The 60,948-nt window shown below is 41.2% G+C and overlaps 1 protein-coding gene and 1 pseudogene across 1 annotated transcript; one reads left to right on the forward strand and one right to left on the reverse strand.

The window, feature by feature from the left end:
- Positions 1–46,922: 46,922 nt before the first annotated feature.
- On the forward strand, positions 46,923–48,152 carry ppp1r3c2a (protein phosphatase 1 regulatory subunit 3C2, duplicate a). Its single transcript, XM_085358038.1, has 2 exons — positions 46,923–46,936; positions 47,096–48,152. Exons 1-2 carry the CDS (start codon positions 46,923–46,925, stop codon positions 48,150–48,152), a joined length of 1,071 nt encoding a protein of 356 aa, XP_085214164.1.
- A 6,236-nt stretch (positions 48,153–54,388) lies between these two features.
- Positions 54,389–56,738, reverse strand: LOC146628733 (phospholipase A2-like; annotated as a pseudogene).
- Between the last annotated feature and the right edge of the window lie 4,210 nt (positions 56,739–60,948).

A 60,948-nucleotide genomic window follows, 5' to 3' on the forward strand; every position in this document is an offset into this window, starting at 1 on the left:
CATCAGCCCTTCCCTTAAAACAAACTGTGTGTATCTTTGCTCCGTCTCTAAAATAAAGATAAAATAACAGGTAACACATGAGGCAAGACATGCATGCCACTGCCTTCTCTGCAAAAACAAGGCCCTTTGCCAGCTGTGGTTCAGTTCACAGATGTTTTTGTCAAAGAGAGACAGAGAAAAAATTGCACCAGTCTAAAAGGCTTACCAAGTCTGCTTTAGAGGGCTTTAGGGGTAGGGTGAGTCATAAGATGTCATGGTCCTGGGCCATGTGGGCCCAGTATTCTTAGTTCTTTGTATTCTCGTATTTCGTTCCTTATTTAGGCCATGTCTTCTGAGTTGCCCTGTTGTGTTGTTCCCTAAGTGTTTTCCCTTCATGGCTCTCTCCCCCCTGTGTGCCCTCTATGTATTGATGAGCCCTCGTCTCCCTTTGTGGTTGTTTCATGTTTCCCCAGCCCGTTATGTCTGTGTTTTCCCCGTGCTCTCTCTCCTCCTGTCGGAACCTCTGTGCCTCTACATGTCATGTTCAGTTCACCCTGCCCTGTCTCGTTATGATTATCAGTGTCACCTGTGTTCCCCGTGTGTGCCCACTTTCCTCGTTTACCCTCTGTGTATTTCTGTCTGAGTCTCCCTCTGTTCGGCGTCGTGTTCTCCCTCATGCTGTGTGTGATTCCCCCGTGTTTCCTGGTGAGCTTTACGTTAGTTTTTCCCAGTTTAGTTTTGTATCTCCCATTATCTTTTGTCAGCAATAAAGCTGCTTTTTGAGTTCATCCCCGTGTGTGTGAGTTTTGCATTTTGGGTCCTCCTCCTGCCTGCCACACAGCCGAGCCATGACAGAAGAACACGACCATGTTATGGACCCAGCAGTTCACAACCCCTCCGCGGACCTCCAGGACGACGCGACCATGTCGGACTCAGCGGACATTTCAGAGGAGGTAGGGGAGGAGCTGAACCGGCTCTGCCGCATTATGGATCGCATCATCGGATGCGCGGATCCAAGTGTGGTTTCCACAGGATTGGCGGCCGTGGACGCCGTTTTGTTGCGGGAGCCACGGTTGCGACAGCTCCCCCACCTCGTCGAGGCGTTTGACTCCCTGGGCCCCCTTAAGGAGGAGCTTCGTGCCCGTGCGCTGGCCCAGAGGGTCCTGAATGCCGCCTCAGCACCCACACCTCCGTCCCGTGAACGGGTGTCATCGCCGCTGTCTCATGAGCCAGTAGCGGTCAGAGTTGGAACAGTGAGGCTCGCCACAGACACACCTTCCGCCCGCACCCCGCCGGCTTCCGCGTCTTCACCGCGGTCTGGCCGCACGGCGTGGCGCACGGAGACAACGGAAGCCATAGACTTTGGCGAGGAAGAGCGGCAGCAGGTGTTACGGGCTTATCGGGAGGACGAGCTCCGGTGGAAACCCTGGCTCATCCCGGAGGAGGACCTCTCACCTGCTGCACAGCCTACCAGCCGCTCGCCGTCTCCGATCCGCTTAGGCTATTTTTCGCCTGCCTCATTTCTGGCAAGGATGGGGGCGGACGACGGGGAACTCACCACTACGTCACCCTCTGTGTTGGCGCCATCAGCGCCCATCGCGCCAGCTTCCTCTGCTCGAAGGAGGCGGCGCGCCCGCCGCCATAAACCGGACAATGCTAAAACTACAAGACATGAAGTGGACGGCGGGTTCATCTTTGATAGAGCTATTTTTGTCGACCCTGAGCCTGCCATTTCTCGGACAGTTTTTTCTGAGCCTGCTCCTTTTCCTGCTCGTGTTTCTCCTCCCAGGTCAGTTCAGTTAGCTCCCTCGCAGCCACCCTCAGTTCAGTCAGCTCCCTCGCAGCCACCCTCAGTTCAGTCAGCTCCCTCGCAGCCACCCTCAGTTCAGTCAGCTCCCTCGCAGCCACCCTCAGTTCAGTCAGCTCCCTCGCAGCCACCCTCAGTTCAGTCAGCTCCCTCGCAGCCACCCTCAGTTCAGTCAGCTCCCTCGCAGCCACCCTCAGTTCAGTCAGCTCCCTCGCAGCCACCCTCAGTTCAGTCAGCTCCCTCGCAGCCACCCTCAGTTCAGTCAGCTCCCTCGCAGCCACCCTCAGTTCAGTCAGCTCCCTCGCAGCCACCCTCAGTTCAGTCAGCTCCCTCGCAGCCACCCTCAGTTCAGTCAGCTCCCTCGCAGCCACCCTCAGTTCAGTCAGCTCCCTCGCAGCCACCCTCAGTTCAGTCAGCTCCCTCGCAGCCACCCTCAGTTCAGTTAGCTCCCTCGCAGCCACCCTCAGTTCAGTCTCCAGTAGCTCCAGTGCCGCCTGTGGCGCAGGCCCCAGTAGCTCCAGTGCCGCCTGTGGCGCAGGCCCCAGTAGCTCCAGTGCCGCCTGTGGCGCAGGCCCCAGTAGCTCCAGTGCCGCCTGTGGCGCAGGCCCCAGTAGCTCCAGTGCCGCCTGTGGCGCAGGCCCCAGTAGCTCCAGTGCCGCCTGTGGCGCAGGCCCCAGTAGCTCCAGTGCCGCCTGTGGCGCAGGCCCCAGTAGCTCCAGTGCCGCCTGTGGCGCAGGCCCCAGTAGCTCCAGTGCCGCCTGTGGCGCAGGCCCCAGTAGCTCCAGTGCCGCCTGTGGCGCAGGCCCCAGTAGCTCCAGTGCCGCCTGTGGCGCAGGCCCCAGTAGCTCCAGTGCCGCCTGTGGCGCAGGCCCCAGTAGCTCCAGTGCCGCCTGTGGCGCAGGCCCCAGTAGCTCCAGTGCCGCCTGTGGCGCAGGCTCCAGTAGCTCCTGTAGCCCAGTCCCCGATAGCAGTACGGTCCGCTGGTCAGCTTAACATCCAGCCAGGGGTCTCAAATCTCTCTGGCTCTGCATCAGCTCCTGCTGGGAGCTCGGATGAGCTCATCCAGGACTCCGCGGCTCCCACGCCGCCATCTACCTCGTCAGCTGGAGGGTCCGAGGGGCCCGTTCAGCCTCCTGTCTCCGCTGGAGGGTCCGAGGGGCCCGTTCAGCAACCTTCCTCGTCAGCTGGGGGTTCAGGAGAACCGCACCAGCCTCATGCCACGTCAGCTGGAGGGTCCGAGGGGCCCGTTCAGCCTCCTGTCTCAGCTGGAGGGCCCGAGGAGCCCGTCCGGCCTCACGCCTCGTCTGCTGGAGGGCCCGAGGAGCCCGTCCAGCACCATGCCACATCAGCTGGAGGGCCCGAGGAGCCCATCCAGCCACCTTCTGCTACGCCTGGTCCAGCCTGTGCTTCGTCAGCTGCAGCCTCAGAGCCTTCGTCAGCTGCAGCCTCAGAGCCTTCGTCAGCTGCAGCCTCAGAGCCTTCGTCAGCTGCAGCCTCAGAGCCTTCGTCAGCTGCAGCCTCAGAGCCTTCGTCAGCTGCAGCCTCAGAGCCTTCGTCAGCTGCAGCCTCAGAGCCTTCGTCAGCTGCAGCCTCAGAGCCTTCGTCAGCTGCAGCCTCAGAGCCTTCGTCAGCTGCAGCCTCAGAGCCTTCGTCAGCTGCAGCCTCAGAGCCTTCGTCAGCTGCAGCCTCAGAGCCTTCGTCAGCTGCAGCCTCAGAGCCTTCGTCAGCTGCAGCCTCAGAGCCTTCGTCAGCTGCAGCCTCAGAGCCTTCGTCAGCTGCAGCCTCAGAGCCTTCGTCAGCTGCAGCCTCAGAGCCTTCGTCTGCTGCAGCCTCAGAGCCTTCGTCTGCTGCAGCCTCAGAGCCTTCGTCTGCTGCAGCCTCAGAGCCTTCGTCTGCTGCAGCCTCAGAGCCTTCGTCTGCTGCAGCCTCAGAGCCTTCGTCTGCTGCAGCCTCAGAGCCTTCGTCTGCTGCAGCCTCAGAGCCTTCGTCTGCTGCAGCCTCAGAGCCTTCGTCTGCTGCAGCCTCAGAGCCTTCGTCTGCTGCAGCCTCAGAGCCTTCGTCTGCTGCAGCCTCAGAGCCTTCGTCTGCTGCAGCCTCAGAGCCTTCGTCTGCTGCAGCCTCAGAGCCTTCGTCTGCTGCAGCCTCAGCCTGTGCTTCGCCTGGTCCCGCCTTGACTGGTCCCGCCTCGACTGGTCCTGTGCCCACCGGGCCTCGGCCAGTACGCCTGACACTGGAGAGCCGCCGCCGCTGCCTTGCGCGCGGCCGGCCCCCTGAACTGCTCCGTCGTCTCCTTCGCCGCCGCCGCTGCCTTGCGCGCGGCCGGCCCCCTGAACTGCTCCGTCGTCTCCTTCGCCGCCGCCGCTGCCTTCCGCGCGGCCGGCCTCCTGAACTGCTCCGTCGTCTCCTTCGCCGCCGCCGCTGCCTTCCGCGCGGCCGGCCTCCGGACCAGCTCTGCCACCTGTGCCACCCGCCTGGTCGGCCCCCCGACCGTGTGACCCGTGAACTCTGGTGCCTGTGGGCTCTGGGTCGGCCCCCTGAACTTTATTTTGACTATGGTCATGTGCTCCCGTGTTTTCTGTTGTTTATTTTGTTTCCCGTTCTGGTCCCTCCGTCCTGGTCCCCCGCCTCCCGCCCTGGGTGGGTTGTTTTCTGTTTTTGTTTTTGTTTCTCGGGTTTGGGCTGTCGGGAGCCAGCCCTTTAGGGGGGGGTGATGTCATGGTCCTGGGCCATGTGGGCCCAGTATTCTTAGTTCTTTGTATTTTTGTATTTCGTTCCTTATTTAGGCCATGTCTTCTGAGTTGCCCTGTTGTGTTGTTCCCTAAGTGTTTTCCCTTCATGGCTCTCTCCCCCCTGTGTGCCCTCTATGTATTGATGAGCCCTCGTCTCCCTTTGTGGTTGTTTCATGTTTCCCCAGCCCGTTATGTCTGTGTTTTCCCCGTGCTCTCTCTCCTCCTGTCGGAACCTCTGTGCCTCTACATGTCATGTTCAGTTCACCCCGCCCTGTCTCGTTATGATTATCAGTGTCACCTGTGTTCCCCGTGTGTGCCCACTTTCCTCGTTTACCCTCTGTGTATTTCTGTCTGAGTCTCCCTCTGTTCGGCGTCGTGTTCTCCCTCATGCTGTGTGTGATTCCCCCGTGTTTCCTGGTGAGCTTTACGTTAGTTTTTCCCAGTTTAGTTTTGTATCTCCCATTATCTTTTGTCAGCAATAAAGCTGCTTTTTGAGTTCATCCCCGTGTGTGTGAGTTTTGCATTTTGGGTCCTCCTCCTGCCTGCCACACAGCCGAGCCATGACATAAGACTTCCCTCATACTGTTTAACTTTTAGCAAGCTTTCGGCACCATTCTGGTGTCACACCCCTATAATACACCTTCACCTCCACCCTCACCCACAAACAACTATAGTTTGGTTTAAAAATAATATATTTGCACTGCAGACCAAAGTGATATAGCTCATAGCATATTTTGCTATGAGCCTGGTCTTAACCTTTAAGCCTGAATTTCTAAGCAGTTATGCAGAAAAAAATTCAGTTTTTACCAAGACAAAACCTCAGAACTGAACTTATGTGGGCGGGTGTATGTCTGGACCAGTTTGAGAGAGTGCAGTTGAAGAGACTTGAAAACAACAAAATAAAACAAAAAAAACATTTTTTTCTCACAACCCAGGTATAATTTGGTAATAGTGGTGTAACAAAATAGAAAGAAGAAGATAATAAAAGCAAGTTATTGGCTCTTAATTACCAAAGTAATGCTAGAGTAATATCCAAATTATAAATTAATATTAACAAGATAATAATTAATAGCAGAGAAATATTAGTAATATTAAAAAGTTATATCAATTAATAATATCACGTAATCTGTTGTTACCTTCAAACAAAGAAGAATGCTGGATACATAATGTAGGATTATTCCAGGATTATATAAGGGAATAGTATCCTGATATGTTAAAGGATCAACCAATATCGCCATGAGGCTACTACCACAAGACAGTAACTAAAAATTAGGTAATCATGTTTTTACTAGTAAACAATATGATTACTAATTGGTCCTACTAACAAATAGGTCACATGGGCCCAAATTTTTCGTAGACTTTACTCGTTTTTTTAGACAGATTGCGTAAAATAGCAAAACACATCTGTCTAGCCTAACATGCGGTTAGCATTGTGTGGTTGAGTAAATCTTGTGGGCTAGAAAAAAGGCAATATTGTTGAAGTGTGGAAATGCATATGGAACATTAAGCATGCATAAATGGTGGCTACCCCTCCCTAAGCCTGGTTTTGTCATAGGTGTCTTCCTGTTAAAGATCATCTTCTGTGATCTATGATTTAAAGTTAGACCTTCATTCAACCTGTACAGATATATATCTGTTGTTTACTTCCCAGTGGTTCAATAAAAATAATGATCATAACATTGAAATTTAGCAAATACAGGCAGACTTTTCTGGTGCTGATGTTAGTTGTAAGAAATATTGCAATGCAACTTACTAGAAATGCGTAGTTTGCAGTTTGCAGCCCTGATGCCTGGTTACTAAATGGAAGAATACTTTACGTTGATGTTAACACATCAAGCAATCTTATCTAATTATTATAAGGTTACAAAAACAAGTCAGTGCATAAAAATTGTAATACACTAATATTAATATTTTATTGCTTGTCGGTTAGCAGAATGTTATTAGTGTATTACTATATTATTACTAACTACATTTGCGTCAAAGGCATTTGTTTAATTCCACATTATTACACCCAGTTTTCTGACGGATTATTACCCAGTTACCCACGTTTCAACATGACACTATTCAGCTATGTCTTGTTAATTAAGTGGTAAAAACTTATCATTATCCTTGTTTTTTTTTTAATCATATAATGCCACTACCATTTTTAACCAAGTAATAATGTAATAGAACTTGCTACGAAACAACAACAACAAAAAGCAATAAACAATAAATCCAAGTTGGTGAGGTCAGTAACCGCAAATCAAACATAGAGTGGACAGTGAAGGAAATCAAATCAAATCAAATCAAATCACTTTTATTGTCACATCACATGTGCAGGTACATTGGTACAGCACATGTGAGTGAAATTCTTGTGTGCGAGCTTCACAAGCAACAGAGTTGTGCAAAATACAATAATGTAAACAAGCAAAATACAAGAATGGCTACATCTGAAACTAATAAATATATGTACAATATATAATAGTATATGCATTTCTGGATGTGTATACTAAATATTTTTCTACGTGTGTGTGTGTGTGTGTGTACACATATTTTACAAATTAAATAGAGTAAACAATAAATAAAATATATAAAATAAATAAAATAAAATATACAGAGTGAGACATGTGCAAAACAGTGGCATTACTGTACAGTATGGAGTGCATAATGTTGAAGTTCCAGTAGTGAAGGTGAGGTGTCTATGACGTGTTCAGCAGTCTGATGGCCTGGTGGAAGAAGCTGTCTCTCAGTCTGCTGGTACGGGACCGGATGCTGCAGAACCTCCTTCCTGATGGAAGTAGTCTGAACAGTTTATGGCTGGGGTGACTGGAGTCCTTGATGATCCTCCCCGCTTTCCTCAGGCACCGCTTCCTGTAGATGTCTTGGAGGGAGGGAAGCTCACCTCCAATTATCCGTTCAGAGCACCGCACTACTCGCTGGAGAGCTTTGCAGTTGTAGGCGGTGCTGTTGCCATACCAGGTGGTGATGCATCCAGTGAGGATGCTCTCAATGGCACAGTGATAGAAGGTCCTGAGGATGCGGGGGCTCATGCCGAATCTTTTCAGTCTCCTGAGAAAGAAGAGGCGCTGCTGCGCCTTCTTCACTGTTTTGTTTGTGTGTACTGACCACGTAAGATCCTCAGCCAGATGTACACCAAGGAACCGGAAGCTGCTCACTCTCTCCACAGCAGCGCCGCTGATGGTGATGGGGGTGTGTACTTATCTGCACCTCCGGAAGTCCACTATCAACTCCTTTGTCTTTGCGACGTTGAGGGTGAGATGGTTGTCTTGACACCAGTGGGTCAGGGCGCTGACCTCCTCCCTGTAAGCCGTCTCATCACCGTTGGTGATAAGACCCACCACTGTAGTGTCGTCCGCAAACTTCACAATGATGTTGGAGTTGTTAGTGGCTGTGCAGTCGTAGGTGTAGAGTGAGTACAGGAGAGGGCTCAGTACACACCCCTGTGGAGCACCAGTGTTCAGTGTGACGGGGGATGAGGTGATGCTGCCCAGTCTGACCACTTGGCGTCTGTCAGACAGGAAGCTAAGGATCCAGCTGCAGAGGGAGCTGCTCAGTCCTAGATCCTGCAGTTTCCTATCCAGCTTCGAGGGAACGATGGTATTGAATGCTGAGCTGTAATCTACAAACAGCATTCTCACATACGTGTCTCTCTTCTCCAGGTGTGACAGGGCAGTGTGTAGTGTCAGGGCTATGGCATCATCAGTGGACCTGTTGTGGCGGTATGCGAACTGTAGAGGGTCCAGTGAGTCGGGTAGTGCAGAGCAGATGAAGTCCCTGACCAGCTTCTCGAAGCATTTGCTTACGATGGGGGTCAGGGCTACAGGTCGCCAGTCGTTCAGTGAGGAGATGGTGGAGGATTTGGGTACAGGGACGATGGTGGCCATTTTGAAGCAGGCTGGGACTACAGACAGAGAGAGGGAAAGGTTGAAGATGTGCGTGAACACTCCAGCCAGCTGAGCCGCGCATGACTTGAGGACGCGGCCGGGAATCCCGTCCGGACCAGTAGCTTTGCGTGCGTTCACCTTCCTGAAGCACCTCCGCACATCCTCCTCAGACACAGTGTGCGCACTGACGTCATCCGCGGTGCGCACACTGTCCGGTCTCATGGTGTTCGCTGTGTCGAATCTAGCGTAGAATACGTTTAGATCCTCACACAGAGAGGCCGTGGTCTGCGGTGTGCTGGTTTTCCCTCTAAAGTCTGTGATCGTGTTTAGTCCCTGCCACATACTCCGAGGGTTGTCAAACTGTTGCTCCACCCTGTCCCTGTACTCACGTTTGGCTGCTTTGATCGTCTTCCGGAGTTGGTAATGTGCGTGTTTGTAGTCCGATGTGTTCGCGGAGGCAAAGGCGGTGCTCCGTGCCGCCAGTGCCGCGCGAACATCTCCGTTAATCCAGGGTTTTTGATTTGGGAAGGATTTAACTGTTCTGGATGGGACGACATCTTCCACGCATTTCCTGATAAATCCACAGACTGAGTCTGTGTATTCATCAATGTCCCTAGCAGCCACATGAAACATTTCCCAGTCCGCGTGATCAAAACAGTCCCGCAGCGCAGACTCTGATTGGTCCGTCCTACAGTGCACCGCCCTCCGGGTTGGAGCTTCCTGTTTCAGCTTCTGCCTGTAGGCGGGCAGGAGCAGGATGGAGCGGTGATCTGATTGGCCGAATGGGGCGCGGGGGAGGGCTTTGTACGCATCCCGGAAAGAGGTGAAGCAGTGGTCGAGTAGCCGATCTCCACGAGTGTTAAAGTGGATGTGTTGGTGGAGTTTGGGTGAGACTTTCTTCAGGTTACCCTTATTAAAGTCTCCGGCTGTGATAAACGCCGCCTCTGGGTGTGCGGTTTCCTCGCTGCTGATCGCGCTGTACAGTTCATAAATCATAAATTATGGGCAAAAGAAAATAAAAGGTTAATGGGAAAATTTATGGTATTTAAAAAAACAAATGGGAACATTGCCAGTACCTTTAAATTGATACTTAAGTAGAGTACAATTTGACCTTTGTTATTCAATTATCTATTTACATTTCTTTCTGTATATTTGCCACAAAGTCTATTATCTGTCTTTCAGCCTGATCTGTCTGCAGTGTGCTCACCAGCATGCAAACAGTGGGTGTAATTGGAAAGGGTAATGCAGTCTGAGGGAGAAAAGCAGCCAATTAGGGGACTGGTCAGGAAGCTGTGGGGTCAGGGGTCAGACTAAAGCTCACCATCCTGAGCTTACTCTTCTGGCAGTGTGCCAATCCATATTAGCTGCTTAGAGCATTAAAGTCTGGGACTTTGTGCCTGTGGCTCAGTGAATCAAAGGTCCATTCTTAGATGAAGTGCATCAAACACTTGACCTATAAACTACTTATTAATGCCGCTGTTAATGAACCAGTAAGATCTTTCAAATCCATTAATGAGGGTGTTTGTCTAAGGGTTAAGATATATGGATAGGGAGCTTGAAGGTGTTTGTGGCTCTGAACTACCCATTCAGTGCCCAGGCTCATTTCTTATTATTCTCATTTCTGCTACTGGTGTGATATACAGAGGTGACCTTCACTCTGCTTGCTATGTATTAGTCTTGAGGGAGAACTCCCTTGAGACCAGGATCTGTTTAGAAGCTTAATGGAGCTGAGTCTAAAAGGATGCACAGTCTAGAGGTTTTTTTTTTTAAGTTAGTGCATACAGAATATAAATATGAAGAACTTGTAGCTACTTTAACATTTGTCATTTTTGTTACTTGCATTTGTCTCCTTTTTTACTTTAAGATGAATGTTAGAAAAAAATAAATAGCGGCTGAAATATGTTTGTCAGCTAATTATGAAATTAGCTATTTGGCATAAATTCTGGGACCATGTTAGCTAACTTTTAAAATAATATAAATAATTTTTGTTAGGGATCCACATTAAAACAGACAAGAATATATTTTCCACAGGTGTTAGATAAAAATGACAAGCTAAGGCAAAGGGAAAAGACAAAAAAAGATATGTAATTGGTAGGGGTGCAACGATACTCGTATAGATATTGAACCGCTCGATACAGTGCTTTCGGTTCGGTACACATATGTATCGAACAATACAAAATTTTTAATTTATTTTATCAACTTTTCTTCTGACGATGCTGCCTGTGTTGAGAGCTCAGTGGATCTGCGTTCGACTACTCCGCCTAGGCTGCACTGTCGAGCGCAGATCCACTGAGCACAGCACAAGCTAGCAAGACAGAAGCTAAGCTCGTTGCAACATGGCAAATTGAACCTCCTGTCACTACCCGATCCGTACCGGAAACCCGATCGGTAGGGGAGACCGGGGATAGTTGTAACGTGGGTCAGTTGTAACACTTCCAATTTCTCCAATCAGGGCTAAGTTTCAAATGATGTGACTCATCCTGTGCATGCCCAACTCAGTTCTGCTATCACATGTGAAAAATCAGCACATTTTGTCAAACACAGACAATTTAACATGAAAAAAAGTAATTTGTATGCCAAAAAGTAAGTTTTTCTACTTTATTTCAATTTCTAATAGCATTATCTGCTTTGCAGTTAAACTCATCAAACTTAAATTATGTTATTTGTATGTCTATGGGGATATATTCTGTGTAGGTCTTTAGTGCTAATGTTTTAGCCGTTGGCTGTAATGTTAGCTAGTTCATGGCTATAGGAGTCTGGGTCAGTTGTAACAGCAACAGTCTGGGTTAGTTTTAACAATAATGCAGATGTTACAACTTACCACACTATTACTTTAACTTATATTAAACAAGTTGGGGCAATGACATCAGCAGAGAGAGGTTCACTGGTCGCTTTTGTATATGCGGTTAATGCCATTGGCAACACAATTCCTCCACTGTTTGTGTTCCCCACACATACATTATGCAGACCACTGTGTCAGAGATGGACCAGTAGGAAGTACTGGTAGTGGAAATAAATCAGGATGGGTGCAAGAAACAGATTTCCTCATCTTTCTGAAGCACTTTGCAAACCACACCAAGGTAAGCCATGATAAAAAGTAATGGAATTGCGATGCTGGTGAACAACTACATTTTTTCAGCTTCATTGTTATGTTCAAAATTGGTGCAAGAGTGGTAGGTTATAATGCCCACTGATCCAATGAGGCCAAACTTAAGGAAGACCAGCCAAAATTAATGAAATATTCAGTTGCAGAAAATTCCATAAGTTGTCTTTTTTGGGGGTTGGAATATGTTCAAAAGCTAGATTTCTGCACTCTGTCACACACACACACACACACACACACACACACACAGCTACATAAATGGATGTAAGTGCATTCATGTGTTGAATAAACAAAGATTACATGTTAATGTTTTGTTAGTACCCTTATTTCATTGTGTTACATTTTACCCCAGGATATGTTAAAACTAACCCAGACTATGGGGTTAATTGTAACATTTCACTCTTTGTGTTTGAGACCATACCATGCAATGAGTAATTGTGCTGCAGAGAAAATAGCTGCACTATTTAATAGCAGAGACATGTAAATACTTTGCATTACATTTTGAATCCACTACCTTAAAAGAGCTCCAATTTACAGACAGAAATGTCAAAAATGTTACAACTATCCCCGGTCTCCCCTACCCCGCATGCGCGAAAGGTGTCTACTTCCGGTCGAAGCATTTTACGATAGTTACAGGTCAGAGTATCTGTTAAGATGTTAAGAATAACAAGTATCTCTTAAAATGTTTCCGATAATGAAACATTTAATATAATGTAGAGAAAAACAAAAAAAAATAAAAAGATAGTGACAGATCAGAACTCCCGATCCTTACTGCGCATGTGCAAAGTCGGACCGTACAAATCGGGTCTACCCAATCCGTACCGCACATGTGCAGGGGTTTTCTTCTTCTTCTGTTCGTTTAATGGCAGTTTACTCCCCAGTATAAGAGGATACCGCCACCTGCTGACTGAGCGAATGAACCCTATTGTAAACTGAATTAGCGTCATTACAAACGTGTGTTAAATTTGATTTAGTGATAGTCGAGCGTGTTTATGCTTGTCTGTGCGGAGAAGATTGATTGGGATTGGGATAGTGATGATGATGTCCGCTTACACTGTCAATTGTCAGTAAACACTTAATCTGGCTGATGAATCTACACGTGAGATATTACAAAGTCTGTATTATTAACTCTGTAATTAGGCGCCATTCTTCTTATTTTACGGCGCTGTTGTTCAATCGGGGGACGCTCTCTGTTGAGGAGAAAAGCATGAATTTGTTTGTAAACTGATTATCCATTGTTTAAATGTCCCGGTAGTCAAAAAGGAGGCAGAGCTGCTGAGAAATGCTAGGAGCTAACTGGGCGCTAACCGTATCATTCAAATATATTGAATGTCGCAATGTTGGCAAAGAGAGGAAGTGATGTAAAATTTGCGCATGCGGGGTACGGATCGGGTTTCCGGTACGGATCGGGTAGCGACACCTCCCCCACCCTCATTCAGATCTGGCCTTTGGAACTATTTTGGTCTTCATGTGAAGTATGACCCTGAAGCAGTGGCGGAGCGGGGGGGTGGCTTACTGGGCTTAAGCCCGGGTTGTTTTGTCAGAAGCCCGGGGTCTTTTGGACTGTAACTTTTTCATAGTTAGGTGCCTGGCTGACAACTGTATAAAACAAAGACTACACACAATATTCGAAGCACATAGTGCACACTGTGGGAATTTACGACTGTGCGTAAATCCCCCCTAATATTGGTATGATCCGAGCTCAGACACTAAGCGGGGCGGGGCAGCTGCTGCCTGCCAGTGCGCTGTTAGAGAAACGGAGCCAGGCAGACAGAGGAGAACTGAAGTTCGACCAGGTACCAAAGCAAATCATTCGTACTGTACAAATAATGTAAATATGACGGTGTATCACGAAAGATTGATATCAAACTGATCACTTGACCCATATTACGTTACTTGGTCTTTAAGTGAATCAACAAATGGCGAAATGAAAAGCCGAACAACAACAATGCTGTTTCTTTAGAGAGTCTTAGCTTACATGTATGTTTATTTCATATTTTCAGTTGTTACCCTCCACGGCTAAATAAATCGGTTTCAGTAATGCACTGATATACAAGAATGGACATAAGGTACTTCTTTCAAAGAAAAAACTCTGGTAGATGTTATTTTATATATTATGCTTTCTATGTTGTTCAGTATATTTCTATGCAAAACAAGAGGAATTTCAATACACAGCAGTATATTCACAGTTGAAACCAGATATTTACATACACTTTATGGAAAACACAAGAACATTTTTTTTACTGTACAACATCAATTTAGAGTAAACTTGTTTTGTTTTGGTTAAATAAATATTGAAATATCTTTTGAATTAGTTAAATGTCAGAATAAAGAGAGACAGAGCTGTCTATTTTTTATCACTTTCATCAAATTTAGGAGTACATATACACTAAGTTTGTTAATTAATAAGAAACTCCAGACGATTCCATTCTGAGCTGAAGAAGCTTCTGATAGGTTAGTAGAGTCCATGTGAGTAAATTGGTGGCACACCTGTGGATGCATAAAAGGTGAAACACAGAGCCTGTTTCTTTAACATGGGAAAATCAAGAGACATCAACCAAAACACCAGGAAAAGAATTGTGGAGCTCCATAAGTGTGGCTCAGTTTGAATACAATTTGGTGCCATTTGCAATTAAGAAATACAGACAATTTCTCTCTTTACTCTTAAAGTTAACAAATATGTTTTTTAGATTTAGCAATCTAAAAAAATAAACATTTAGTTTGATTTGATGTTACAATTAAAAAAGTGTTTGTGTTTTCTGAAGAGTAAATATCTGGTTTCAACTGTATATTTGATGATTGTCAGCACAAAGAGGGAGAGAGGAGTATGAGGACAGAACAGAGATGGAACAAGAGCAGGTGAGACACACATGTTAGTCAAATGGTCGTTTACCAAAAGTATCACCGTATCACAGGTACTCATGTGTCTCGTACCTAGGGCTGGTATATCGAGTTTTTTAAAAATATCGATATATTTTCATACGAGATATAAGATGTGACAATATCGTTTATATCGATATAGTCTATGTTAAGTTATAATTATACTTGTGGAGCCGCAGGTTTGCCTCTCTTTCGTCCACTTTTGTCTCTACGCAACGTTACTCGGCCTCGCCTCTCCTTCACTGAACACAACTCCCCCATAGCTTCACCTGCAGGCAATGACAAGATGAAAGCGGAAAATCTCCGTTAGCGAGTTACCGTGTGTGGGGCTGGATGGCGTCAACGTGTTAGCGAGCTAACCGCGCTAACGACATGCAGCCCGGAGGGGCTGCCCAGCCTAAAATCCTTTCATTTTCTCAAAAATCGACAGTGCGCCTTATGTATGAATTCTGGTTGTGCTTACTGACCGCGAACCGATTTTATGTGGTACACAGCGCTCAGCAATCTGTCAAAAAATGTTTTAATATGACTTTGCTAAGCTACGGAGCTGCACCGCATGATGGATTGTCGGAGGATTACAGCTACCGAGGAGGAGCCTCGCGGAGTGATATGTACTGTGTGTGTATAAGGACCACAAATGGCACCTGTTCAGAGACGTGGTGCAGCTGTGAAATCTGTCTCTTTGTTATTATGCTCAGCGTCTATTAGTTTACATTTTGACTGCACAATTGTGAGCTTTTTGTTATGCACAAAAACAACATTTTCTTTTATTTATGGACCATGATTATTTAATAAATGCTGATAATTTATTTTTGAGTAATTTCTTCATGTACATCTACGCTGTATGTAAATAAAAGTGCCCGTGTGACATCTGGGACACAGTGTGACTAAGAACTCTCTTTTTGTTCTTAACTTATGGCTTTATAAAAAAAATCGAGATATATATCTTATATCGCCATCCAGCTAAAAAATATCGAGATATGAATTTTGGGTCATATCGCCCAGCCCTACTCGTACCTAGTGTTTCTTTTTAGGTTTGTTATTTTTCAAATTCTACATTTATTAAGTTATGCTTTGCACAACAAGGCTAAATAATTATATAAACTTTTCTCAATCTAAATAGTGGACTTTGGTAGAATTAAAAAATAATTGTAGTGCAGGTCTATGATGATTTTTAGTACTACTATCATCTAGTTCTGATTCTGGTTCTGTCTTGGTTAAGTCCTCAGTAGTCCTGATTTTGAACTGTTGTAGTCCTGTTTTAATTCCGGATCAGTTCTTGGTCTGGTTGAATTGGGGTTTAGTCCTCGTGTCTTGATACAGCCTTGCTGCTTAATTAAAAACCTAGTTTAAGGTGTCCTGCATATGTGATATATATTTTTTCCCATATGAAGTCATTCTTTTTTGAACAAAACTCAAAACAGAGCCTATTAATCTTTCAGTCAATTCTACCCCCCACCACCCCACACCCCACACACACACACACACACACAAAAATCCCACATGCTTACTACCATTTAGGGCTAAGCCCCGGGTGTTTCAAATGTCTGGCTCCACCTCTGCCCTGAAGGTAAGCGCGTCATGGACAAAAGTAAAACAGTATGTCGGATGTGCCACGCAATGCTCAATTACATGGGTGGGAACTACGGCGTTAGCGCAGTTTGCTCGTTAACATGTTGCCGTCCAGCCCCACGCACGGGGCACTCCGCGGTAGCTCGTTAACGGAGATTTGCCGTGTTGTGGCGTTAACGTCATTTCAGATTAACGCTGACAGCACTAGTGGGAACACAATGAATATGACTGCACATTTACACCGACATCATCCTAGTGCAAAGACAAGTGGAAGCAGACAAAAACAACAAGCACGCATGCTACAAACTTTACCCGAGTCATTTAGACAGCACATAATTCTCCTTATGGGGACCTGATATGTTTAATATGCTGCTGAGAATATAGCCCAGAAGAAGCGTATAGTATAGCTTTTATTTTGGAAAGAGCCATTTCTCTGTAATAAACTCTCTTTTCCAAACATGAGTGATTTCTCGATCAGATAGATTTATTTTTTTATTACTTTGTTGTTTCAGCAACATTAAATTTAAAAACTGTACTTTTCAGATAAAATATATATTTATAATTTTAATAAATGACAAATTAAAAAAGCATAAACATTTTTTGTATTGAAAAAATATCGAATCATGACACCAAAGTATCGAACCGAACCGTGAATTTTGTGTATCGTTGCACCCCTAGTAATTAGGTCATTTTAGAACAACAGTTAAGACTCTTAGGAAAAATACATGACTGAAAAACTGTATGCTGTTACCTTCAAACTAATAATAAAAATTTTAGCTGATACATTATAGTGTTTTTTATATCTAGTTATTTCATTAGCTTTTTGGTATCTAAATTAATCTAACTTCTCTTTTTTATTCTTTTGTAATATTACTGCTTTTTATTACAATATAAAGCTTCACATAAATTACAGTACTTCTATCATATCCTGCTTGCATCACAGAAATATATATACTGTGTCCTTTGGCAGCTGTTCCTTGATGCCCTGGCCATCAAGATATTGGAAGCCATGAGATAAGGTTCTTTTTGTAAAGAGGAATAGAGGTGACATTAGGTGTTTGGAGGGTTGGTTGGTCATAAGTCTGACAATGCTTTCATTGCTGGTAATCTCTAGGCACTAAGAGGGCTTGGTTTGGTTTTATGTACTACAAGCCACCTGGTGGTGACACAGTGGTGAAGTGGTTAGCAACGTTGCCTGTTCTGAGTTTGACTTCTCTGGCTAACTCTTTTAGGCAGCATTCTCCCATTGCTTGTGTGGGTTCTCTCCAAGTACTCTGACTCCCCCTCACAGTCCAAAATTAAAATGTTAGGTTAATTGATCATTGTAATTAACCTACTCCATAGGTGTGAATTAATGTCAGCATGGATAGTTGTTTGTCTAACCCTTAACCCTGTGATAGACTTGCAACCTGTCCAGGTGTGTGTGTGTGTGTGTGTGTGTGTGTGTGTGTGTGTGTGTGTGTGTGTGTGTGTGTGTGTGTGTGTGTGTGTGTGTGTGCATTTGTTCCCATTATTTTCTCCTGCAATGCAACAGTCACCACCCACAGCTAAATGACACTGTGAGCAGTTAAAATCACAAGTCTGACCATTTGTCCACCAGCTTATCAGCTTTCAGGTGTCTTGGGGTGCGTCCCATGTTCCTTTGTTAATTCACCTGAGTTTTCACCTGCTCTCAGTACTGATCGGTCAGATATGTTTAGGTGAGGAAATCTGCATAGTGGCATTCTGTTTATTCTTCAAACAAATAGTCCTGGCACAACATTGACTGCTTCCGTTGCTTACCATAAATAGCTTTGAGGAAATAGCTCTGCATGTGGGGCAATTTTAAATTCAAAGTGAAATGAGTTGTATTCTGCTGAGCACCAGGAAAGCTTTCTTTTTCACAAAGGCACAGGAAAATGATTCACTTCCATTCATTTTTGATCACAGGTGCCCCCAATATAAACTCAGACATTACATTCTTCTGTCAGATGTTGCACAAGGAAATATTTTTCCAAAATATTTTTACCTCCTAGTTGATATGAAACATATTAACTAGGTTTTTATTTCAATGACATACTGCATGTAATAAATGCTAATGTCAATCAAATTTATCATTATTGTGCTTTCTTGATTAATTTTATGTACACTACATTGCCAAAAGTAGTTTCTTATCTGCCGTCACATGCATATGAACTTGAGTGACATCCCATTCTTACTCCATAAGGTTTAATGTGATGTCAGCCCACCCTTTGCAGATATAACAACTTCTGTTCTTCTGAGAAGGCTTTCCACTAAGTTTAAGAGTGTGTTTATGGGAATTTTTGACCATTCATCCAGAAGTGCATTTGTGAGTGCTTCTGGGCACTTCCAGGATTAGAAGGCCTGGCTCGCGGTATCCGCTTTAATATTTTTGCAAAGTTATTCTGTTCAAGTCAGGACTCTGTGCAGGCCAGTCAAGTTTTTTCCACACCAAACTCGCTCAATCATGTCTTTAGGGACCTTGCTTTGTGCACTGGTGTGCAGTCATGTTGGAACAGGAAGGGGCCATCCAAAAGCTGTGCCCACAAAATTGGGAGCAAGAAATGGTCCAGTATATCTTTTTACGCTGAAACATTAAGAATTTATTTCACTGGAACTAAGCCCAACTCCTGAAAAACAACCCCACGCTATAGTCCTGTCACCATCAAACTATAGTCAGGCAAGTATCGGCACCCTGACAACTGCCAAACCCAGATCCGTCCATTGGATTACCTGATGGAGAAGTGTGATTTGTCAATCCAGAGAACATGTCCCAACTGCTCTATAGTCCAGAGGTGCCGTGCTTTGCACCACTGCATTGGACTTGGTGATGTAAGGCTTGGATGCAGCTGTTCAGCCATAGAAACCATTTCCATGAAGCTATCTCCTTGAGCTAATCTGAAGGCCATATGAAATTAATTAATTGACTCTGCAGAAAGTATCCACTCACCTGCTTGATTTTATACACCTGTGGCCATGGGAGTGATTGGAATACCGGAATTCAATGATTTGGATGAGTAAGTGAATACCTTTGGCAATATAGTGTTTTTATAGTGTATTTTATTTCTTGCATTTTTTTTTACATAGATTGCTTGTCTTTGTGTAAAAAGCAAGAAAAAAAGAGATTCCTTAAAATCTGAATGTGCTGCTGGTTTACATAAATCATTGTGCACTACATTAGACAATAAGAAGAAGCAACATTTAGAGGTGAATGTTTGTCACCATATAATGATCATAGAAATATCATTTTGAGGATGTATGACTTTTTCTTCTTTTTTATGCTCTGTTAAAGACACACGTTAGACCTATGCATGCACATCAAAGTATTTCTGCCTGTGAATTTACCTGTATCTTAATGTTTTGCCTGATTAAAGTATTTCCTCCTTACTGCTGATTTCATCTCACATTATCATTCGCCTGTGTGGGTGACATTTTCTCACTTCATTAAATTACAAGATATTAAAAAAAACACACAAAAAACCAACCTTTGCCCTCATCGTCCCTTATGAACACACACTGAGCACAATTCTATTTGCTCATCTGCTTTGCAGTACCCGACACTTCCCAATTGCTTAAGTACAGTGTGTTAATTAAATTTAGTTACAGGGGATGAGTTTGAAAAAAATGTGTAATTTACAGTGGTTTAGTGTGTGTTTTATTAATTCCATTAACTAAATACCATCTGCAACAAATGCAGCATCTATCTGCATCTAGGTCAGCCTGCACGAACATCATCTCACCTTTCTTGCATGGTTGCATTCATTTATTTCACAACCTGACTTGTCTCGCTGGCTTTTCCACCCTGCTGCTCGAATCTTTTCTGCCTCTGGGTCAGGGAGGTCAAAGTTGAACTTAGATTCTTACTGACTCCATCTTTTCCACTTTGTAATCCTGCACCGTCTGTGGCCCAATTTCTTGTGAGTGGCAGATGTGAAGCTCATCATAAACAGCCTCGACACACTCTCTGACTCCATCTGTCTCCAAGCATGGCTGCTTAGAGAGCCGGTGGTTTGTTGTAGTTCTGTAAGAGGGAACTGTGGTTTTAGTTATCTTGACCCAAACAGGATATTTCACAGCATCAACACCTCAAGGGTGAGGTGTTGAGTAAACTAAAGTGGTCAGTCTTTGACACTGCAGTTTATTGCACTGGTAGAAGAAGCAGTGCAATAAGTTAAAAGTTAGAAGTTAAAAGTAGTGTGGGAAGGCTAATGTGTGGTAGCAGTAAACCAGGGCCGTGCAGAGAAGGCCTGAGCTCTGTATTTTGTTTTTTTTGTGTTTGTTTTTTCTTCGCTGTCACTTCGAAAAATGATTCAATTATTATGATTATTAAAAAAAATGTTGACAAAAAGTTCCTTAAGTATAACATCTCCATAGTAACGTGATGCTGTTATAATGTATCAATTATATACATTACACAATATAAAAATAGTATATGAAGTAGATTTTGTCCAGTTATTTATATGTAAATAATATTTTGACACTAGAGGGTAATAACTGACCATGATTTTACAAACTTTAACTAATCTGAAAATTTTGAAAAATATCTGTCTCCTAACGCTTGTTTTCAGTTAGAATGAAAATATTAATGTACAGTTCAAGTCTATCAAAGCTGAAGGTTTTTAAGCAAAAGTACTTTAGTAGTGTGTTTTTCTTTCTTTTTCCTGTTCTCTGCCATTTCAGTTCAACTTTTGCTCCCAATGAATCATTATCTTTTCCCCCTCCCCTCACCCCGTTTCGTACGGGGGCAGCATCATAAGACTGCAGTGCCCTTTCAGAGAGGATAACTGAATCCCCACTGGAGATACTTGTGTAAATGACCGTGGGAAATGAATGTACTTTAGAACACAGTGATACTTGGTCCACGTGGAGAGGGAAGCCTTTGCTAGCTAAATCCTCTAGTCCCTTGCATGGTGTTTACCCCTGGCACCATATCGCCCCAGATCTGAAATCCTGACTATCCTCAAAACCCCATTACAGACGTTAATCCCCAGCAGTGTGTGCTCTATACTCCTCACTCTGGGAGACATTATGGTTAGACTGAGTAATTTCATTTTTGCTGAACCAATAACCAAATACTCCTTTTATCATTTTTGGGCTTTTTTTCTTATTCTCCAGATTTGATTTTGCACGTATATATAAGATATATAGAGAGATATATAATTTGCCATGAATTATATATCTCATTACAGACACTGTTAGATTGCTTGTTTGCTGGACTTGTTGGGACAGTGGGATGCTACATGTGAGAGTATGCTATTAAAAATACAAAGAGCAAGCAGAAGAAAATTATTGTCAGAATACAGAATTCCTGAGGAAGTGCAAGTATTTTTTTTAAATGACAAGAGAACTGAAAAAAAAAGATAAAAATGGTTACAGCAGAGCCTTGGGGCGGTGGTCCGACTCATTCCTGCCAGATATATCTAAATGAATCTTGCTTTCATGCAAATAGGTCTGATGGAAAAAGACAAATTCAGTATGCATGACAAGAAAGTGACCATCAGGATGCATTTGTTGGGAATAAAACCGAGTCTGCAGATAAAAGAACCATGTTGATACCACGTTGTCAAAAACGATGCCGAAGCTGGAAAACAAATTATAAGTGCTCCTTACGCATTTCTACACAAAACATAGCACAGCTTTTAGATTTAATAAGGTAGAATTGGAATAATGAAAGGAAACCATGCAGAAATTGGGGTGAGGGTGGGGGGATTCTTTTTTTATCACTTTAAGACATAAGCTTAAAGATACGGGAGTAGTTAAGTTTAGGCAGACAAGTCCGATATAATTTCTACAATTGGGATATGTTCTACACTAGGCAGAGTATTTTATTCAGACATGAAATCAAGATAAGTAGCCCACAAAGAAATTACTCATAAGGAGAGATTTCTGTTACATGCTGGAATAGTTTTATGGTCACAGGGGTTCAAGATATGAATGTGTATGCGGGAAAAATAAGTATGGTTCTGACATAGATATCTTTAGCAGTCTGACTAAGAGCTGGATTTCAGGTTCTCTCTGTGCAGTTGACCCCTGAGGAGAATTTTGTGCATGAACACAATGTTAAAGTAGAACTACTAACTTCCCACAACATTCACTTTCCTTTATCACAGAGATCCCCCAGTATTCATAAGGAAGTGTTTCTTCTTCTTTTTTGTTTCCTTATTGTTATTTTTTTTTTTTATTATTATTACACCAATATCAATAATACAATTTAGTAGTAGTTGGAAAAAGACAACAAAAGTAAGAAATATAAGAAAAACAGTGTTTTGAAATCTGTAGGACTGATATAATATGGAGAACATGTTCACATTTAGCCTTTTGTATCTCCAGCTCTTAAAGAGCAACATTATCTACTTAATAAATTAAACTTTTCACTTTCCTCCGGGGTCTTTATGTTTTCCTGCTAACTCCTCGGAGAAAAATCTGACCTGTTTTTGGCTAAACTCTTGCTAACAATGGAAAGTGAATAGCAATTGCATGCAAAAAAAAACTTTTGTTCAGTAGGGTGTAACGTCTACTGCTTGATAACTGCTTACTAGAAGTACAAGGCCATCCACAGACGGGTCTTGCAACAATTGATACAGACTTTCAAGTTAGATGATATAATTTAAAATGCAGTGCATTGAATTATACAATAAAAACTGTTCTTTTTTTTTGTTTACATTATTTATTACTTAGGTATTATCAGTAATTCTGAAGCAGCTCTCCATGGAAAAAGTAAAATAAGAGAAACATTCCCATTCAGGTCACATTTTTCAATGTAGCTCTCATCTCAGCAGTGCAAAGCTTCCCATTTTCCTGCGGGAGCTTGCACTTATATAGGATCAACAGCACCATATAGGCAAAGAAACAGTGTCCATCTCTAATCTAATGCAACAAATGTTAGATAGAAATTTGTCTTTCTTCTTCTTGTTTATTTTTGAGGGGTTGCTGAAGAAGAAAAATGTTCAAACAAATGAATAAAGCAATGACAGGGAAATCATATTGTCTAATGTGTCATATGTAATGAATGTAAATGACCATAAAATGTTCAACAATTGGTAAGTAAATAGGTCATAGTCACACGCCGAATACAAGATTCTGTTGCTACAATAAGAATTGGTAACAGAATCAGTGAGGCCTGCTGGCTCACTGCCCGTATCGGATCCTCTCAGACCCCCTCTAAAGCCTCCTAGGGGGGCCTTTAATAGAACAACAGCTGTGCCGATGCTATTTCTCATTTAACTCACTTAGAAGCTGCCTTCTTATCACAGGCTCAAAACAAAAACACTAGGTTGCCCTTCCAGCACTTCCCTCTTTCTCTACAGCTCCCTAACATGATTGTAAACTTTTAAAATTTAATTGAGGTTCCGGAGAATTGCTTTGTGAATTTGATCGAAGCCTCCACTAGAAAGCTTTCCTCAGAGCAAAGCTCCTGCAGCAAGCCCCTGTTTCACTATACACAAGCGGTGAAAGAACACAGAAAGCTCCACATACATAACCATACACACACCCAAGAGGGCACTCTAATATAATTAGGTACAAACCAATTATTCAAGCAATCAGTCTCAGTTTGATGATGTGTCAACATTTCGTGTCAGTCCTATTTCCCAAACTGTTCTTGAGCTGCATCACTAATTTTGTATTCATACTCAGCATCCATAAAAGCTTGCACTCTCTCCTCAATTTTAATCATTGTAGTCTCGGCAATCAAGAGCGAAGAAACTGTTGACAAGAGGTCAGAAGTCGAGTTATGAAATATTACAAAAGTGTGAATTTTAATGAGCCACTCTGCTAGTTATCCTCCCACAGTAAATGCCCAAAATGGACTACTTAAATGCATATTGCTGCCTTATCACGACGGGTGTGGAGGCAGAGCAATTTAAAAGCATGGTAGAAATTTTTGAGATGGAAATATGAGGAAGAAGGAAATAAACTACAGGTGATGTTTGGCAAAATGGAAAAAGTCAAATAGAAGAGAAAGTATGTACTTAGCACACAGAGCAGAGCAACTAATTGTTATTTCCTTCTCTCTCGCTTTCTGTTGTGTGTGTCCCTCTTTTGCTTTCTCTGTGTCTTTAACTGTATTGCTTACTGTCATTAAGTATTTAACCTTTTGATATGTTATGTCACTTTAATTTACATATCAACAAATTCACATTAATCAAGATAAGGCTTTGAAGATTTTTTTAAAGTATTTTAAAGGTTTACAGAAGCATATTAAGAAAGTAATAACATGTGGGTTCCAAGCTTTTTTGGATACATTATTCATATATGGTATTTGCCCTTTGCTGGGAGGTCAGCAGATATGAATTTAGTATCTTATTCAAGGATCAGAATTCCCTTGAACAAAATTAAAGAAAACTTTTCTCAGTAAAGCTGAATTTTATTCTTGTGGCATTATATGTACAAAAGGAAAAAGGAAAAAAGGAAAAACCTTCGGTAACCTGCGTTTTAATCCCTGTTTGTTTTTTCCTCTTCAATTTCCCATCTCATTTTAGAATTGATTAATTTTCAAATGTATGGGTTTTTTATGTATTACTTTCACTTTGCTTTTCAACTCCATTATGCAAATGAAGGGGTTTTCATAAGGCTGATGGTTGATCTATATCGGCATTGACTCCTATTGAGTCCTAACAGTAATGGCTGCCTCCAGTTAAACGATCCCTAGAGATCCGAGGCAAGAAAAAAGAAAAACTTACTGAGACACGTTTTCCTCTTGACATGTTTTTTTTTTTAACTTTAACTAAAATAAAGCATGAAATAAAGTATAAATGAAAGCAATCTGATGTCATCAAGCTTTCCATAAGGCTATCCTAATTGTAGGATCACCACCTCCCACTTCATATAAGGTATGTAGCTGTGACCTGCTTTCTGTCAACAACCAAATATAGTTTTTAGACTCTTTGGATTCTTATGAGTTAATCCCACTAATGATGGTGTTTCCAAAATATTTCTCTGTCTTTGTCATCTTCTGCTGAGATGCTATGTATCTAGCAAGTGATTAGTACTGAAATGGGACACCTTGGGAACTTTCGTTCAAAGAATCCTCGTTCTCCTCACATTATCATAATTTGCCAGCCCTATCAAACTAAATTCAGGAAAACCTTATATAGAAATAAGCACAAGATCAGTTGAATGTATGAAGAGTAACAAAGAGTAGCTAAAGTTGGCCTCCTAGAGTTAGCTTACTAACTTTTTTCAAATAAAACAGAACATTTTGACAAGCTCCACAGGAGGTAAGGCTTTTGGCTCCACTCTGGTATGAGATACCTTAGCCTTTTGACAACACAGCCACCTTTTTAATTCACCTGTCAGGTCAGGCTGCATGTAGTCAGTGCAGCTCCATTTATTTGTGTCTCGTCAACAAACATCAGCACTACCATTCTGTTTAAACTGACAAGAACAGATGACATGTTTGCGCACGTCACAGTGAATCGTTCTAAGCAGTCGGGAGACATCAAAGTGTGTTCTGGAATCTTTGTCATTCCATGTTCATTAGGGAGACAAACTAAATATGCTCTATAAAGAACTTCTTAGAGTCCTTGAAGCAGCTTAACCCATTTATTTTCTTCTTTGGCCATATTTCTTACTAGAATCTTAACTTGGGGCTAACACCAGTTAGGAATCATGAAGAGAAGTGAAAAAATGATCAGTGGCTAGTGGACTGCAGAACATGAAAGCTTTTATGAGACCAATTAAAGCATAAAATTAACAGAAAATGTTCCATCTTCTTTGCACATTCCCATTTTAATTCCTAAAGGAGAAGGCCACAAATCAGTAGTCTATTAACACATCTGTCCAAGTGAGTAATCCAAAATATTGGCTCTGGACTTGCTGTGATCATCAAATTACTCACAAAGACACCTTATTGGCATGCTACACAGCAGTACAGGTGAAATGACAGTAGCTCCCCAGACTCTCTGCACCACATTGCAGGGCTCTTATTTCATTTTGAGGAAAACTACCCCACCCTGCATCACCCACCCCAGCCCTCCACCCCATCCAGCACACACATATACACATACACCTCCTTCAGACCATCTCATAACCCATGCCCCTTTTGCCATTTCTCATTCCATTAAACCCTGAATTATTCAAAGCAGATGAAATTGATTTCTTGATAGTTTAATCGCAAATCAAAACCGAACCTTGAGCCCAGTTCGTTCCCTTAGGACAATTTTTGACAATCAAATATTCATGGAGAAATGAAATGTTAGCAGATCATTTCTGCTTCTGGCTGATTAGGCAGACACAATGAAATTCAGATGGAGAAAAGAAGGAGGCATGGAATTAACTTACTCCAATATGCCACGGAAAAATTGAAAGTGAGATAAGATTTTCAGACGATCTAGCAAAAGCCCTTATATATGAGGCTTGCCATTTTCTTTTATATCAAGCCAATTTGCAAAATAGAGTAACTTTAAGATTAGATGTGTGTACCAAACCTGTATTTAACATTATTCATAAGAAGTCCTTTACTCACAATGTTAGGTGTAATTGTATTACAGTGTTTATGATAATGCAATAAGTGAAGAACAAGATATTAAGCAAGTCATAACTTGAATATTTTTTGGGTCCCTTATCTGCACCAGCCTCAGGATAACCCCAAGTGCAAGATTAAATGACATATTAAGTTGACTCTGTTTTGTAATTGGTCTGATATCAACACCAAGGTTTAAAAAAATTTGAATAACCAGAAAATGCTTTGTCTCATGAATTTCAACATGTTAAATTTGGTGATAGGGTCTTTAAAAGCATGAAATAAATTATAATATTCCTGCTAGAATGCTTTATAACTTTCTATAAGTCCTATAGTATGCTAGCAGCAATACATTAAAGAAGATGTGGTGCTTAGAATAGAATAGCCTTTTAATGTCATTATACGTGTACAATGAAATTGCAAGTACATTTTTTTTTTACCTTTAGTAAGGCTCGCTGATTTTCCTAGTTTCCAGTGGGAAGAACAAGGGGAATATTTGGGTTATGTTATATTGCTGAGACCCTAGCTCATGTAAAGAATGCATTTTTAATTATTTCTTTTGGGAATTAGTTGGACCTGAGAAGTGTAACAACATTCTGTTCAAAGTTTTATCTTTAAACAGGAAGTCATATTTTAGTTATGTCTTCATATTTCACAGCGTAACACATTAAAGTGACCATTGTATAAGGTATAGAACACTTCATTTGAGCAGAATGAGGTGCAAATAAGCCCAAATGACTTCTTAATGCCTTTTTTTTCTTGTTTCCTGTTATAATGAGTGTTGGTTAAAAATATTAATGTATTGGGGTTATTCCATTAAAGGCTTCCAGTTCTGCCTATACACTATTAATACAACTGGAACTGTTTACTGAGTTCAGTGTATGTCATGGGTCCTAATTTAAGGTTTCACACACTGTCAGGAGGGATGCACTCTGTCAGTCAAAGCATGAGCAAAATGTGTGCTATATTTCCAGTCAGTGTGTGTTGTTTATCATTATTTGTGTACCCATGAAAATTGAAGTGTTAATTACATTTAATCAACCTTATTCAGCTGTCATTCACTTACACATAAGGTACATTTTACATCAAAAGATTTTTTTTAATTAAGTAAGATTTAATACAACTTTACTGTATCAGAAACTACTTCAATTAAATCAAAATCAAATCAAATCAAATCAAATCACTTTTATTGTCACATCACATGTGCAGGTACATTGGTACAGCACATGCAAGTGAAATTCTTGTGTGCGAGCTTCACAAGCAACAGAGTTGTGCAAAATACAATAACATAAACAGGCAAAATATACGAATGGCTAAATCTGAAACTAATAAATATATGTACAATATATAATAGTATATGCAAAAAAAAATAAAAAATTCTGGATGTGTATATGTAATTAATGGTACCAAGATTTAAATCCTGGTCATGTTAATCCAAGGAGCTTGGAAAGAAAAGTGACTGGACTTCTTTAAGTTTCTTGAAGACGTTTCATGAGGACATTTGTATACCAGATAGAAGCCAGGAAAATAAACCAACCTTTCTCCTCTGAACCATCAAAGGTATACTCTCAGTGGGAGGGGTACAATTTGAAAATAGCCGCACCAAAGCTGGAGCTAAGAGCAGACCACATAATTTCCACCTACTGGCTAAAGAAGCTAACTGCACTCCAGACTGACCAATCTGTGCAATTTCATGAAAGAAATAAGTATTTAATCCCTTTGTAAAAATGTGCTTAAGTACTTGATGTACATCAAGCCTTGATTTCCAATAATTTCTTTCCTGACTGTACAAGTACCTGGGAATCCCACTGGCAAATGGGAACCAGGAAGGTGTGGAAGGTGAAGGCAACAATGGTTCCTTTGGTAATCGGAGCACTCGGGGCAGTGACCCACAAACTGGGCAAGTGGCTCCAGCAGATCCCAGGAACGGCATCTGAGATCTCTACCCAGAATAGTGCAGGATCCTCAAGCTCTCTGGCCTCTCGTAGACGATTTGTGCTTGAAGGATAAAGAACACCTTGTAGGGTGAGTGGGGAATTTATTCAGTGTGTGTGTGCACATGTTTATATCATTCTGTCTTTATAAACAAATGTGGGTTTTTTTTTTTCATCTGACTATATAGAGTGGTATAAGGAATATATTAAGAATTGCAAGATAAATTATGCATACATGTCTGGGCATATATAAGATACTCGAAAAAGTGTCTCAGGCCTGATAAATAGCAGAAACAGATTTTTGAGTGTTTTTATTTTTGTTGTTGTTGTTGTTCTTGTTGTTGTTTAAAATAACAAGATTTAAATACCAGCAATTATTTTGAGTAAAAGTGATTTAATCGTTTTATATGAAGGCTTTTTTTTTTCGTTAACAATGCCAAGAATGACATTTCACACTTTTATTTGTAGATTATTCTGATTACATCATAAGTATAAATTTTGTATTCAAGTTATTCCTAAGCTTCATGGGTTAAAGCTTCAAAACAGTAGCTGAGCAACACTGCTTATTTTTATATTTAATTTACTGAAGTATGTTTGTAGTTTCCTACTTCAAATTTCACTTTCTTATCAGTGCGTATGAGTGTTGTCCAAAGCCTAACACAGAGGTGGCTTCAAAATGACTCATCCTTTGATGGCAGTAAGTGCAGATATTCACAGTTAATTTGTTTGGATCGAGTGGCTATAAGGGCGGGAACAGTAAAGGTTTCTTTGAAAATAACAGTGTTATCTGACAGAAAACACTGCACCTTCAGGTCACGAACACTTTCTGCAGTTCCTCATATAATACCATCTTTAGAAAGTCATTTCACTGAGGAGTTCACTTTGCAAAGATGTTCTTTCTCACTTTTATACCAAAGTTTATAATTTCACATAAATAAAAACAGACCATAAATGCTGCTCTTCCTTTCCAAATGTTAAAGCCAGTATTAAGGTTTCATATTGTAATAAAATAATGAGCAGTAATGGGGTTAATAATGGTAATGGTAAAATGGTATAATGGTAATGGTAAAATGGTATAATGGTAATGGTAAAATGGTATAATGGTTTTCAGCTACAAATATGAGATAACCTATCTGACTAGATGCAATTTTGTTAATGTTTAAAAAATATAATAAAATATACTACTGCTGTAACTGTACATTATTATAAAACTGAATCAGTACTACTGAGTAAAATCAGTATCAGTAAACTTTTTATTCCAAGAACAGGTAAGACTGTAATTTCATTTCTCTGTATCTATTTGAATAATGACCTATACCTGGACATTACCACTGAAATGGATTCTAGATACAGTGTGTCTGGAATTCACCCCTAAGGTGTGATCTTTGGATGATTAGAATCAATTTGTGAACCTTGGGACTGTACAATAAGCCCATGTATTTCTTTTTACAGATATAAAAAGAAAATGAGTGATGGGGTGGTGAATGGTGGTACAAAGAATAAAAGCACAAGATCAAACAGCATCACAGGGAATGAGGAAGTAAGGAGGAATTTTATAATACGGTTCTGCCTGCCTGTCTGAATGCGTGGCTAATTCATTCACCATCTCTTTCAGCTGAAAGCAGCTCAGATCTGACTGTATCTTATCAAGGCAAAGGGTGAGTTACTCACACTGACATGAAGAACAGTAATATCTGATATATTAGCTCAACAGATTGCATTACTGCTCAGAACATACTTGTGCCCAGCTGCTTCCATCTCTCTGCAGTATCCTTCCTGGGGTTATGTTATATTTACAGTCTTGAAATGACAAAAAAATATATAGGATACACAAATATTTTTGTGTTTTTCTGTCTTTAAGGTCATTTTGTGGAAAGCAGCTGATTATAGACCAACACTGCAGGTAATACTGGATTAGGAATTTACAGATTGGCATTAATATTTATTTGAGCTCAGATCCAGATTATTTTATGTAAATGTAACGTGATGCTACAGATCTTTGTGCATGCAGATATATACAAAAATAGGATAAAAGCATTGCAGCTGACCTCCTTACTGTTAACACAGTTGAAACTCTTGTGATGTACGGCCTTTTAATAATGCAGAAATGCACTTGATCACCACACTACTCAGCCTCCTATGGGATCATGACATGCATTAAAGGAAATAAGCTATCCCGAGACGTCTCCTGCAAGGTCAATGTAGTGTATCATGCAATTGGAAAATGGGTCGAAATGAGCAATCACACTTGAGACATTGCGTTCGTCCCAATGCTCCACTAAACAAGAATTCATTATTTACTTACAATCATTTGTACCACATGGGAACTTTCTTTCTTACTTACAATAAATACTGTATGTGCATTCTCATTGTTTTTCTAATATACCATATAGTGACATTTACAGCAGTGGAGTACAAATATAATTGCACTTTAGACTCTATTGTGCTTTGGCACCATGTCTCATACTACCTCACGAGACATTCTCTGTTGTGCATAATTTACTATATTTCCATATTGTATTAATGTTTTCACTTTTCAGCTTTTAAATTAACATTTTCTAATACAGCACATTTAGGCGAAGGACATTCATAGATCATTAACAAAAACAAAAAGAGAGAAAGAAAGAAGAAGACAAAATAGAACAATGTTTTTAGGTACTCTTTGAATATAACAGTGTTCTTGCACACCCTGTGTGTCAGAAAGCAGCCCAAAGGGCAGTACATGTTTGGCAGAGGAGCTATTCCAGTTGTTTAAGTTCTAAACAACATACATCATTTGCTGATATTCTCTCCAAGGTTACAGAAGTGCTTGCGTTTGTGGAAAATGTTTCACAAGGCTTTATCAGACTGATTGAGCCAAAGCCACTAACATACCTGTGGGCTACAGGCCAGTGTGGCTGTGGTAGTCATAATAAAAAGGCTACAGTACAGTTTTTATTGTGCTTAAGTTTTGTGTAGGCACTTAATGATGCAGAATAAAAAGGAACGCTTTGTAATTATTATGATTGATGCTCCACTGCCATCAAGTGGAGAGGCAAGAGTCTGCAACTGAAGGCCATTAACAGTGAAGTAGATAATGTGAAGATAAAACGTCCATGGGGAAATTTATACTGTTGTTCATGTATGTAGTTTCTTTATTATTTGCTATTAGATTGAAAGCAAGAAAAATTGCCTTCTTCAAAACTCAAAAACAATACACCCTGCTCTGAAGGTATATTTCATATAATTTACTTTGTTTAATGTTAACTGAGTAGGTTATAGTCTGATCTGAACTTACCTATATGTCACATATTTTTCATCATGATTCAAATTAAATATAACAGCTGAAAGCCATGAAGGTTAGTGATTTTCACCTGGATTCACCTGACTGGTCCATGTCCTCCCCAGCTGGTAAAATGCACCCAGTAGAAAATGCTTTGCTTCTCACAGATGTTGAATAAAATGGTCCTGCAGTCTGTTAAGACACATCTGGTTTTGGAATACAGTCTGTCTTGGGTCTCCAAATGCACTGAGGTTTCCTAACACATAATTCTGCTGATTCTTTCACCATTAGAGTTGAATAGACAATATCCGAGTGACCCTGGATGTATGGAGTTTGTCACTAGAAGTGCTACTAAAATTATTTTTCTTAAAAAGATATGTTTTTGGTTTTGGTTTTTTTCCCCACACTTTCACCAAGAAAGGCAAATTTACGTCAGTATAACTCAAATCTTGCAATTCAGCAAGGTTATTCAGGTACAATAAATGACACATACCAGTAAAGAAACATTTTTATCTGTGGCATGAGAATGCCATGTATTGTAGGAAATCTCAGTACCTTTTCTGAAGATGTGCCTAAGGGTTTGGATGTGACATCAATAAAATAAATCCATACTTCATTTCATCCTTATGTCAAAGATTATTTTCTTCTTTCTCCTTGAAAATGACAAATCGGCACTTCAATTAGATGCAACAATAAACCAGACACTGTTTGAAATGATAAGAAGGATCCAGTAGGAAAATGCACCCTTGTCTCAACTTCTTATCAATTATCAAAATTTGCGAAAAGTGAAACTTTTGAAACAAGGTGACATGGAAATCTAGACTAATGGTGTGACATCTCTGGAAGAGCTTGCAAAGCTTGTTTTAAAGGCAAGTCTTTAAAAACAATTATTCTTATCCTGTCTTGTCCTTTCATATGAGTCAAACTGTACCCATTTATTGAGAATACTTTTCAGCTGGGAAAATCGTGAAGACCTTTTCAGCTCAAACATTTCAAAAAAAAAAAAAGATGTATGTCAACGTGTCTGCATGACAGAATACTTCAGCACCAAAAATGTTCCTTATCATTACTTATGCAGCCTATGAAACATTTGATAAATAAACTGATGACTTGCAAATGGTTATTTTGTGGCAGATTGATTTCAAAGTGCACACATCTACATCATTTACATTTTCACTGTTCTACTTGTGCAGTGTGGAGCCACATGGCATGTGAAATATGAGCAGATGATGCAAATGGACAAAAGAATGCATACTTTTTTATATTCCATCAAAGGTTCCACTATAGACAGTCATTAACATATGAAAGTTTATTTCTTGGGTACCATTACATTTAATGAGTTTTTGGTATATATTGCACTTCTTTTATTTCATATGTTACAATCATTCCTGTATAGTTAACTCTGCTTTATGTCCTCATGGGGTTAGTATCAGTCTTTTTTCAGTTTGCCTTTAATCTTTTTAAATTCATTTCAGTTGTACGCATTGTGGAGGTTTATGGAGGTTGTAGCAGTCAGACAATCGAAACGTCATCTTCCCTGGGTGCCTCATTGCCTTTATGTTTATATGCACATTATATTCTAGCTGTTATGGGTCTTCTGCCATTAATAACATTTTGATCTGTGCCAACTATGTTCCATTTAGCAATACTTCCTCATGACTGATACATAATTTTTTGTCTCATCCAAGCCAATTTTTCACAATATTTCATCACTGGATTCTTGGCCGTGTTCTGCGCAAATAGTGAGCTACAGTGAAATATAAGACAATGATGTAAAAAGGTTCCTGAAAGTGAGCAGTATTATTATTTTTAAAAGTACATATCAGCTCTTTTGGTTAACATTGTCTGCAAACCTGCCACCTTTACCTTGCTGCTGTTGATAGACTGAATGATGCCTGATCTGTATATGTGCAGTGTCATTAACCTGGGAACATACAGGTCAATAGTGCTGTCTTCACTACTAGCCTTCTCCCTGCACAGAGCATAACACTGTTACAAGACATAGATGGGAAACTGCTGTATCTGATTATGGAAGCTGAGCTGTACAACTCCCCAGTCCTGCTTTTAGACTCTGCTTCTATAACACCAGAGTTAGCCTTGAGTGTCCCAGCTGCTGCCTTGACCCGTGCTGAGGACTACTGGCAAAGGCTACAGGGCATACCCACAGCTGCGTTCAATTCAATTTTGTTCCTTTTAGCATCGAAGTGCAACTGGCAAAAGCAAACATGGCAGAAAGCAAAGATCTTTTGGTACACATAATCATAATCAAGTTTTGTTTTTTTCTTATCTTGATTTCTCTAACAATAAAAAACTAGCCAATCATCTGATGCAGTAAGACAGTGCAATGTATCTAACACTCCATGGCATGGTGTTCCCTTCAGGCAATAAACTACATCTTTTTTGCTATTACGGTGTGCCTTAACATTTTTATTTATTTATTTAATGACACAAGACACTGTCAATTGCAGTATAGTTTGTTGTGCATTGTGCAATTAGACCATTTTGTTAGGGCAATAATTCTGAAACAGTGCTATTAAGCTCCGTGGGACTGCTTGTTTTCGGCTGCTTCAACACACTGTATTCAAATCATTATCTTGTTATGAGGCAGCTGCAGGATCATTTGAATTAGGTGTGTGGGTCCAGGGATTGGGGTCACAGGCGAACCTCTGTGTTAACATTTTGAAAGCACTGAGGGGCAGAATATATATGTAGGGAAAGTATGGATTAACATGATGAAATATAAGGGTCAGTTAGGGTCATTCCCTCAGTGAGGACAGTGAACATCATGAGTGTGAGTTTGAGGAACAGTTCAAGTCAAGGGGTCATTTAAGGGTCAGACATATAATGCAGGGAAAAAGTGGGTTTGGATAACCCATCCTGGGTGAAAAAGTAATTTCCACCTAAAAGTAATAACTGCTTATACAGCCTTTGGTAGCTAAAACTGCAATCAAGCACTTGTGATAATCTCAATTAGATTTAAGCCTAGACTTTGATTAAGCCACTCCAAAACCTTCATTTTGTTTTCTTTGAGCCATTCAAAAGTGGGCTCGTTTGTGTCATTGTCTTGCTGCATACCCAAAGTGTGTTTGAGCTTCAGGGAATTCTATTTTTTGGCAAATGTGAGACAAACCTTTGTGCTCTTTTCGGTCAGCAGTGGTTTTCACCATAGAACTTTCCCATAGATGACATATTTGTCCAAAATCTTTCTTATGGCTGAATCATGAACTCTTACCTTAACTGGGGCAAGTAAGGCCTGCAGGTCTGTTAATGTTGCTGGCAGTAATTAGGCCTGGGTGTTGCTAGTCATGTTGAAATCAGCTTTTCAAAACAAGTGGTTAATACCATAATAACAGTTAATTCATGATTTAACAAGAGAGGGTAATTACTGTTTCACATATGGCCAAAAAAAATTGGATAGCTTTTTTCCCTTAATAAATGAAATGATTGCTAAAAACTGTTATTGCCGGCAGTGGCTGTTCCACCTCATAAGACTACTTCATTTAAGATATTCCAGCATTATTAATTTGCTTTGACCGAGGAGCAAGTAGTCATTAATATTAATATTAACTAATGTTTATTAATGTTAATATTAATCTATAAGGATAAGCACTAGCACTTTATTGTTGATTTTTTTTGTTGTTGTTTGTTTTGTTTTTTCTTTTTTTGTATGGGTTAATCCATCTTTCTGTAACATATTCACCTTTAATGGTGAATATGGTGATTTTTTGTTTTTATGTTTGTTTTTATAACGGTATAAACAATGAAAGGTGGTGGATTGGCCAATTCGTCATCATCGACTCTGGGCTGGACCAATTACAATACATCTGTATTGAGGTGAAGAGGAAGCGATTTGTCCCATACTTCAGCTAGAATGAAAAAAACTCCAGTTTTGTGTCTTTTTTTCAGCTAGAATGAAAAAAAGACACAAAGCTGGAGTTATTCTGTGTCTTTAGGCTGCACAGCTGCCTCTTCTTCTCTCATTCTCTCCCCTCCCTCTCCTGTTGCTACTTCAATCATGAAACTGATCAATGATCAGTGGGATCGGCTTTTCTGTCGCAAGTCCCGTCTCTCTTGTTTGTTTATCGCCCACTTTGCGTCAGAAAGAAGAAACCAGCAGATGTCGAGCTAAACAACAGCAGCACGTTCAAGCTGTTGTTAGAATTTATTTGATATTACTTTCTAGTATCAGCTGATGTTTGCTGGAGCCACAGCTGTAAAGCTGCTGGTCATGATATCGGTTTGGATATGTGGTGAGAGGGAAACGTGAAGATAAAACCAAGAGATGTCCTTAAGTGGTCATCTGATGTAAACTGTATAGAAATCATACATAAATACCAACAAGACAGTGTACATCACTGTCACAACAGCATTTGTTTTCATTCAAAGGCTTTATAGTTTTTCCTATAATACCTGGTGCGCCGGTCTCTAGTCAAAATACCCGAGCAGATTTTTTGTCCCAGTCCCAATCCTGACAGATATAGTTGTTTTGATTTTTGTTTGCTTTTTTGCAGATGACATTATGCTTATCAGTTTTATCTGTATTCCAGCTAAATAGTTAAAATCCCACATGCAATCTATTTCTGTCATTAAACTGTGTTTATTTTTTTTACTGTCTAGCTGTATTGTAATCACATCTTACTAGATGCATCAACACTACTAGTTTATTTATTCTCTCACTTTTATTTAAGATTGCAATTTTTAATTTAACATTGCTCCTCATCACAGAGAAAGAAAGACACAAAGAAATAATTATATGTTCAGGAAAGTATAACAATTTCTCTCAGGCATCTTCGCTGCTAATAGCCTGGATTTTATTTTTTTGTCCCAGCAACATCTGAAGATGACACTTAAATGAGCCATGTTACATAAAGACTAAAGTTCATTTGCTTTTCACAGTGAACGGAATCCTTCCTTCACTGGAGGAAGGATTCCAGGAAGGACACTGGAGGAAGGACTCCCGCCCCGCGCCCCACTGACTGTACAGGAAGTTAGCACAAATGATGATAGAGGTCCCGCGGGGTTCTATCTTCAGTCAGCCAAGGGTGGTAATGGGGTTACAGTGTGCAATTTGCTACTCTACCCCTGCAAGCTTACATCAGCCCGTCTCATCGTTCGTCTTAAAAGCGGATTCCTAATCGTTCTGCCAGCAGAAATATAGTTTTGGCTTTGAAGATGGTATTTTTTTCCAAAGAAATAAAGTTTTGACTTTGAAGATGCTATTATTACAGATAAATTTATTTATTTATTTACCCAGGATGGACTTGAGCCTTTAAAAGTGTCTGAGGCATTTTAGATTTAAAATTAAAACTTCAAAAGTGTTTAAGCAGCATAACTGACAAACTGCTTTTGTATTTAGGGACTATATATTTGAAACACTATTAACTCTATTAAGAATAAAATATTATTTTCACAACTAAAATATAGTATAAATTAGGAAAGCATGTAAACATACATATTACACTAACTTTCAATTACATTCTACATATGAATAAAAAACATAACAATAAAAATATTAATACCACATTAATTATCATTATTAATATTATGGGCAGTTAATGAGAATTTTAAGCACATATCAAACCTGTCATCAAGCACAGTTTATCAGTAAATGAACTGAGTGTTGACTAAATATACTTTTACTCATGAGTTCACTGCATGGAACAACTCACAGCTACACAATAGAAGCTATCATCTTGCCTCATTCGTTACTTGTCCTGTTTGTATTAAATTGTGCATGATGAACTAATGCCCAAGGACAACAGAAAATCCCAATAATGTCTTTCAAGCCTTGACATGAATGTGCAAGGTTGCTTATGCAACAACTTAATTCTACAACTTAGTTGTCAAAACATCCACATTGGTATGGGTGTTCCCAAGAGAGCTTTACAAATCAAACAAACCCACAAGGTATTTTAAGAAACAGTTCATAGATAAGGAGATTTATATATCTTTAGTTTGTAATATGTTGTTTTTGAACAAGAGTACAAGAAATACTTTTGTAGTAATAACCTATGATTCAGTAGCTTGTGGAACAATAACTGTTGTTTTCTGCATGACTTCATCAGTCTCTCAGGTAATTGTGTTGGAATTTGGCCCCTTCTTCTTTATGTATGGCCTGTGCTTCAGTTCACTGAAGTTTCCAGGCATTTGGGCAACAGCACCACCTTGATTCGTTTCTTATTCTGACATTATGTTGCAGATTTGCTGGTCTGCTTAGGATCATGGTGCGCATGACTGGATTTTGCCAAGCTTTAGCTGTTGGACAGATGGTCTCACATTTGACTCTAGAATACCAGATGACTTCATGCTTGATTCAATGACTGGTCTCTGGCTGTAAAACAAGCTCAAAATGATCACCCCTCCAACTGTTAATTGCTCACATGATTGACAGTTGGTAGGGAGTGTTTGTGATGACATGCTGTGTTTGGTTTCCTCCAAACGTGGTGCTGTGCATTATGGACAGACATTTTCATTTTGGTCTCGTTTGTCAAGAGGACTTTGTTCCAGATGTCTTGTGGTTTGTTCACATGCAACTTTGAAAACCAAAGGCATGCTGCCATGTTCGTTTAGGGTAGCTTTCTTTAGTTATGGTGAGCGAGAATAGTTGTTTTAAAAAATGCAGGTGATTTAATCATTATTTTCAATGCAGAGAAACTATACCAACTGAGTGCTGCATTGTTATCCAACAGAATCCCAAACAACTGCTAGTGCAATAATACAAAACCAATACATGTCCACCTCTTTAAATACAAGTCGCTGGATAATAAATTTCTCAAACACAAACACGTAAAATTGGAATTTTGGAACCATTTTTAAATTTTGAGAACACTGCTATATGTTTATGCACTGAGATTTCAGATTAAGTAACAGCGATTAGTACTGAAATCTAGAACCCGTGTTATTGAAACCTCTGCAATATAGCGTCTGGTATTTATATATATGCCTGAGTCTAGATAGGAATTTTAAAAAGAACTTCAAATTAGTTAGTATTTTACAGTAAGGACAATAGTTTAAAGACACTGAAAGTTTTTTAATGGTCAAAAACAACAAAATAAAAAACACTTTGACAATCAATATGTGAGAGAAAATGTTAAGAAAAAAAAACATTGTAAGGATATGCAGTGGATATGTTTTGTGACTCTTTGGCACGGACTAAGAATGAGTTCAAACCAACAGCTAAGTATAAAATTGTCATTATTTCCTTAGAGGGAGGGAAACTTGCCATCACTAATTCATTCAACAATAAATTCTGCACCATTTAAAAGAGTATTTACTATAAACACAATAATATTCCCAAACACACCAGTAAATCCAGCAAGGAATAACTTTAAAAGAAATTAAGGGTTAAAGAGCTCATCTGAAGCAGCCAGGTTTTGTACTGGAACAAACAAAGTTCAGCTCACATTTACCATACTCTGTTATTAACAGATGATGGATGTTTATGAGGGAAAGTGAGTGCTGGAGTGAAATTAGAAAATTGCTGAACTCCTAAATCTTAAATAAGTATTAAAATGAAAACCACATTGCTCATCTCCACATGAGACCAAAATGCGAACAGAAGTCTAGACAGGTAGTCAAGCCAATAAAACTGGGATTAATGAGGCACTGTGTATGACTCTTTGTGACTTCATTTATGAGCTCACTGAACATCTGCATGCAGTTGACAGAAGTCAGTTGGTATGTATCATAACTTTATCATTACTTTTAGCAGTGCTTTGCGGCTGTGCATGCATGTGTGCGTGCGTGCGTGTGGAGGGGGAATGAGGGGGGATTGTGCTTTACTTTCATTTGCATTTCATAATGTTATCAGATATCCATGTGTGGTGAGAGAGTGCAGCTGGGCTGATGAGCTACTGTAATGCAAAATAAATGGCCACAGTTAAAAATACAAGGGAAAACAACATTAATATAAATGACAAAATTACTATTCACATTATGACAACACTTTCTGAATTATGAATAGTGACCCATATGCTTGAAATGGTGGGAATTTAAAAGCACAGGGATTCTACTAGATAAAAAAAAAAAGAATTTAATTTATATGAGTTGTCAAGACAAGTGGCCAGAATGTTTTGTACAAGACAGGGAAAACATGTATGGCCATTTAACAACAATGAAGGGTCTGTGATTTGTTCATGCTGCATAATAAGTAAAAACATGTCTGAAGGATTATATGCATTTGCATAATATGAGCCAACAGTGTGAATATATATTATTTAAACATATAGGAAAGAGGCACAGTTCACAGGAAAAAAAATTAAATGCTGATTGATTCTGAAATTGATTTGGTTCAGTGAATTTTTAAAAGTAAGCATTTCATGAATTTTCTCAAGCTCTTCTTTTCTCACCTTGGCTATTCATTACGTAGAGCACATAGGGGTTCTTTGATTCCATTGCTTTTTGTACTCAGGGGGCCAAGTGCTGCGAAAAGTTGGTGGGAAGGAACTGAAAACTTACCTGGATGGGTTTAACTTCTGTTTGCTGGAGAAGAAAAGTTTAAATAGGTATTGCAACATATGAATACACTGCTTTTTGCTCATTGGCACTGTATGATTTGATTAAACCATGTTCTAATATAAAATAAATAAATGAGTACAGCACATTTAGATAGTACTTCAGAAGGGGTCAGCACAGAGACTACAAGCCCATTATCATCAATGGAGCTCCAGTGGAGAGGGTGCAGTCCTTCAAGTATCTTGGTGTCCACATCTCCTCAGACCTGACATGGGCTGCCCACATTCAGGTCCAGACCAAAAAGGCTAGGCAGCGCCTGTATCACCTACGACAACTGAGGAAGTTCAGGGTCTCTCCAAAGATCCTCAGGATTCTCTATACAGGCGCTGTGGAGAGCATCCTCACACAGAACATGACATCGTGGTTCGGGAACAGCTGTGTGAAGGACCAAAAAGCTCTCCAGAGAGTGATCCGTACAGCAGAACGCTGCTGCAGGATTGCTCTCCCCCCGCTTCAGGACACCTACACCAGGAGATGCCGGACTAGAGCAGCGCAGATACTGAAGGACCCGTCCCATCCTGGCAACAAACTGTTCCAACTTCTGCAATCTGGTAGAAGGTTCAGCATCTTCCGGGCAAGGACAGAGAGACTCAAGAGGAGCTTCTATCCCCAAGCCATCCGTGCCCTAAACACACACACCCGCCCACTCACATCATCTATAATTGACTGAGACAGGACTCTTCCAGACACTAAACCAAGGAACAATGTACATTTCAATTCCTTTAATTTTAAATATGTTTATATTGTCTATCCTGTAAAATAGTCAGATGTCTATTCATATTAATGTACAGAATTCACCTGCTTGCTGCTACTACTGCACATTCACCCAGTGTATATACTATGTGTATATATATATATATATATATATATACACACATATATATATATATATATATACACATATATATATATATATACACATATATATGTGTATATATATATATATATATATATATATATATATATATATACACACACATATATATATATACACATATATATATATATATATACACATATATATATATACACATATATATATATATATATATATATATATATATACATATATATATATATACACACATATATATATATATACACATATACATATATATATATATATAAAACACCCAGCACGCCCCTGCGGGCGGTTTATCCTTCAAGCTCGGGTCCTCTACCAGAGGCCTGGGAGCTTGAGGGTCCTGCGCAGTATCTTAGCTGTTCCCAGGACTGCGCTCTTCTGGACAGAGATCTCCGATGTTATTCCCGGGATCTGCTGGAGCCACTCGCCTAGCTTGGGAGTCACCGCACCTAGTGCTCCGATTACCACGGGGACCACCGTTACCTTCACCCTCCACATCCTCTCGAGCTCTTCTCTGAGCCCTTGGTATTTCTCCAGCTTCTCGTGTTCCTTCTTCCTGATATTGCTGTCATTCGGAACCGCTACATCGATCACTACGGCCGTCTTCTTCTGTTTGTCTACCACCACTATGTCCGGTTGGTTAGCCACCACCATTTTGTCCGTCTGTATCTGGAAGTCCCACAGGATCTTAGCTCGGTCATTCTCCACCACCCTTGGGGGCATCTCCCATTTTGACCTCGGGACTTCCAGGTTATACTCGGCACAGATGTTCCTGTACACTATGCCGGCCACTTGGTTATGGCGTTCCATGTATGCCTTGCCTGCTAGCATCTTGCACCCTGCTGTTATGTGCTGGATTGTCTCTGGGGCATCTTTACACAGCCTGCACCTGGGGTCTTGCCTGGTGTGATAGACCCCAGCCTCTATGGATCTTGTACTCAGAGCTTGTTCTTGTGCTGCCATGATTAGTGCCTCTGTGCTGTCTTTCAGTCCAGCTTTGTCCAGCCACTGGTAGGATTTCTGGATATCAGCCACCTCCTCTATCTGCCGGTGGTACATACCGTGCAGGGGCCTGTCCTTCCATGATGGTTCCTCGTCTCCCTCCTCTTTCTTGGGTTTCTGCTGCCTGAGGTATTCACTGAGCACTCGGTCAGTTGGGGCCATCTTCCCAATGTATTCTTGGATGTTCGTTGTCTCATCCTGGACTGTGGTGCTGACACTCACCAGTCCCCGGCCCCCTTCCTTCCGCTTAGCGTACAGCCTCAGGGTGCTGGACTTGGGGTGAAACCCTCCATGCATGGTAAGGAGCTTTCTTGTCTTTATGTCAGTGGCTTCTATCTCCTCCTTTGGCCAGCCTATTACCCCAGCAGGGTACCTGATCACGGGCAGGGCGTACGTGTTGATGGCCCGGATCTTGTTCTTACCATTTAGCTGACTCCTCAGGACTTGCCTGACCCTCTGCAGGTACTTGGTGGTTGCAGCTTTTCTAGCGGCCTCTTCATGGTTCCCATTTGCCTGCGGGATCCCCAGGTACTTGTAACTGTCCTCTATGTCTGCAATGTTGCCTTCTGGTAGTTCAATCCCCTCAGTTCTGACTACCTTCCCTCTCTTTGTTACCATCCGACTACACTTCTCCAGTCCGAACGACATTCCAATGTCATTGCTGTATAGCCTGGTAGTGTGGATCAGTGAATCGATGTCTCGTTCACTCTTGGCATACAGCTTGATGTCATCCATGTACAGGAGGTGGCTGACAACTGCTCCGTTCCGTAGTCGGTATCCGTAGCCAGTCTTGTTAATGATCTCACTGAGGGGGTTCAGGCCTATGCAGAACAGCAGTGGGGACAGAGCATCTCCTTGGTAGATCCCGCACTTGATGGTGACTTGTGCTATGGGCTTGGAGTTGGCCTCTAGTGTTGTACGCCACATCCCCATTGAGTTCCTGATGAAGGCTCTTAGGGTCCCATTGATCTTGTACAATTCTAGGCATTCCAGTATCCAGCTGTGGGGCATTGAGTCATAGGCCTTCTTGTAATCAATCCAGGCAGTGCACAGGTTGGTCAGTCTGGTCTTGCAGTCTCGGCTGACTGCTCTGTCTACCAGTAGCTGGTGTTTTGCGCCTCTGGTATTCTTGCCAATTCCTTTCTGTGTCCCACTCATGTATTGACCCATGTGCCTGTTCATCTTAGCCGATATGATGCCTGACAGGAGCTTCCATGTAGTACTGAGGCAGGTTATTGGTCGGTAGTTGGAGGGGACCGGTCCCTTCTTGGGGTCCTTGGGGATCAGGACCGTCCGACCTTCGGTTAGCCATTCCGGGTGTCTCTCGTTAACTAGCAGCTGGTTCATTTGTGCTGCCAGACGCTCGTGGAGTGCAGTCAGCTTCTTTAGCCAGTAGGCGTGAACCATGTCGGGCCCTGGTGCTGTCCAACTCTTCATACTGGAGACCCTTTCTTGGATATCTGCCACTGTGATGGTTACTGGACCCTGTTCAGGGAGGTCGCTGTGGTCTGCCCTCAGATCCACTAGCCACTGAGCATTGCCGTTATGGGTTGCGTCCTTCTCCCATATGCTCTTCCAGTATTGCTCCGTCTCCAGCCTTGGTGGTGCTGTTCTCTTATTATTGTTCCCTTGCCACTGAGAGTACACCTTTGCTATCTCTCTGGTGTACCTCCTCAAGCGGCTGGCCAAGGCTGTGAGTCTTTGCTTGGCAGTTTCCAAGGCCTCAGGTATGGACAGCTTGCTGTATTTCTTATGCACCTTCTTTGTCGCACCTTTCTGCAACTCCGTTAGTTGGCTAACCTCCCTCCGTGCTACTTTGATCTTGCCCTCTAGCCTCCTTCTCCATGGAGGGTACTGCCCCTTGTGGCTGTTCAACTTGTAGCCAAGCATCTCACTGATCACTGCTGCCGTATTGTAGATCAGCTTGTTAGTGTCGGTAATCGTGGTTGTAGGTATTGTCCGTAGTGCTGCATTAACATCATCTAGCAGACCTTCTGAGGGTACTTCACGTAATCTTGGTAACCGGCTACGGGGGATCCAGGTTTCAAGCTTGGCCATTATCCTATTTTTCAGGTCAGTTCCTCTCGCACTCAACGATCCTTCTCCTATCGCACTTGGGGCTATGTACCCAATCTCGGGTGGGGGTGATGATATCTCCCCCCTGACCTGGCGTCCTGACTCCTCCTTGCCGTAGCATTTGTGTTGTACCTCGTCAATCTCTAGCTGTGAGAGCAGTCCCTTCTTTCGAATGTTGGAACACTGAGCTACTAGTTGTTTCGCCGTCATTGTGGATGTTGGGTATCGAAGAATCCATAGGTCCGTCATCCTATTCATGTAGCCCCTTCCTCTACACCCCCCCCAATTTTTGCACATGTCGAGGAGCGTGTCAGGCTACATTTCACTGTGTGTTATACTTGTATAACTATGCATGTGACAAATAATAAAGAACCTAGAACCTAGAACCTAGTAAGAATAGGTATGTGGATATATAGGGGCCTTATTTAAAAAAAATGCAAATAGTTGTAAACACCACAGAGTGCAAGAGTGTATCTTTTTTTAGGTTTTATAATACTCTTCTAGAATATTCTTAGTTGTAAACACCACAGTGTTTACAACTCAGCACATATACAATCTTTATTATTGTTATTATTATTTACGTCTTAAATCATAATCACAAAACATTCAATGAACTCATATGAATGTTCTAAATGTTAGGACTCTTTTGGTTGTGTGATAATCCACAGCAGGCTTTATAATATGAGGTTACTTAGCATAAACCTCATAATAGTCGGTTTTTCCCTTCCACCAACATCTAGCGTCTTTTATGCTTTTTAAGAAGGCTTTTACATTTTTATAAACTCTAGCTATGCCTGGAACTGCGCTGGAACACATTTTTTTAGAATATGCCCCCAAAAAGAAACACAAACAAAAAAAAAGATTATTTGGAGTACTGCCATTTTTGATCTGGCAAGTTAGAACAGACCTTTTATATGCTATCATTCCAGACAATCTATTACTAACTGAGAGTTGGTTAGATATTTAGTTAGATAATTGGGGTCATTTTTTGTGTAGCATGTGTCACTCACTGACTCAGGAGTGTGTTGAGATATTGTCTGAAAATACCTGCAGCACACACCCCTCAAGTATTCTATCTCCCAGAAATGAACAGTTTGGTTGTATCTGTATGAAACCCGCCCGCTGTGGATTTTGAACATGTTTAATTTTTATTTGGCGGTTCCAAACTGACTATGGATGTGAGATAGACGAAGTGCTTGAAATGTATAAAATAAAGTGCTGTATAAAGGTATTGTTAAAGTGAAAGTATCATTAAAGTATGAAATGCAGTCAAATGTGCTCTATTTACATGAGTTTTGAGGGGGGGGGGGGGGGGGGTTATGATACAGAAATGAGGACTTCTACAATATTCTTGCATGTACATCATAATAAAAATATATTTAAGTCATTATAGCTGTCATGTTAATATCTTGGGTGAAATAGGGCATGATTTTATCTGATACAAAAGTGAGTATTATAAAACCTAAAAAAAAGATACACTCTTGCACTCTGAAACATTAATTAAGGATTAATAACACATTTATTAATATCAGATAGTGTATTTATGCATTCTAAATACGTCACTTGTGAAAGTCTGCACGAGGAGTATGGCAGCTCTTTTGGGAACATTCTTTCCCCATGACTCAATTGTTCACTCTGCAGAGACTGGCTGTCTCTTGGCTGTCTCTTTCTGCAAGTCAAAACATGCTACATAGAGAACATTGTGTCATGTAACCTACCTTGTACATCAAGACAGGTTTTGGGGGGTTTTTTTGGTTGTAGCTTGCCAATTTACAGTGAGGTCATAAAAGGAAAATTATACATAGCTAGCCAAGTCTGTTAAAAAAAAAACAAATGAAAAGACAATTGCTCGCAAATGCCAATCCCAGAACTCGGTGTACTCTAATTATCGGAACCAAAACTTTCACTTCATGGTATTTGATTTGTCTGAACTTGAAGTTAATTAACTAGTGAAATGTTCCATAATAGTTGTCTAAGGCAGCACTGCAGTTACTCCCAAACTTGTTTCAGTCTAAACTTGTTTTTCAAAGCTTTGACATTAGCATTTGACCATGTTACAGTCTGTACCAAAAGAGCAGAGTAGCTGCTTTACCATTTACTGAGGGTGCTAAGCTAAGCACAGCAGCTTCTCTACCAGTATCGTTGATCTTCTCACCAAGAAAGAAAGCATGTTGGAATATTGGGCCACTTCTTTTTTATCTTTACATTACGGTTTCTGTTAGCAATACATCTTGTCCATAATCTCAGAAATGAGTGCCTTTCGTGTGTCTGCTATAATTTTTAAATCTGAACTGTAAAAGGAGAGATCATTTAAAAGGTTACATTTGTATTGATGGAGCTGAAATCATACTCTGGTTCACCTTCACCATTAAACACACTTAGTTTGGCCAGAACTCCATAAAAGGAAAACTTTGAGACCGCCTTTCACATATCAGTTCTTAAGGGGCAGGATATAAAGAAAGCAGCTTGATTTCATTGGCTAAACTATACCCACATGTAGGCATGGTGTCATAGACAGTGCTGCCTTATTCTCAAACTTGTCAGGGAAGCTCCAGAGACAGCACTAACAGACTGCAACTGAGGTGCTCTTTTGCTCTTTCTCAGTGGCGGATTTGATTAAGCATATGGTTACTGTTATAACCTGTAAGTACATTTTGCACTTAAAAATTTGAATCACCTTGCATTCTATTCATTTATTTGTCACGTCATGTTTATAGTTAATTCATTGACTGTTGGGTTTACTAAGATGTTTTATTTCTTATATTTCCTCTTTTGCATTTATAGATTGCCTGAGTTTACTGCAGCTTTCAAGAAAAGACAAAAGACTTCCATTGTCACATTTACAGACTGAAAATGAGCTGTACAAGGTAAGTTACTGTTATATATTTAACCATGTGGTAACTGTATTAACATCAGAATTCACAAAATATTTTTTATGTTGAAATATAGGATAAATTATATCTATAATTTCATTTATCTATATAAAAATAGATCTGATTTTAAACCGATGATCTTTTTTTTCTTAGAGTTCTTCATGCCTTTAGTCATCCCCAGTACACTGTGAATCCAGTTGAAATGGCTAAGTGTCTGAGCCTCAGGCAGGAGCAACAACTTTATGAACTGTTTTCCATGTCGCACCTGAAATCCACAAAGCCTCCTTGTAAGCATACACACTATCCAGTGAAGACCCCTTATCCATTATCACATCCATCCTTGCCTTCCACTTCATCTTTACCATCACAATTGTTGCGCTCCCCTCACTCAGCACCAGAAAATACTCGGAGCTGTTTACGCAAGCACATCAGCAGAGAAATCAAGAAGCAAGTTGTGTTTGCAGATGCCAAAGGATTTGCACTTACTGCTGTGCGTATGTTTATTCCTGAACCTTTGTCTCCCACTTCTACCCTGGCGATGAGACCCTCTCCAGCCAAACTGGAAGGCCAGCAGTCAACCTCTGATAAACTGAATCCCTACAAGTTGCGGCTGGGTTTCCCTCAGCCAGCCCAGGACCAGAAAGCCTTTCTTGCACGTTTGCAAGATATGAAAATACAGCTGGAAAGCTGCAACATTTCTGAGTACGTCTTAAGTGGTAAAGTGTTTGTTGCCCATGCCGCTACTGAAAAGGATGTGTGCATAAGGGTGACCTTTGACTCCTGGCGCAGCCATCGTGACATTCCTTGCACATTCTTGTGGCAACATCGCTGTGGGGGGTCTGATGTGGATGTTTTTGGCTTCAACTTAAGCTTAACTCACAACAGGGATCCAAGGGAGCGAACTGAGTTTTGTGTGTCATTCAGACCAGGGCCTTGTGCTACACCACACTGGGACAACAACGGGGGACAAAATTACAGAGTGTGGATGGAAAAAGAAAGATCAAATGTGAACCAAGACAACACTAATCGTTCTTACCCCACACTTTCAAAGCATAGGTCACTGTCGTGGCCTTTACACAAGTCCATCAGTGTGCAGAACTGCACTGATCTACAGTATATTCAAAAGACTCAGGGAAGATTGGAAAGCACGTCCAAATTGAAATCACCCAATACCCTCTTCACAGACTTAAGAAATATTATTTTAACTTAAAATATTTAAGAAACAGTGGCTTTGGGGAGGGGTACATGCTTATGAAATCTAGCGTGCTGTATATGTCTGCGAGGATTCTCAGTCATCCAGGACATGGTAGTCTAAGAAGCTTGCAAAGAAAGCGACTGGACTTCTTTAAGTTTCGTGAAGACATTTTCATCAAGAGACTTTTTCAATTCTGAAACTAAATGATGGAGAGTCACAGATACTTAAACCTTGTGGAGGTTTTCAGTGGACAGTGCTGGTTGATCTGTAATATACCCTTGAAACAATTCAAACGTAATGCACCTCCACCTCCTAAGCTTAACTTCCCTTTTGAAATGTGAAAACTTGTTTGACTTGATATTCTGATTAAAACTGTCTTAAAATATAATTTGTCTTTTTGTCCATCTCCTTGGCAAGGTAAACTGTGCAATATTGCATAGCCGCATGTTGTAGTGTGACATAACATCACTGGGGAAAAAGCAAAAAACATGAGACTTATATTTGCTTAAGAGAAAAAAACATATATCAGCAAATAAAGGTAATTATTCCAAAAATCTTTTTTGATGAGCTAACACAATGAATGGACTTACAGCGGGGAAAATAAGTATTTGACACATCAGCATTTTTATCAGTAAGGGGATTTCCAAGTGGACTATTGACACAACATTTCCACCAGATGTTGCCATCAAGCCAAATATTGAAGTCATACAATCAAATCAGAACATATAAGTATACAAGTTAAACCATAATAAATAAAGTGAAATGACACAGGGAATAAGTATTGAATACATGGAGATAACAAGGGGCAAAATGACATAGAAAGCCAGGAGATCACCTGAAATCTGTCAGTATTGATAGAGAAATCCTGTCCCCTATCAGTACTAATTGATATCAGCTGCTTTAGTCCTAATTGATGGCCTATAAAGGTTCCTCATTACCCAGAAGGCACACAGGAAAGACTTCATGATGGGTAAAGGCAAAGAACTCTCTCAAGATCTTCGTAATCTTATCGTTGAAAGGCATTTTGATGGGAATGGTTATAGGTGCATTTCCAGAATGCTGAATGTTCCTGTGAGCACTGTGGGGGCCATTATCCGGAAATGGAAAGTGCATCAGTTCACCATAAACCTGCCACGATCAGGTGCTCCACGCAAGATCCCTGTCCGAGGAGTCCAAAGAATAATCAGGAGGGTTCTCCAAGAGCCAAGAACCACTCGGACAGAACTTCAGGAAGACCTTGCATCAGCAGGTACTGTTGTTTCAAAGAAAACTATAAGCAATGCACTGAACCGCCATGGCATCCATGCACGCTCACCACGCAAGACTCCATTGCTGAACAAAAAGCATGTCAAGGCTCGGTTAAAATTTGCGCAACAGCATTTGGAGAAGCCTGTGGATTATTGGACGACTATAGTATGGTCAGATGAAAGCAAAATTGAACTTTTTGGCAGTCATTCTACACACCATGTTTGGAGAAGAAATGGCACTGCTCACCACCCCAAGAACACCATACCAACAGTCAAGTTTGGGGGTGGAAGCATCATGGTTTGGGGCTGCTTTTCAGCAAGGGGTACTGGCAGACTTCATATTATTGAAGGCAGGATGAATGGAGAGATGTACCGGGACATTCTGGATAAAAATCTGCTGCCATCTACCAGGAAGCTAAAAATGAAAAGAGGGTGGACATTTCAGCAAGACAATGATCCCAAACACAAGGCCAAGGTAACAATGAAGTGGTTTCAAAGAAAGAAAATCAAGTTGCTTGAATGGCCCAGTCAATCACCTGACCTAAATCCCATAGAAAATCTATGGAGAGAACTGAAGATTAAAGTTCATAAAAGAGGCCCAAGGAACCTTCAAGATTTAAAGACCGTTTGTGTGGAAGAATGGGCCAGAATCACTCCTGAGCAATGCAGACGACTGGTCTATCCATACAAGAGGCGTCTAGAAGCTGTAATCACCAACAAAGGCTTTTCTACAAAGTATTGAATAAAGTGTGTTCAATACTTATTCCCTGTGTCATTTCACTTTATTTATTATGGTTTAACTTGTATACTTATATGTTCTGATTTGATTGTATGACTTCAATATTTGGCTTGATGGCAACATCTGGTGGAAATGTTGTGTCAATAGTCCACTTGGAAATCCCCTTACTGATAAAAATGCTGATGTGTCAAATACTTATTTTCCCCGCTGTATATATTCACACAGACATTATTTCTCTGGCCTCAGTTCTGGCTCTGGTGTGTGTTTCCCTCTTGTGCGTCATACATACCAGAAAGAATAAATTAACAAAACAAAACAGATCTTCTGGGCGAGGTGACAGACAAGCTTTGAATGGGACGTTGTGTTCAAACACACCCTGCTCTAAATGGTTGAGTAACACCCTGGGAACTGTTACATCTTGTCATGCACATGACTGGAGTGGCAAACACCATGTAACCATGGCAGCATAAGGGACAGCATGTACTTTGGATAATGCATGAGTTTGTGTTTACAGTACATACAAAGGTGGAGTCATTATTAGATATTAAAACCACACGGAGGATGCTATTGTTGCTTTTGTTCTATTTATTCTAATCTTTGGGCTGGTTTCTTTGTCCTACTCTTTCATTTCACACAGGACAGCTCCCAGAAAAAACAACAAACCTTTTTGGAACTGTCATAGCTAAACAGCTGGGGTGTTGCATTTGGGGCATTCACAGATGAAGCTGGTTTTCACACCTTGTAGCCTTAAGTACCTATTTATTTTACCTTTTTTTTTTACTATTTCATTTGAGTATTATATTTCCCACCTCTTCCACCTACTAAAAGATAAGCTAAACAACAATGTCAAGTATTTTTTCCCAGTACTGAGATACATTCTCTGAATAAAGGTTCCAAAATAATTCTTTAAAAACATTTTCATTCTTAAAAATTAATTACCCACATTGATGATGCATGTTATATTTTGTATTTTTTGCCACATGAAAACCGCAGTGACAAATGACAACCTCCTGCCAGTGGGACTGGGATGTTGGTCATTTTGCAAGCTGCTGATAAACACCCTCATTTGTCATTTTGTTTTGAGGACCCATTGCATTCTATAGTGCACAGTATTCACAATCTAATCTCTGGAGACCTGGGGTACAGTCCTTGGGCAAGATACTGAAGCCCCAAATTGAAACAGTGTGGACGTTAAGGTTTCCCGTTCATCAATTCAGACAAGTCAAAGTAAGGCATAGCCATCAACACTATAGTCATTTGTTTAGGAACCATGATAATGGCAACTACTACATAAATATTAAAAGACAGTATGCAGACATCCACACAAGGCATTACGTCTGAGAAAGACTTTTCACTGGTCGATATCTTTTTTTCCTCTCTCATTTTATCTTTTAGAGAGCAGCAGGCACAGCTGGGTGGTGGCCAGAAGCCAGCTACCAGCTGCTGGTGATTACAGTGTTAAAGCTCATGTTGTCTGAACAATAGCCTGCAGACTGATCCAGTGGGCTGCAGCCACAGCTGTGATCACAAAGAGTGAGCTTTAGGTAGCTAACAGAAGTGGCTTGCTAAAAGCAAGTAGACTGTAGTGACATGATTTATGCTTTTTCTATAAACTTACAATTAACTAAAACTGTCTACGATAGGAACAACAACAAGTGAATGATCTATTTGGAATAATTTAAATGTATTTAATGTTTATATCAAACTACCTTCTTTCTTTATCTTCCAGGATGAAAAAAAAACAACGTGAGTACTTGGATCAATGGTGTTAATAAAAACATTAAACACATACTCAGCACATAAAACATAGGAAATAGTGTCTGTGATTAGTTCAAGTTATGTGCACGTCTCCAATGACTGTAGAAAACATGGACGACGCGACAGCTCCCCAAAAATTAAGCCAAAACGTCTCTATTGCCCCCTGGTGTCTGGCTGCAGTACAGGTCATAAACCCCGCCTCCTACATGTTATCGGATGGAACTGTGGTCAGACTGGGGTCCTACCATTGTGGGAGGAGGTGCGGTCGCGTTGTCCATGTTTTCTACAGTCATTGGTCTATAACAGTCACATTCAGTCAATCCAGAAAAATGGGTCACCCAAAGAGTTGCAACAATGAAAGGCAAACTTTTTTTTTTCTTTCAAGATTAAATGATTATAGTTGATATAGTTGATGATAATAGTACACAGTCAAAGGAGCTTGCAAAGAAAAGCGTCTGGACTTCTTTAAGTTGCTTGAAGACGTTTCACCTCTCATCCGAGAAGCTTCTTCAGTTCTAAGGTCAAATGGTGGAGAGTCCCAGATTTAAACCCAGTGGGAATATCCATCTGCAGAGGGACAAAAGACCCCCTGATGATCCTCTAATCGCCTGAGCCAAGGTGTGAAACTTGGTGTGGGTCCCAATCAGCCAGGGTTTTGGGTGAGCTCATTGTGAAACCTGGCCCCACCTTATCATGCGAATTCCTGAGATCAGATGGCCCAGGGTGTGGGCGTTAAGGCGTCTGGGGAGGGAACTCAAAACTGGATTATAGATGGCAGACAGTTGGTGTTGTAAACCACCGCCTCTGTTCAAAGATGGTCGCTCACAGTGGACATAGATGGCTTCTTTCACTCCTCTTTCAAACCATCTGTCCTCTCTGTCCAAAATGTGAACATTGGCATCCTCGAAAGAGTGACCTTTGTCCTTTAGATGCAGATGGACTGCTGAGTCTTGTCCTGTGGAGGTGGCTCTTCTGTGTTGTGCGATGCGCTTGTGAAGTGGCTGTTTGGTCTCTCCAATGTAGAGGTCTGGGCATTCCTCGCTGCACTGTACAGCATACACCACATTGATAAGTCTGTGTTTTGGAGTTTTGTCTTTCGGGTGAACCAGTTTTTGTCTGAGCGTGTTGCTGGGTCTGAAATACACTGGGATGTCGTGCTTGGAGAAAACTCTGAGTTTTTCTGATACACCGACTACATAGGGGATGACAATGTTGTTGCGTCTGTCCTTCTTATCCTCCCTCGCTGGTGTCTGATCTTCTTTTCTGTGCCTCTTTGCTGACTTTAAGAACGCCCATTTAGGATAGCCGCACGTTTTGAGTGCTTCTTTTACATGCATGTGTTCCTTCTTTTTCCCTTCAGGCTTAGAGGGAATAAAACCCGAAACCCTGGCTGATTGGGACCCACACCCAGTTTCACACCTTGGCTCAGGCGATTAGAGGATCATCAGGGGGTCCTTTTGTCCCTCTGTGGAGGGATACTCCCACTAGGTTTAAATCTGGGTCTCTCCACCATTTGACCTTAAAACTGAAGAAGCTTCTCGGATGAGAGGTGAAACGTCTTTAAACAACTTAAAGAAGTCCAGACGCTTTTCTTTGCAAGCTCCTTTGACTACGATGACCTGGATAGTCATCCAGAGAACCTTCACAGACATAATAGTACACAAAACGACTAGATGCAAGTCTTAGTAGAATTATTTGTATATTTTGTATATCATGTGTATTTGTATATGTTGCAAATGCTACATTATAGTGCTTGATGCAAAGTATGTTATTTTTAAATAAATAAAAACGCTGTGAAAGCAGTGCTATGAAAAAGCTTCCTTTGCCAATTTGTGTGATTTGTTTTAATGCAAATTTGGCTGACTTACATGTTACAGGTCATTAAACCAATTTTTCTATTAGAACCTCTCATCGTGGTTCACTGGAGTCTCAAAGCCTTAGAAATGGTTTTGTAAGCCTTTCAAGAATGATAGATGTCAATGAATTTTTATGTGAAACAATTGACATCAACCATTCTCCAAATGATCTTTATATTTGTTGAGAGGTGTTGGTTTTTGAGATCTACTTCACTTCACTGTTCAGTTTTTATTAGTTTAAGTTTGGTGTTACAAAATGAGACTGTTACAGATATTATACTGAATCCAGCCAACACAGACCAAACATCAAATTAATCCATGTCAATAATATCCTTTCAATGTTTTCTTGTTGGCCACAAAAGGAAACAAGTAGAGCAGAGTGCCCTCTACTGGCAATAATCTTTTAAGATTGTACTTTGGCAAATGTCATATAACAGAGGAAACAATGCAGGATCACAACTACAATCCAAGATAAGCAATTTAGTGAATGTAGGAAGCTATGGATGGTTATAGGCTGCTCCATACAAAATCACATTACCCATGTTAACCATCACAATATTTCTACACTGAAAGAGCGTTACATCACTTTTAAAAGGATAAACATATCTGAAAGATTGAATTCTTGGTTCAATATAGTTGTTTGGAGAGGTTTTATTGACACTGGTCACTGGGAAGGTGCTCATGCTCAGGATTCCAAGAAGACCTTGCAAAACATTCAGCAGCCTTTCTGTCACACTCACAGATGAACATCTCACATTCATTGTTATTGTCTGAAGAAGAGAAAATAAAGAGCTCAAAATTCACTTTGCAATAACCAGAAGGCCAACAAGTGCTACTATAAAGTTAAATGCCAATCGGCTTTTTTGAGTACTCACTGCCACAGGTGATCTTTTTATTTTGGTCATCACAATTATAGTCATAGAACTCAGTGTAAGGATTGTCCAGGATGGGCCAGCATTCAGGGTGCTGCATAGCATCAGTGTAACACTGGTCATGCACCTGGCAGCACCTACAGTGGGGCAAAAAAGTATTTAGTCAGCCACCGATTGTGCAAGTTCCCCCACTTAAAATGATGACAGAGGTCAGTAATTTGCACCAGAGGTACACTTCAACTGTGAGAGACAGAATGTGAAAAAAAATCCATGAATCCACATGGTAGGATTTGTAAAGAATTTATTCGTAAATTAGGGTGGAAAATAAGTATTTGGTCAATAACAAAAATACAACTCAATACTTTGTAACATAACCTTTGTTGGCAATAACAGAGGTCAAACGTTTACTATAGGTCTTTACCAGGTTTGCACACACAGTAGCTGGTATTTTGGCCCATTCCTCCATGCAGATCTTCTCGAGAGCAGTGATGTTTTGGGGCTGTCGCCAAGCAACACAGACTTTCAACTCCCGCCACAGATTTTCTATGGGGTTGAGGTCTGGAGACTGGCTAGGCCACTCCAGGACTTTCAAATGCTTCTTACGGAGCCACTCCTTTGTTGCCCGGGCGGTGTGTTTTGGATCATTGTCATGTTGGAAGACCCAGCCTCGTTTCATCTTCAAAGTTCTCACTGATGGAAGGAGGTTTTGGCTCAAAATCTCACGATACATGGCCCCATTCATTCTGTCCTTAACACGGATCAGTCGTCCTGTCCCCTTGGCAGAAAAACAGCCCCATAGCATGATGTTTCCACCCCCATGCTTCACAGTAGGTATGGTGTTCTTGGGATGCAACTCAGTATTCTTCTTCCTCCAAACACGACGAGTTGAGTTTATACCAAAAAGTTCTACTTTGGTTTCATCTGACCACATGACATTCTCCCAATCCTCTGCTGTATCATCCATGTGCTCTCTGGCAAACTTCAGACGGGCCTGGACATGCACTGGCTTCAGCAGCGGAACACGTCTGGCACTGCGGGATTTGATTCCCTGCCGTTGTAGTGTGTTACTGATGGTGACCTTTGTTACTTTGGTCCCAGCTCTCTGCAGGTCATTCACCAGGTCCCCCCGTGTGGTTCTGGGATCTTTGCTCACCGTTCTCATGATCATTTTGACCCCACGGGATGAGATCTTGCGTGGAGCCCCAGATCGAGGGAGATTATCAGTGGTCTTGTATGTCTTCCATTTTCTGATGATTGCTCCCACAGTTGATTTTTTCACACCAAGCTGCTTGCCTATTGTAGATTCACTCTTCCCAGTCTGGTGCAGGTCTACAATACTTTTCCTGGTGTCCTTCGAAAGCTCTTTGGTCTTGGCCATGGCGGCATTTGGAGTCTGACTGTTTGAGGCTGTGGACAGGTGTCTTTTATACAGATGATGAGTTCAAACAGGTGCCATTCATACAGGTAACGAGTGGGGGACAGAAAAGCTTTTTACAGACGACGTTACAGGTCTGTGAGAGCCAGAGATTTTCCTTGTTTGAGGTGACCAAATACTTATTTTCCACCCTGATTTACGAATAAATTCTTTACAAATCCTACCATGTGAATTCATGGATTTTTTTTTCACATTCTGTCTCTCACAGTTGAAGTGTACCTCTGGTGCAAATTACTGACCTCTGTCATCATTTTAAGTGGGGAACTTGCACAATCGGTAGCTGACTAAATACTTTTTTGCCCCACTGTACAAGTCAAAACATGAATAATGGTGATTACTGAGAAAAAAAAAACTCTTTTGGGGTATGTGTTAAGTAGAATGGCTAACCCATTACCTATCCAGATCATCCACAGGTGTGCCAGAGCCCCCCCATTCCACAATAACAGCCATAATCAGCATAGCCAAGAGCAGGCCAGCTATCAGGCATTACACACAGGATCATATTTCTGAACTGGTTGAGTGCCTTGTAGTCTAAGGACTGGGCTGAAGCACAAGCACAGGATAGAACTATGATTTATACCCTAATAGGATGTGTTTCTATTCATGATATGCATAGTTTAACAGCAACAGACATGCTGTACTCACCAATACAGAGGCCTAGAGCAAAGAAAAATGCAGTCTGGAGGGCATTCATCTTGAAGTTTAATCCCAGAGTAGCTCCCACTTATGTTCAGGCCTGTTTATATATCAGGTATGGAACCTTGTCTGTCAGCTGTTCATACTACACAGGGTCACGTAGACTCTTAGAACAAAGAACCAAACAAAAAAAGGATAATCGTTCTCACACTCGGGGACCTTGTGTTCAGATTTCTGTAGATGTGTTAATGGTTGCTTCTGTTAAGTAATCATGTTTTTGTTTTTTTGTAAATATCTGAGTTAGGATTAGAATATTAGTGAAACGTTTGGTTTTGTTTACTGGGTAATTACTGGATCTTTGTTCAAGTCCATTGATTGTTTAAAATATTAGTCAGCAGAAACGACCCAGTCTGTTATAATGCTCAGGCACTATAATATCAGCAAATACTTGTGGGTTGTATGTAGGTTGTCATACTTTTACCATAACATTCTTCTACAAGTACTGATAATTGATAACATCTGGTATATTTACCCCTGGATTGGTATGTTGTACTATTTGTGCAGGATAAATGTTTTCCAAAATATGATTTTTTGTTATTGAAAATAAGCTTTTTGAGCTTTTTTCACGCAGATAAACGTTTGCAGGACTCATGGGTCAAAAGGCTTGGGTATGCCAAATTAAAGGGACATTTTTAACGAAAGAAGTACATTGATGTACATAACTATGACTCTATGAGCCAGTTAATTGTTCATATTACTATTACCAAAGAAGGAAATGAAATACAGTACTGTGAAAAAAGTCTTGAGCCATGCCCCAAATTTTCATATTTTTTTCCAAGGAGATTTTTTAAAGTGGTCTTGAGCACTCTCTTGACTTTCTGAAGGTCTTTCCAAGATTTTCTTTGGAGAATGGTTGCATTGTCACTCATTTTCAGTCTAGTCCTTGTACCTGATCATTTTGAGAGGAATGTTTTTATTGGTTGTTAAGCTACTTAACACTGACCTATGACTCAGTCAAAATCATCCCTTAAGGCTACGTCCACACTAGCCCTGATAGATGTGAAAACGGCATTTTTGTCTGAAAACGCTCTGCGTCCACACTAGCGTTTTCAGTCATTTTCGCGGAGTTGTGCATCCACATTGAAACGGCCGAAAACGCTTACGTTCCAGTACTGCGCATGAGTGAAACGCAAGAAGATTCGGCCTGCCTCATTTCTGTCTGCCGTTTATTTACTTTCTGGTAAATGCACCAAGTTTTTTAAATGGGCTAACAATGAGGTGGAGTTGTTGCTGCGAGTAACACAAAAGTACAAAGTTGCAAAAGTGAGTGAGAATTAAAGAATTTGAAGAAAAGCTATCTGAAGCATGTACAAACTGATATTGATCTTTAATAGGGCTGTCAAAATTGAGAGCAAACAAAACAACTGCTGTATAATGCCCTCTGCTATCTTTGTTAAATTGGTCACATGACTGCATCATGACTAACATGCGTCATTGTTTTCAAAAGTCTCTGTTTTCGCTGTCCACACTGTGACGCATAAGCACCGTCTTCGAATGTATGCATTTTCCAGAGCGTCTTGAAAACGCTGCATTTTCCTTCAGGAAAATTCTTCGAGCAGTGTGGGTTCATCTTGACAGAAAACAAAACAAAAGGTAATTAAGAGAAAGTTTCCCGAAGAGAGTTCAGGCGGTGTATTGAAGAATAAAAGTGGTCAGATCAAAGACTGACTTTCAAGCTTGCTAGAACAGTACAAACTCTGCTTTTGCTATATCTATTATATTTGCATTTGTGTTTGCAGATTTTAATAATCTATTCCACCTATTTCCCTTTTTCTAAGAAAACTATAAAGCCTCAAGACTTGCACAGTACTGTATAACCAAGGTTCATTTGATGCACACAAGATTGCAGTTTAGAAAATGCATAATTTCATAATCAGCAAAGCTTGTTTCCACCCATCTTTCAGATAGGTATTACCGGTACTAGGGGTGGGTTTTGATTATCAATGTATTGAGTAAAATAGATTCTGGCTTGGATAACGTGATATCGATTCATTAAAATCCAGAATCGATTTTTAAATATACATTTATTTTGCCCGAAACGCCAGAATCTCAGGTTAAACCTCACAAAATCTCTACAACCACAAAACAGCTAAAACTATGGTGGCCCTGAGAGGCCAAATGGACTGCAACTTCAGAAAACACCAGCAATAAGAAAAACGCTGCAAAAGCACACAAAACACAACGGAAATAAGAAAAACAACAACAGAAATAGGAAAAAACACAACGGATATAGGAAAAAAGATCCGACAGACCAGTTGCAGGAAGCAAAATAAGCTCCGGACCCCACGTGACTACCAGCTGTCAGGTGACCATTTTAAGATAAGATAAGATAAGATAAGATAAGATAAGATAACCTTTATTAGTCCCACACGTGGGAAATTTGTTTTGTCACAGCAGGAGTGGACAGTGCAAAAGTTATGAGGCAAAAATTAGAATACAATAAGAATAAATACAGTACACAACTGTACAGAATAGAATAAAATAAAATACTATATACAGTAGAATAAAATAAAATAAATATACAATAAGATAAAAATAGAATACAAATACAAATACTATATACAACTGAGTAAAAATACAACGATGCCAGAAAGGATTATTGCACTTAGTGTTATTGCACATGTATGGATGTGTGTGCTTGATCAGTTAAAGTCTTTGTTGTGGAGTCTGACAGCAGTGGGGAGGAAAGACCTGCGAAATCTCTCCGTCCCACACCGTGGGTGCCGCAGTCTCCCACTGAAGGAGCTGCTCAGTGCTGTCACAGTCTGCTGCATGGGGTGGGAGATGTTGTCCATCAGGGATGACAGCTTAGCCACCATTCTCCTGTCACTCACCACCTCCACTGGGTCCAGAGGGCATCCTAGAACAGAGCTGGCCCTTCGGATCACCCTGTTCAGTCTCTTCCTGTCCCCAGCAGAGATGCTGCCGCCCCAGCAGACCACGCCATAAAAGATAGCAGAAGCCACAACAGAGTCATAGAAGGTCTTCAGGAGTGGGCCCTCCACTCCAAACGACCTGAGTCTCCGCAGCAGGTACAGCCTGCTCTGCCCTTTCCTGTAGAGGGCGTCTGAGTTATGAGTCCAGTCCAGTCTATTGTTCAGATGAACACCAAGGTACCTGTAGCTGTCCACAGCCTCAATGTCCATACCTTGGATGTTCAGTGGTTGCAGTGGAGAATGCTTGTGCCTGCGGAAGTCTACCACCAGTTCCTTGGTTTTACTGGCGTTGATCTGGAGGTAGTTCAGCTGGCACCAGTCCACAAAGTCTTGGGTCAGACCTCTGTACTCCTTGCCGTCCCCATCAGTGATGAGGCCGACTATTGCAGAGTCATCAGAGAACTTCTGCAGGAAGCACTGGGTGGAATTGTGGGAGAAGTCTGCAGTGTAGATGGTGAAGAGGAACGGAGCCAGAACCGTTCCCTGTGGGGCCCCCATACTGCAGACGACCCTGTCCGACACACAGCCCTGAGTCCTCACATACTGTGGTCGGTCGGTGAGGTAGTCCAGGATCCAGGTAGTGAGGTGATGGTCCACTCCAGAGTTCACCAGCTTGTCCTTTAGAACCGAGGGAAGAATAGTGTTGAAGGCACTGGAGAAATCAAAGAACATGATTCTCACAGTGCTTCCAGCGGTCTCCAGGTGAGCGAGGGAACGATGTAGGAGGTGAATGACAGCATCATCCGCTCCAATGCCAGGCTGGTAGGCAAACTGAAGTGGGTCCAGTGATGAGCTTATTAGGCGCCGAAGCTGAGCCAGGACCAACCGCTCCAGGGTCTTCATCAGGTGGGATGTCAGAGCCACCGGCCTGTAGCTGTTGAGGTCCTTGGGGCATGAAGTCTTTGGCACTGGTACAACACAGGAGGTTTTCCAGAGCTGTGGGACTCTTCCCAACCTCAGGCTCAGGTTGAAGAGGTGCTCCATCACCCCACACAGTTGGTCCACGCAGGACCTGACGACCCTCGAGCTGATGCCATCTGGACCCGCTGCCTTCTTGCCATTAATCCTCCTCAGTTCCCTCCTAACCTGGGTGGTTGAGAGAGACAGGCTGGAGCCTTGTGTTGAGTGTGTATTGGATGCTGCAGTTGGGGGTGGGGGGGAGTGAGCAGGGTGAATAGAGGAGGTGTGAAGTGTCTGAGGTGGAACAGCAGCAGTGGGGGTGGGTGAGTCTGCAGCCGATGTTGCAGACTGCCTCATGGCTGAATCAAATCT

Source organism: Diplotaxodon limnothrissa, linkage group LG7, assembly GCF_057381915.1.
Source record: "Diplotaxodon limnothrissa isolate DT_005_m linkage group LG7, D_limnothrissa_male_GT1.1, whole genome shotgun sequence".
Taxonomy (NCBI): Eukaryota; Metazoa; Chordata; class Actinopteri; order Cichliformes; family Cichlidae; genus Diplotaxodon; species Diplotaxodon limnothrissa.